Raw genomic sequence first — 70568 nt, forward strand, 5'->3', positions numbered from 1 at the left:
ACTCACCTTCCATATGCTTTCTGTGGCTCAGCTTGAGCCCCAGAGCTCTCACCCCTCATGTCAGCTACCTCAGCCCTTCTCCTCCACTTTACACACTCAGTACTGATGGGATGTTGTTCATTTGCTGATGTGTCTGTTTTGTTCAAAGCCTAAGCACTTGGATTTCAAAGGCCATGCTTCCACACAGTGATAATGATCCCAGTTATAGTCATATCCATTGCTAACATATACTGAGTAGGTAATTTGTACCAAGTCCTGTCCTAAACCCTGTCTGGGAACACCTCACTTAACTTGCACAATAAATGAATGAGGTAGATATTAGTATTCCCATTTCAGAAATAAGGAAACTGAGGCTGGGAGAGGCTGAATGATATGAAGAGGTTTCTACAGACATTGAAAAGAGAGAAGAACTATGAGGGCCCTTGAATAGCTCTGTGAGACGAGGGGGCCACTGGAAGCAGTCACTTGTCTTCTCCTAGCAGTACTTTGATCGGTGACAAGGCCTGCATGAAGGCAGTTGACTTTTGATAAAACAAAACCTAAAACTTTTTATAACTGTGGTGATTGCTACAAAGTGGTAATTGTGGGGTACTAATGCCAGAGCCCCCTAGCCTATATGGTGCCTCTGCATGAATTAAGAAAAGGTGCCCCTTTAAGTGAGCCCAGGGCTTGACGGCAGGACTTGTGGAGTGAAGAGGGGCCTTACCTTTGGGAGGCTGCCCCCCTCCCCTCCCTGGACCACAGAGCACAAGTCTGGCTATTAGCCCAGCTCAGGCCCCCAGCTGCCTGCCTTGAAGCAGAGCCCTGGTTCTGCAGAGCTGGAAGTGCCCACAGCCCAGACTAGCCAAAAGCAGGTCTAGGGGGTGTCGCAGAGTGAGAGAGCCCATAGCAGGGCTCTGGGTCAGAGCTCAGGCCTGAGTCATATCTCACTCCCTGTGCCTCCTTGAGCAAGAAAATTCACTACCAAGCTCATTTTCTTCAACTAAAAATGAAAAATAAGGGAAAAATGGTGGTGATGACGAAGATGGTGGTCATGGTGGTCATGATGAGACTGTCCCACTCATAGTGTTACTTTGAGGATTAAATGAGAAAATCCTTGTGAAGCCCTCAGCACAGGGCAACTCTTAATAAACCTGAGTTCTCATTGTTTTCAGTAAGCCAAGACCTGAAGGGTGGATGACACCTGAAGGGTCCCCAGGAAAAGAAGGGGTAGAGCCAGTCAGTCAGTTAAGCATCTGACTCTTGATTTTGGCTCAGGGCCTGATCTCAGGGTCCTGGCATCAAGCCCTGTATTGGGTTCTGTGCTCAGCAGGGAGTCTGCTTGGGATTCTCTCTCTCTCTCTCTCTCTTTCCCTCAGGTCTTCCTCTTGCTCATGCTTTCTGCCTCTCTCTCTAAATTACATAAATAAGTCTTTTTAAAAACCTTTAAGGAGCGGAGGGAGGCCTGCCCTCACCCACAAGTCCACTGTGAGCCGCCACCACTAGCTTGTGGTCTGCTGACACTTCCAGGAGCCACTTTCCTCACCTGGACACCAGCTCTTCCAGGAAAGGATGGAGCCATGACGCTACTGCCTTGTCTTCCAGGGACGTCTGGGAAACTCATCCCTCTTCCTCTCTACCCCAACAAGGGGATGGCCAGTGAATTCTAAGGCCTGCCCTCCCTATGGATCGAGCTAATTGAGCTCAGCTGTGTGGCAGGAGCCAAGCAGCAAGTGGGTCCTCCAAGATCATCAGAACTCTGTCCACACTCCTGGGCATTTTTCTGAATTAAAACTAAGACAGTAAACACACCTGCTGAGTGTATGTATGTACGCGTGTGCAAGTGAGTCTGTGTGTCTGTGTGTGCCTGTGTGTATGTGCCCATGTTTAAAGAAAGATCAAGGTCAGAGGTGAGGTGGGAACCATTTATTTAGACATGTTCTCCTCCAGCTGTTCCAGGAGTTACCACCTCTGGAGAAATAGTGCATTCACAGCCCAGTGTAGGGTGCCTGTAGCCCGCGGGGGGCCCTGCAGCCACAGCTTAATCAGCCCTCCCGACGCTCCCCTTACTCCTTTCACCCACGTAGTTATACAAACAGAACCCACAAGTAACATTTCCCTAAAGACTTCTCTATGCCACCTGGTGGGACCAACCTCTCACATCAAGAGAATAGGAGTTTGGAAGCACTTCTAGAACCTACACTTAAAAACTCAATTTTATTCAGATACAATAATCCCTAAGTTCCCAGGGAAGAAAGGTCTGCTCTATTACAGCTTCGAGGTCAGGATGGATCCTAGAACCTCACTTCCCTCTGCAGGGCTGGGATGGACTTCTGCTATGACCCGAGGGAGCGTTGTCAATGTTTTCCCTCTATGAAACTCAGGAGCCACCCTAGTTTGCTGGAAGAAAATACACAGACTAAATAACAAACCCGTGGCCTGGCTCAAAATCTCCAAGATCTGATAATTCTCCTCAGCCTTGTAAATGTATTGAGCGCCTATTCGATGCCAGGCGCTGTGCTAGACCCTGGGCCACTGCAATGAACTGGAACAGACACAGCTCTGATACCATAGATTTAGGTCTCATGGGGAGCAGGCAGGTGCTAAATATGGGACAAACAAATAAATACCAAATTTCACATTGTGGTAAAAGTCATGAAGGAAAAAAGAACAGTGTACTTTGGCAGAGATAAATGGGGACCTGACACAAAGTTGACCTGAAGATGTGAAAGTTGAGAAAATCAGAGGCTGAGGATGGAATGGGGATGGGGGACAATTTAGGTAGAGGGAAGTTTGCCTTCCATGTCCCTGAGGAACTGAGAGGTCAGAGTAGCTAGAGAGAGAGAGGGTAGGAAGTGCTGCCAGGGAAGCCACCCGCAACCAGGTTGAGGAGCTGGCATTTCACTTCAGGTGTGTAATGGGAAGAGATTATAGGACTTAAAGCAGGAGGCCAACACAATCTGATATTAGTTTCTAGAAGGGAACTCTAGCTTCTGTCTGGAGAATGGCTTGGAGAGAGGAGAGAGATTGCTGTAGTTCTTCTGAAAAGAGATGGTGATGACAGGGGAACTGGCGACAGCATGTAGCTGTGGGGATGGAGAGAGGTGGATGGATGGGACATATAATTTGGGAGTAAACTCTACAGGATTTCCTGGTGGCTTGAATGTGGGGGAGGGAAATGTTGTGGGGTGTCAAGGATGGCTCCACAGATGGAGCAAATGGATAGATGAAGGTGTCATGCACCCTAGATGCAGATTGCTTGGGGGAAAGTTGATTTGAAGAAAGAAAGAGATAAGTTGCTTTGGACAGGTTAAACCAGAAGAATATGAAATCAGGGATGATGATGATGATGATGATTGTTTTGTGGTAGGAAACACTATATCACATTGGCATCCAACGGATGAAGAGGTTGAAGAGGATGAGAGAAGAAAGAGCAAAGGGAATGAGATTCTTGAAAGACTGAAAAGGAATGGGATCAGGAACTCCATGTAGAGGGATCGCAGTTGAGACACTCCTGCCCACAAAGAATAATGGAGAAGATGAGGGGAGATGCAGATAAGTCTGTGGGTTTGGTAGCAGGAGCTCCCATCTGATTCCACCTTTCGATATACACCTAATGTATATGGCTTCATTTTTTTTTCAATGGAGTGTGAAGTAAGGTCAATAGCTGAGAAAGAGTGTGGAGAGGGGAAGTTTTGGGAGACATGAAGAAAGTAAGGAAATCATTTTGGAGCGTGGAAAGGTCAGCTTAGTGGGAAAAAATAGTAAGACTATAGGGTAGTGCTAACTATTCATTTGTGATAATGACTATGAATTTTGGTGATACAGGTCTGCTCTGCTTTCTCCAGATCCATTCTACTGAAATAAAAGGATTGAACAAGTTAATTCACACAAAGTGCTGAGAACTGTGTCTGGCTCGCAGTGAGTACAGTGTGCATTAGCTATTATAATCTTAATGGTTGCAGCAGCAGCAATGGCGATAATAGTAGTAGTAGCGCATTAGTTCAGGCAGGGAAAGGCAGACGATTGGGCACACAAGCTTGTGTGAAGAAGTGAGAAAGGAGCCAGGGAGTTGGGAATGTTTGCACAAAAGCAGTGATGATGATGGACCACAGAAGAGAACCCAAAGGAGAGGGCCGAGAAGAGCTCTGTAAGTAAAGAAAACATTCGACTAATAGAAAAACCCATCTTAAAATTGATATGGAATCTTAAGGGATCCGAAGTAACAAAGACAAGATGGAAAAAAAGAGCAAAGGTGAAAGGTTCATACTTCCTGATTTCAAAACTGGCAAAGCTACGATAAACCGAACAGTGTGGTACCGACATAGAGACAGACACATAGATTAATGGAATAGAGTCCAGAAATAAAACCTCACATATATGGCCAAATGATTTTTGGCAAGTGTGCCAAGATCATTCAATGGAGAGAGGACAGTTTTCCAATAAGCAGTGCTGGGAAAACTGGTTATTCACAAGCAAAAAAATGAGGTTAAGCCCTTACCTTAGGCCATATATAAAAATCAACTCAAAATGTATCAATGATCTAAACATAAGAGCTAAACTCTAAAACTCTGAAACACATAGGGGAAAAGTTTCATAACACTGGATCTGGTAATGATTTCTTGGATATGACACTGAAAGTCCAGGCAACTAAAAGAAATAGATGGCTTGGACTCAGAATTAAAAATTTTCATGCATCGAAGGTCACAATGAACAGTGAAAAAGTAACCCACAAAATGGGCAAATTGTAAATCATATAACTGATAAGGGGTTCATATCCAGAATATGCATTTTTGTATGTATTTTTTAAAACCCAACCCAACAACCACAAAATAACCTGGTTGAAAAATGGGCAAAGGACTTGGATAGATATTTCTCCAAAGAATGTATCCAAACAAATGACCAGAAAACACATGAAGAAAAGTTCAGCATCACAAGCCATTAGGGAAATGCAACTGAGAACCATAATGAGAGACCACTTCGCACCCATTAGGGTGGCTATTGTAAACAACATTTAAGTAAGTAAATAAGCAAGTTGATAAAAATTACAAATATTTGTGGGGACGTGGAGAAACCAGAACTCTTGTGCACTATTGGTAAGGAGCGTAAAATGGTACGGCAGCTATGAGAAACATTTTGGTAGGTCTTCAAAAAGCCAGACATAATTACAAGATGGCCCAGGAATTCCACCTTTCGATATACACCTAATATGATGGAAAGCAGAGACTCAGAAAGATGTTTGTAGACTCATGCTCATGGCAGCATCATTCACAGTAGCCAAAAGTTGGAAATAACCCAAGTATCCATCAACATACGAATGGATAAACAAAATGTGGTCAATACATAGAATAGAATTTGATTAAGTCTTAAAAAGGAAGGACATTCCGACCCCTGCTACGACACAGGGGAATCTGAAAGATATTGTGCTAAGTGAACTAAGCCAGTCAGAAAAGGACAAATACTATATAATCCTAAATATATGAAGTACCCATGGAATAACCAAATTTATAGAGACGGAAAGTAAAATAGTGGGTGCCAGGGGCAGGGGGGAGGGGGTGGGAATGGGAAGATGGTGTTCTATATGGACAGAGTCTCAATTTGGAAAGATAAAATGGGTCTGGAGAGGGATGTGGTGATGGTTGCACAACAGTGTGAATGTACCTAGTGCCCTAGCACTGTGCACCTAAAATGGTTTAATTGGTGTTTAATTATGTTGTGTACATTTTACCACACATTATTTTTTTAACAATAGGGAATTGAAAAGCTAAAAAGAATAGCAAGTTGCAGCCAGAAGGTGATGTGTTTGGTTTTATAATTTTGGAGCTGGTAATTAGATCATTAGAGTCTAGAGTGTTGCCATGAGGGTGGGTGGCCGAGGGGGAGCCGGATGAAATGTTACTGGAAGGCCACAGCTCCAGAAGCTAAGGCTGTAATGTCACCCTCCCTGTGAGTGAGGAGAGAGGATGGGCGGTGAGGAGGGTTGACCCCCGGAGGTCAGGGAGGACTGTGGGGATAGAGGAGCACCAGTCTCCTTTGTGAGGGGGGAGAGCCTACGGTGCCTGCCCATAGTGTGCAAAGCTTGCAACTTCAGGGCTGTAGGAAAATGAGCGACCATCACTGAAAGGGGTCCAGGGAAGGAGGTCCTGGGTGAAGGAGCCAGGTGAGGAGATGAAGTCGGGCAGGGGAGGGGTGCAGGGCCCTGGAGAAGCGGCTCCCCCACTGGGGTGGGCTATCTCAGAGAATCCCAGCTACCTTGCCAGCAGAAGGAGTCCACATTTGTCTTGGGGTTGAGATCCCTGTCCTTGGCTCCATCAATTTCCAATCTCAGGCGCTCCAGGCTGGGAGGAGAATTTGTGCCAAAGATCTGGTTCACGAACACATTTTTACAACAAAAGATCAAGAATGCAAACACATAAGAAATCTTGGCAGAGTTCTCACCAATTTAAGACCAAATATAATCTGGCCCCAGGAGCCGTCCCCCCAGGGATGGGGTCTAACCACATTTCTCCTCCTTGTCCAGAAAGTATTGGCAAAGTCCCTCTTCACAGCGGCAGAGAGCCGTACCCTGCAGTCAGTGTAAGGCACCCCTGAGCAACCCCCCCTGTCCATACCCAGAATAAACCATCGAGGGGCCTGTCTGCCCTACCAAACGCTGTTCACACAGCCCTTGTTTACTAGTAAACCCGTAGTGCACACGCCAGTTCATCGTCTTGAATAATTAATCCGGCACATATGAATAATTAAGGCTCAGTTGAGACCTATAGCTGAGAAATCCTACAGTCATTAGGCTTTTTCATGTGGTGTAATGGAAGGAACCAACAATTCTTTGACAAAGGGACAGTGACAGAGGAGGAAACGCTCATCCGGGGAGCTGGTCCTGCAGGGAGCCAGGTGAGGCAACGACTTACCACCTGCTGCAAAAGGACGCGGTCTCTCCCCCTCATCATTTTATAGCCCAGTACTTCTGGAGCTGGAAGTGCCTCATGCTGTGTGAGGCTTCTGGCTTCCTCCATCCGTATTGGCTGCAACATTTTCTAAATTCCAGAACATTCACTCTTTGTGAAGGAAGGAGAATTTACTAGCACTTTAATAATAGGAAGGTGGGTGTTCACAGTCCTTGGAAAAAGAGAGTACTGGGGAAAGGGTAGCCAGTGCCACAGGGCCGCAGTGTGCCAGCCCCGCAGAGGGCACTTCGGATTCACCGTGGCCTTTCGCTGGTCCTCTTGAACAATTTTGGGAAGAAGCCGGTAAACGAACTGTGCCAGATCAGTCAGGGTCAAGCTCCTTCCTGCTCAGGGGCTGTGCTCACGCGGGACCTTCCCCTGAGCTGCTTTTTCCTACCATTCACCTCCTCACACATCCTCCCTCCACACTTCAGCTGAACCACCGCTGCCTCAGGAAAAGCCCACCCAGACCCCTGGGCTACACCAGGCTCCTACCAGATTGGCATCCCTGTCGGGATCAAACACTGCGAGGTGCTCCTCGGCTAGAATGCCAGCTGCCCAGGGCGGAGGTCCCCTTCTACCCCTCTTACACGTGCAACCTCAGGGCCTGGGGCCGAGGAGGTGCCTACACATGCTTACAGGTTGAGCGAACACAGGCCGGAATGAGGATTTCGCCCCACTTGTGTCTGACTCCTAAGTCCAGATGTTTTGGCCACACCAAAGGGCAGCAGAAAGAAAGAAGGGGGGAAGACGAAGGACTTCAGCGCTCACGGTCACAGCCACCCAGTGGCTTCATGTGAACTAAAATGTCCGTGCCCTCCTGGAAACTTGTAGAAGCTGCAGCTGGAGATGGCCGTGATAGAGTGAGGGCTTGCCTAACCCGCTTGCCCCACGGTCAAGTCCAATCATGGGGGAAACTGGTTCCTCACAAGTCCCGAGGCCACAGCTGGCATTCATTCCATCATGGCTTTGCTAAGACAATTTGAGACCCGTGCCCAACACTATTTCAGTGTCAGCTTCTGGGTATTGTCATGATACAGAATCCCCACACTTCCCCTGCCCATAGAGACGGAGCCCTGAAATACTACTGTCTCTCTGCCCTTTGGTTTAAGATTTTGATCCCCTGAGAAAATGTTCAATACCCAGAGGAGGGATGACACCCTCTCCTATAATCAGGCTTTTGTCTCCCAAGGTAAATGATGAGTCTGGTAGTAGTGAGAGACTCTGCCTGTGAAGACAGGCATGGGGGACTCGGGGTCAGATGGCAGATGAGCAACTGACACAGTGGAAGACGGGCCACACCGACTGATGAGATTGCAGAGCCACGTGGCGCCAGGAGCCTTTCCACAGTGAGTGTGCACAGTGACAACAGAAGGTGGGTAAAGCAAAAGTGTCCTTCACTTGTTCCTTGAGCGTATTCCTCAGATGCATGTTGAGTGTTTTCATCTGAATTATCCATGAAAAGATCAGTCAGTCCAATGATTTGTCCAGCTCATGGTCACCAACAGAGAGCACGAGGATGCCCATGGGAGGGCAGCATTTGTTCCCACCTCAAAATCCAACAGGCCTTTGTGCCCATTTCCTCAGCCTTCCTCTGAAACAGCTGTAGACATGCAAAGTGCAAGTCACTTAACCCTTCTTGAACCCACTTAGAAATAGAAATCTGTATATATATATGAACAGAGTGCTTCATCTTTAAGGAAATGAATATAAGCTGTTCTGGACCAAATTCCAATATAAATTGCTTCTAAAATATAAGCTGTTCTGGACCAAATTCCAATATAATTGCTTCTAAATAATTGGCTCAGTCAGTTGAGCATATAACTCTTGATCTCAGCTCAGGTCATAATCTTAGGATTGTAGGACTGACCCCTGCATCAGGCTCTGTGCTTAGTGGGGAGTCTGCTTGGGATTGTCTCTCTCCCTCTCTCTGTCCCTCCCCCTGCTTTCTCACCTTTTTTTTCTTTATTTCTCTCTCTCTCTCTCAAATAAACAAGTCTTAAAAATGTTTTAAAAGAAATTAAAAAATAAATTGCTTCCAAAATAGATGCCCAGAGCAGAATCTATCTACTGCCCACATACTATCTTCTAGATACTACTATTAAGAGTTTCACGTTCCTATTTAATTTACTACTTATAACAAATCTGTAGAGGAGTTATTATTGTCTGTGTTTCCAGGTGAATAAACTCAGACTCAGAGATGTCATGTGACAGGCTGAATTTGTGGCCATTCAGTGGTGTAGCAAGATTTGAACTAGGTCTCAGAAGGGGGTCTACTTGGGATTCTCTCTCCCTCTATGCCTCCTGCTTGTGCTCTTTCTCTCTCTCTCTCCGTCAACAAATAAATAAATCTTTAAACAAAAAAATTTGAGAAAATAGAACTTCTTAGGAATGCTCTCTTCAATTCATCACCAAAACTTGTTTTTACCTCGCTGTGACAGAGCGAGAAGCACAGGATGGATGATGTGGGTTCTAGGCCGTGTGTTTGGGGATCGGAGCAGAGGCAGATTTTAAACAAAACATATGAAGTAATAAATCTACTGGAAATCAGAAGTCCCACTCATGGTGAGGCAGTGTTTTACTGTTGGCAGACGACAGGGTGGCACTCCGCGGGCCATGGGGATGGAGAGGACCACAAGCCACAGTGACAAGTGTGGAAGTTGGGTGTCTGGCAGGAGATGGGCAGACTGTCAGGGCTCCACACAGAACAACTGGATTCAGGCAAGGCCCCACCCTGCCCGGTCCCAGACTAAAGCCCACCTTTCCTGGTGAGTAGATACAGTAGGGGCTGGGGCAAAGCCAGCGGCTCCTGGCCCGTGTGTGCTCCTGGGCACTCAGATTACAGCCCAGCTGCTGGTAGGGAGGAGCTCCTAGTATCCAGCTGCTCCCTGGGATCCCCTGAATCCAAACTTCCATGTTGCTCCTAGTGATCCAAGCAGACCAGTAACATCAGCCACAGCCCCAGGGCCTCAGCTGTCCTCAGGTGCCCATCACAACTGTTTTCCTACAGCAGATAAGCCAGACATAGAGAATGTACAATTTACACTTCCTCATTCTTTTTTTCTTATTTTCTTTCTGGTGAGTGAGAGGAGAAATTCTTTCTGGTAAGGGGCAGGTACAAACCCTGCCCCCATACCCTGACCCCATACCCTGACCCCATACCCTGACCCCGCGTGGACTACGGAAGATCGAGTTGAGCCAGATTCCCAGAGAGCATAAATACTCCCCCGGGCACTGTGCGTGTTTGGGGAGAACATACTAACCTGTTCGGGCCACAGTGACATGCTCCCTTGACGCATCACTGATTAGCACCTCCCAGTGCACGAGGCATCGTTCTAGGGCCGCTATGACATGGTGGGCAAGGCACACTGGGCGTCTGGTGTCATTTGATCTGATCCAAGGGACTCTGATGGGGTTCCTGAGACTTTCAAGGTACTCAGCTCTAGTCTGCATGCCAATCAACCAGCGGGGAGCCTGGTGCTAAAGAAAGGAGTTCCTGTGCAAACCCCAGCACAGAGTTCAGACCAGGCTCAAGGATGAAGACCACATTCGGTGTGATGCTGCGTATCCGGCCCCACAATTGAGACTGTTCAGACTATTTTGTGAGGTGCCTGTTATCTCGAAGCTAATCAGAAGCTGAAGGAGTCGGGGCCCTGTCTACAACGGTGAGAATACCTTCAGGTGCCCTACCACAGACTTGGGCCACACACACCTTCTCACTATCCTTGCTTTACTGCAATTATTGTTTTCTTTCTTGTCCTTCTTTTCCTTCTTATCTCCTCCCTCTCCTTTTCCTCCTTCACACTATGCTTCGTTCTGTGTTTTCAGAGGCTGGCTGTTATCTACTCAGGACTTAGCATCTTACACCTCTCTAGACACACGTGCATTGAGCGGTGCCTGGGACATAGTAGATGCTCAACACATATTACTTCTCTTTTTCCTCTTCCTGCTCCCTGTTAAGGGCCTTCTGTGGTTTCCCAGGCCTGGAGGAGGTGACAACAGTCATGCCTTATCAACCTTCATGCCTCAGTGGTTGGAAGGCATTGTCTAAATTCACAGACGACTAACATCATGGATTTGGTTGCGGGCTTCTCTCTTCAATTCAGGAGGCTCCTGGGCTGACTTAATCAAGTCAACAGAACACACGAAATGAAAAATAAATAAATAAATTGAGTTGAGTTAGAATTGAGAGTTAGAATTTTCTCAGTGAGTCCAAATTTCAAGTCACTGGGGAACTTTTAATCCAATCACCCAACTATTCCTGTGCATTTCTGAAAGCCCTAGTTTGGATGCCGTGTGTTTCCGTTTAAACATATTATCAGCTGAAATCAGCAAAAGTCAAACCCTTCCTGCTGGGTTCCATGGGATGCCAGAAGGATACCTGGTCATCAAGTTTTTAAGTGAGGAAAAGAAAGTTCAGAAAATAAAATGTATTTTCAAAGCCGCAAAAATGAAGTACTTCCCACATTGGTTAGCAGCCTTGCCCCTGGCTCTCAGTTCCACTAAATCGCTCTCTCTGCAGAAGAAATAAACTTCAGAGGGAAAAAGCTCTACACTTGAAACTGTGCCTCAGACTCAATCAAGTACTTGGGAGATCATAACTCATGTGTCTCCCACCCCAGCACAGTACCTGGCTTTATCAGTAACAGGGACCAGAGTGACCCCAAATTCTTAAAGCAGAGAATTAAGATTAGGCCCTTAAGGAATGTTGTGGATTCATTGCAGTACGGGTTCCAACTTGTTCAAACCTCCCTGTACCCGTGTTGTTGGTAGTGTCTTCTTACATTGACTCTGGGCTCAAGCCAGTGGATAGTAACAGATGTATGGGAAAGACTTAAAAAGCACTTGCACATTGGGGCTTGCCCTCTTGCTGCCCCTGTAATCCTGAGTCCCCAGGTGAAAAAGCCTAAGCAGGCCAGGTGGGGGAGGATAGAACATGTGGAGTAGGGATGATGAGCCACCCCACGAGCTCTCCTACACCAGCTTTCCCACAGAGACCACTGCCAAGAACAGTCAAGACTGGTTCCAACCAGTAGAACTACCCAGTGAATCCCAGAACACATTGCTGACCCACAGAACTGGAAGCTAGGTAAACAGCTGTCCAGTCACTAAGTTTAGAGCTTGTGTTATGCAGCAAAGGTAAGTGATACAAAGGCTAATTTCCTTCATTTAAAAACAAAACAAATAAACAAAAAAACTCCTATGTATCTGTCACATATAAAAATATTTCTATAGCCAATAAGGCCTTCTTCTACAAATACATTCTTATTCATGAGAAATTTTCTATATCCAGGTATACCTTTGCTTCTTATGTTGCAATGGCAAAATATTTGAAGCAATCTCATTTTCCATCAATAGAGGCCTAGCTATATTCATATGCATAGTTGGTGGCTGTGCAAAGTGATCTGGATCCTATGGAAGACAATTTGACAATGTCTACCAAATTATGAATTAGTGTACCCTATAACACAGATGTCCCACTTTGGAGGAATTGCTCTACATATAGATCTACATATATACTGTAAAAAGGTTATTCTCTGCGATATTTTTGTAATAACCAAAGAAGATCAGAAACAATGCACATACCTGTCTACAGAGGACTGGTTAGGGTACTCTCACAATGCGCTGTTGTGCAGATGCCAGCCAAGGATGAGGATGTTCTTTCAAAGTGGATAACTAAAGATGCTCAGGGTAGCTTGATAAGTAATTACATATTTACAAAATTAAAAAGGAAACAGAAACAGAGAAAGAATTATGGGGAAATAAAATAAAAAGGAAAATGTTGCTTAGCTAAATGAATGCATGTAGGTAAAATGAATGAGGTAACTCTATGAGTCTCCAAACCAAATTCTTTTTCTTTTTTTAAAATTTTTTTTCCAAACCAAATTCTTAAGTAAAAACTCCAGGTGCATATTTTTAAAAAATATATACGTGTTCATATATGCTTCTGGAGTGTACTCAAGAAATTGGTTATAATATTGGTCTCTTGGGTACCTGGGTCATAAGAATGAGCAGGAACTTGCTTTTCAAGGAGCACCACTTTGTAGTATTTGGAATTTTGTACCATGTGTAAACAATACCTGCTCAAAAAATAAAATCAAATAATAATAAAAGGTTGACATTGTGAGTTGTACTCCAAAATTAATACTTCATTGATTAGAACTGATATGCAAATTCTCCTTTAATAGGAAGAAGGGATCCCATGTCTTGACTGTAAGATGTGTCTGAATTATTCAAATATCTGAAGAAAGAGTATGTCTGTGAGGAAAAGAGTAGTCAGCCACAGTAGCATTGTAGAAGTAAACTTGTTCAGTGCCTACCCAGCACCATCCAGTGGAGGAATCTTGACCAACCCAACCGACTCTGAGCGTTTGGTCCAGTAGGAAGCCATAATTCCATCCAAAGAATATAAAGGGAGAACATTCCATCGAAAAGAACGTAAAGGATGAAAACTTATGAGCCCCATCCTCCCACCAACAAACTCTTCCTGAGAAAGTTTCCCTACTGAGCAAGGATGCTGTACGACCAAGAAGAGGGTCCACCCTTCCATAACCCCCATCTGAATATTTGAGTCACATCTGTCTATAGGAAAGGCCATCCTGACTTTGGAGATGTTGCTGCTTGGTTTTTCCAAGGTGAGGTCATCTCTATCGTCTCTTCATTCAGCTCTGGGGTTTCCAAAAATCTCATTGCTTGTCCATGACAAATTTTACTTGTCTGCAGCAAAATGAAAAAAAAAAAAATAACACAGAACAGTCACCTTTAAAAGCTGTTAATCTGTTGACTTTCTGTGGTGTCAAAATGCATTCCATAGAACTCTAAAGTCTTGGTATCAATGATAATTCCAGTAGTACTTAATCCAATTAATCTCCTCTCTTCTAATTTCCATATTCCTGAACAAGTTTTAGGTCGTTATTCAACGTTTCCCACTTGCCAGAAGTGGATACACGGGCCAGCCATAACGTCTAAGGATTCTGATTTCTGGATCAGTTGTTTCTGGTGTAAATAAATAAATGGCCTGGCATGTTGGTCTTTAGACACCTGTCTCAAGATTGTTTAATGTTAATATGCCCACAGAAGAAAAATTTGCTCTCAGGATTTACCATCTTAAGACCAAGAGCAGCTCCTAGTTTATGGCAAATTCATAACCTCTGTCAATTCCTCCCACCTCTATCTTTTCACCCCACCCCCAAAACAGATAGGAGCAAATAATAGAAATCCAACACTTTGCCCAACAATCTGATTAAGCATGTCTAAGGTATGATACACCGTGCACCTGCCAAGTCCTTTAGTCATTCATACTCTTTGATTAGAAGCAAACTTTACCACACTTGAGCAGACTGAAGTGCTTCAGGACATATTGTTATTGACCATGAAGGCTAAGTTATATAGACTTCAGAAGAATTCTTCTAGTTATTGTCTTAAAAATATGTATGTTCATATTTGCTTGGTATTTTCACAAAGAAATATTACAGGTCTGCACTAGAGACTAATCAGTGTTAGGGAGCATAGGACGGGGATGGGAATAGGAACAATACTTTCTGTGCAAAACCCTTTAAATCATTTTGAGTTTTGTATCACCGGAATATATTACCCATTCAAATGAAGAAGGAGCAACTTTTGATCTGTATGGAGTCTTGTATCTGTTGTAAGATTTTTGCAAGAGGCATAAAGTTATGTCACAGTTTTGGTTTTCTCTGTGTCCTCAGCAGGGGATAAAATCAGATCCCTCTGTAGACCAAGGACTCATAGGGATTAATATGTGTAATAACTGCATCTTCTAGTTTCTATATTTGATCCTTAGACATCTAGGGGCCTTTGCTCATGTTGGAGGGACTGCCTCTCCCAGGATTAGCCAATTCCTAGTGAACAACTTGCCTTTGAGCCCACCTTTTATATGCAAACCAGCCAGTGCATGGTCCACACTCCACCAGCTGCTTTGTGGGCTCTCACACTTTAGGCCACCATCCACTGGCCCTAATCACCCCAAGGACAATATCAGACAACCAGGGGTAGCCCCTGGACCCCAGAGCCCACTGAAATTATTCAACCTGGACAATCCGAAACCTGCTTACCCTGCCTTACCTGTTCCTCTCTGTAGAAATCCCAGTAAAGGCTCTTGCCCACAGCTCTCCCTCCCTGCTTTTCTCTCTGCCTCCTGACCAGCCCTAGTGTTCCCCCCAGTGGCCCTGGGTGGTGGTGTGCCTCCCTCCTCTTGGGATCTGTGAGTAACAAACTCTCTTTCTGAGGGTCTTGCCAAACCTGTGTAATCATAAAATCTACATTTCAAAACCGTATCCCTGAGAAAAGAAAACTGGTCTGCAGGAAGTACTTTAGCACACCCGACACGGGTCAGAAATCCTCACCTGCAATAAAAATGCTTGTAATTTGACAGAATGCCCTCTTAAATGAAGCCCAAGCATGCACTGGGTCCCCAGGAGGAGAAAGCAGCCAAGGTTAGGACACACTGCTCGGGGCAGTTTGGCTGCCAGCACCCCTGCATATATTTCTATTAATGAATGCTCTATCCGTGAGGACTATGGGCTTGTTACTGAGCCCCCGGTCTGTTCGGTTACCGGGTAGCCTGTGCCTGTCTGTGGTCCCACAGCAAGGACAAGGACTGCCCAGCGTGTCAGTTCTGCAGGTTCATCCCAGGCCGGACCCAGGTGGTGTAGCCTCACTTCAGGCAAACCTCACCTGTGACATACAGCATCTATTTACAACACAAAGAGCAGACGACCCCCCTGCCTATAAATAGCATTGGCTGAAGATTCCTTTCAAATAGGAAATTTAGGTGACTTTCATTTGATTTGCCAAAAAATTGTTTTAGCCGCATTCTCCTTTGCTGGGGCCTATCTAGTGGAGGACAGGAGTTTCCTGATATGATCCAATAACGAGGGGAGTGTCCAAGGCCCTGCTGCCAGGGGCCTCCTGGTTACCAGGGCAGTGCAAGGGACATGGCACAGAGGAAATATGAAGAGAGGCAGGTGGTTCTAAAGCAGTCTCTGGAGAAACGTGTGGGCAAGAGTGCAAACTTGCCACATGCACTTGAACTCCTCTGATGTCAATTCTTTGAACCGGTGGTTTAGAAGCTGAAATTTCCTCATTCTTTTTCTTGGAAAAGTTTCTCAGCATGCTTGTTTTTTGTAACACTTCACAATTGGAATAATTAACAAAAAAGGAGGATTTCTGGCTCCTAGTGAATACCTGGGAGGACAGGCCACAGTGGGACATCCCTAACTGGAAGGGCCTGGGGTCTGTTAAACTGAGCTCTACGTTGGCTCCCACCCCAGCACTCCACTCTGGCCCTCCCATGGTGAGGCTGAGGGCCAGCCACCAGGCACCACTGCGCTTAGAGAAATATTACCTGTCCTTCAGATTCTTTCAAACATGGCAACGTGAAGAATGAACCCACCTTGTGTGTTTTCAGGGAGAAAAAAGAATAGGAAGCCAGAGAATGCTCTGATGTGCTTCCCAGGAAAACAAATATCCAAACATCTGAGTCCTGGTTGGGAAATGTCATGGTGCACTGATGGGAAAGAGTGAGGCTTCCTGGTTGAAGAAGGCTGAGAGGAGGCCTGTGAGGCCAACCTTGGGCCCTGGTGGGGAAATCTGGCCCAAGCGTGCAGAGGAGCCGGGTCAGCTTTGGGACAGCAAGGGGGAAGCCCCTGGGGGGAGTAAGGACAGTGGAACCATAGATAATGACCAACTAAACACGGTGAAGGATTCGAACCCTAACTGCTAGCTGGGCAGGCCGCCTGGCCCCGGGAAGCCCGGAATCTACGCCACAAGGGCAGAGAGGCAGCTGGCTGACCCCCTGGCCCCCCTACAGCCCGCGTGAAAGCAGGATGGTGCCTTACACTGAGCACAGCTGGAATTTCCCATGGAAATCCCAAGTGCTCGGCAGTTGGGTCACCGAGGAGGTTTCCTGGGGCTGCCGAGAGGCACCGGGGGAACGAGGCAACCCTCAGTCAGAAAAACAAAAATCCAAAAACACAAGCTGTTTGTTCACTTCTCCATTTGGACGGGTCATTCCCTGGGGTGAGAACAGGACCCATTTCCTACCTGACGACGGGACCAGGGTGCTCGGGGCCAGCCCGGAGTCGGCAGGGAACAAAAAGAGCCAAATGTCCTAAGTCCACGGGTAGAGTAATATGCTTTATTTAATTAAAATAGATTAAAAAACAGACTGTGTAAAAGAATTAGGATTCTCAATAATTTACTATTATTTACATTAGCAAATGTTGGTCGTTAGTAGACACCGTGAGGAGAGAAGCACACAGAGCCCAGACCCGCGGCGCCCGCACCCCAGGGGCAAAGGGGGGCTCGGTGCCTTCCTGACGACCCCCTCCTTGCAGGTCGACGTGGCGATGACGTCACTGAGGGCTCGGTAAGCAGCTCGGACAGCCTTGGGGGGTGGGGGACAGCTCTGTCCCCAGGCTGAAGGGCTGAAGACTTGCTGGCAGGCCAGGCGGGAACTCTTCCTCCTGAGGAGAACCAGCGCCTCCCAGTCCCGCTCACGGGCACCCGATGGGCCACGCCGTCTGTCTGCGGAGCCAACACGGTTCTCCACGAAGCTTCTGTGAAGAGCCCTCGGGCTGACACAGATCCCGCAGCTTCCGGGGAGAAGATGAAAGACAGAAATGCAAGCCACACGTCCCGGTTCCGGGGACGTCCTGGATTAACTAACACCCCCGCCTGCCACCGGGGCTCGGCGACTTGTGCGAGGCGGTGGCGGGCGGCGGGGGAGGCCGTGGGCCACTGCGCCAGGCGAGGGCTCCCCCCGGAGGCCCGGCCGTCCGGCGTCCCACGTCCCACGTCCTGAGGCACTTGGGCTCCCCGTCACCCGGGTGGGGAGCGGGTCCGGGCGTGCAGAGACCGGGAGGGACGAGAGCCCTCAGAAGCAGCAGGCTCGGTGACCGGCTGCCACTTGCGGGCGACCTGGGGTCGGGCCTCCTTCCCGAAGGCCCCCCGGCCCGGCAGGCCCCGCAGAGCCGCCCCGACCCGGGCCTGTGCTGCCGGCAGTGGGGGGCCGGGGGCGCCCAGTGGAGACTCAGTCCAGAATGTCCGTCTCGAAGGGGACCAGGTGGTAATAGGACAGGTTGGTGACGTAGGCTGCTGGGTCGTCGCCATCCTCGAGCTCGGAGCTGAACTCCCCACCACTCTCAAACCTGCAACGGAAACGTCCAGAGGTGAGCGCTGGGCCCCCCCCCCCCCCCCCGAAGCGGAGAGAAGGGCGGGAGGTCGTGGCAGGAGGGCGCCGAGGGGTCAGTGCCCAGCGCCGTGGAAGGGCCTCAACGAAGCTCCTCCCGCTGCCCGGGCTCGCGCCACCCGTGGGCACCGTCTTCTCAGTGCTGGGGGCGTGGGGAGCAGCAGGGTCACTAACCCCCAGCGGGCACTTCTCCAAAGACTATCACGGCTCTGGACGCCGCTGCCTTACAGGCTGTCCGCGCTCACCGTCTTCCCTGCGCTTTCCTTCACCCACGCACCCCACGATGGTTCTTTTTCTCTCTCTGGGGATCGCTGTGTCGAGCTCCGGGGACGCGCAGTGAGCAAGGCAGGGGACCGTCTGCGGGGCGGGAGCCCCCCACGTGCTGGCCCGCAGGCCGCCGCCCGGACCAGTGAGGAAAGCCCCCGAGGCCACAAGCTCGCGCCAACCGCATCTGTGGCACGTGTGCCCTGGAGGCTCGGGGGACGGGGAGCTGGGGCGGGGGTGCAGGGGGCCCGGCAGGGGGAGGGCTCCTGCTGGACGGGGTGGGGGACGGGTGGTCCGTGGGGGGGGCAGGAAGTGCCAGGAAGGATATGTGCTCCAGGCACAAGGTGACGGACGCCTCCTGAACTCACTCCCCCGTGAACCCAAACCATTTCCACTCCTGTCTCACCCAGACACGGCCTGGGAAGCTAGAAAAGACACACAAGTACCTGAAGGACATTCTCCCCAGAAAGGGGAGCGGAGATGCTGCTTGTGCTTTTCCCACTTTCCTCAACTAAGGATCAGCCCAGACTAAGCGGGCAGCGCGGAGGTGGGCGGAGGGAGGCCGTCCGGGGGCGGGAAGGGCCCTGGGAGCCCGCAGCGCACTCCTGTCCCTGTGCCGTCCTGGCCTCGCTGACTAGCAGGGCCGAGCGGGCTCCACCGGGAAGGTTCTGGGGTGACCAGGAAGGAGGACCGTGAACCGAGCAGGGGAGCGCCGGCGACTGCTCCGCCTGGGCCAGGGGGCCGCGTGGGGGCAGAGGAGAGGCCCAGCCCCTGCACACAGGGCCCACCGGCCTGGGCGGCAGCCTGGGGACAGACGGGCCCGAGGGGGGCACACTTCCTCTCAGTCTCGCTTAAAAGTGGAGGAGAGGTTGGAAATCAGACAGAAAAGGTGCAGAGGCACGTTTTCCTCTCCGTCCACAGTGAGGAGGGGGTGGCAATGTGTGGGGCCTGCCCTCATCCATCACAGGGCCAGGGGAGGGGCAGGGGTAGGGGTAGGGGTAGGGATAGAGGCAAGGGTAGGGACAGGGGCAGGAGTAGGGGTAGGGGTGGAGGCAAGGGTAGGGGCAGGGGTAGGGGTAGAAGCAGGGCCAGGGGCAGGGCCGGCTCTTCCTCCTCGCACCACCTGCCCTGGGAGCCCTGGGAGCCCAAGGCTGGGGAGAAGGAGCCCTAGGCCCGGGCACAGGGTGCGCAGCCTCTGAGGCAGCAGGTGCACGGAGGTAAGACCAGCCCCCCAACTTCATTACAGGGCGTGCGGTCTCCTCCCCAAAACCACCGTTGGCAAGGTCCAAGAGGCCTCTCAGATGCAGGGGAGGTCAAGCAGGGCCTGCATGCCTGCCTCCTCTGCAGAACTCCTCGCAGCCCAACCTCCTGCAAACGTGGCGGGGGGCAGGATGGCCTCTGAGGCCTCTGCCGACAGGAAAGCTGCCCTGGGATACTGCGGAGTGAGAGCCAGGACCCGCAGGACCCTCAGGATGAGGGGGCCCCCACCTGTCCCTCCCCCATCGAGGCAACCCCTCACCAGAAGCTCGTCCAATGAAGCTGAAGCATCTGTCCTCAGGTCGTGCACCTGATGCGCAGCCATCTGGGCCCTGGTGCCCGCCCCGCGCCAGCCCGCAGCTCAACCAGTGAGCTCTCTGCACAGGCCTATGGTGGGTGGATGCCGTGGCTGTCACGGCAGGGCACGCCAGGGACAAGGCCATTTCAGAGGGGGCCATCCCCGGCAGCCTGAGCAGCATATCCTCTAACCCAAGCGCTTCATGACCTGTGTCGTGAGGGAGCCTGTCCTCGTGCGTGTTTATCTGCAGCTCGGGGCAGGCGGGGGGACAGGACGGGAACTCCAAGGCCCTGGATCCCGGGCTGGACTGCTCATGGGCCCACGGGGAGACGCTGGGCACCCAGCGCTGCCTGCAGGCTCAGGCATCCCACCGTCACCATCTGAGATGTTTACGGTGACCCAGGAGAGCACGTGGGGCCCCACTGCGAGGAGAAGAGAAGCCAGGAGATGCTAAATCACTTCCTGGAGCTCGTAGAACCAGGGAGAGCCCTGGGGTGGGCCCCGCCAGGTGGCAGAAGCCAAGCTGTCGTGTCCTCCCAAGCTGCCGCCTGCCAGGTCCCAAGGACCTGACGGAGAGTGCACCCAGGAGGCTGGGCCTCCCAGGGACCCCAGGTGTTGGGCTTTCCTACAGCACTTGTCATGGTTAGGAGTTCTGTCTCTCATCAGAGGAAGGTGGTCTTCGGCTTTCCCGCCTTCACTAATCAGTCACATCCTCCCTCCCCTCAGAGCAGGCCCGGCAGGGTCAGGCTCCCTCCAGCCCGGAGCCAGAGAGACGCCCCCTCAGAGCCTGGAGAACCTCCAGCCCTGTGATGTGAAGCCATGCAGGTGACACTTCTCCCTGCAGAAGGCCAGGCCCTTGGAGCGAGGAGGCTTACGGCCCCCGCACCTCCCCACTGCCCAGCACAGCCCGGCCCTGGACACCTGGCAACTTCCCCTGCGTGCCGCCTCACAGCCAGCCACCTGGTCACGGATCACAAGGTCTACGAACCAAGCCCTCGCCGTCTTCTGGAAAAGGCAAATGCTTTAAATAAGTATCCAGGGATCCCTGGGGGGCTCAGTGGTTGAGTCTGCCTTCAGCCCGGGGCGTGATCCTGGGGGCCCGGGATCGAGTCCCACAGCGGGCTCCCTGCATGGAGCCTGCTTCTCCCTCTGCCTGTGTCTCTGCCTCTCTCTGTGTGTCTCTCGTGAATAAATACATAAAATCTTTAATAAATAAATGAATAAATATCCAAATAGAGGTAGGATGGCTCCGTGTTTCTGGCCATACCTACTTCGTCTAGAGCTGTCTGGGCAGTGAGCTCCAGTGTCTGGCGCCGGCTGGCAGTCCCTGGATCCCTTCTATAAAGCCATATTCAAATCCGTGCACTTACAAATGCTCTGTTGGGTCCACACCCAGGTGCTGGTCTTTTCCGTTTGGTATACTGTGGTCGATAACGATGGTTTCCGTGTTTGCTAAGCAAAATCCGTTGGACCTCATGATTTCTGAAAAATGAAAGCAACAAAATAAAGATTCGAGATGGGCCAGATTTTGAGCTTTTGGGCTTATGCCCATCTCCCTACTTCCCCTTCCATCTACTGCCCCAAGTTCTCCCCCACACCCCAAGAGGACGCTCTGTACCCGAGGCCCATTCTGGAACTCGGCCACATGACGCCAACCTCCACAGGAGCCCCACCTGAGGACCCTGTGCAAGCCAGAGGCACATCCCTCCCCTCCCCCCAGTGGGTTAAAGCCGGGTTAGACAGAGTGCTGAGCTCACGTCCACCGGTCTGGGTCCATCACACGCTGCCGTAACGCTTTGCACGGGCTACCCCATCTTCCCTGTGCTTGAGACGGGGATGGCACCGGCCACCAGCCTGGCTCGCTATGAGGGGCAACTGAGATCAGGATGCACTTTAAACCAAATGGGCAGGGGCACGTGGGGGGCTCGGCAGCTGAGCACCTGCCTTGGGCTCAGGTTGTGATCCTGGAGTCCCGGGATCGAGTCCCGGGATCGAGTCCCACATCGGGCTCCCCGCAGGGACCCTGCTTCTCCCTCTGCCTGCGTCTCTGCCTCTCTCTCTTGTCGCTCATGAATAAATAAATAAATAAATCATTAAAAAATGTTTTAAACCAGTATGCACAAATTTTGGTAATTTAAAAAGGCCAGCAAAAAAAAAAAAAAAAAAAAGCGTCTTTGTAGTCTACACCAGCTGCGTGGGGTTAGCTTCAGAGGGTGGAAGTCTGGTACTTAGGCAGCACCGGGAGAGGAGAAGACAGGCCGCCATGGCCCAGGCTGGGAGCCCGGACACCGCAGCCCGGCCCAACCAACCGCTGCACGATCTCGGGACTCTGTATCCTCAACTGGAGGACTTCAGAACAGTATTGGGTGATCTCCAAGGATCCCTTCCACTCCAGACTCCCATGGACTTCTGGATTCCATCACACCATCTGGTCCATTAAGGATAAGGAGCCCATGTGGCTTGACTGACTTCTAATGTCTGCTGTAGCTTTTATTTATATTTCCCCAGGGAGTGTGTTTCTGTCACTTTGGTAGATTAAATGCACTGCGAGAACTGAGCTGCTGCCCGTGACCAGTTCTTGGTGTTGGAGGTCTCCGGCCCTCCGAGAGGCTGCCTCAGCCCCTAACCGCAGCTCCTAGCTGGCCCTTGCCGGTCCTCTCCCATCACGCTTACCTCACCTTCCAAAACATGCTTAAAGTCAACTCCAAATTTCCGGGGCATTCTCAAATCCAAAGGATCATCCTCTTCCCATTCAGGGCCTCACAAACAGAAACACACAGCTCAGGCCAGCTCTCCGCTCCTCCCGGCCCGGCCCAGGCGGCGGAACACCCGTCCCTGCCCACCGTCTCCAGGGCATCTGCCACGGGAGTCGGGGGGATTGTTTGCTTTTCTCTTTTTTCTTACATCTTATCATTATACTAGATTATTTTATTCCCATGCGTGGCTGTGCTTTTCTCCCAAGTATGACTGTAACTTCCTGTTTATTTTTAATCTTCCCAGCTACCTGGTTCTCAGTTGGTCGAATCTCACTCCACGCCAAGAGAAGTAGGGAAACTACACAAAAACGAAGGAAGAGAAAGAGAAGATTTCCTCCTCACCCCCACAGGGAAAAACACTCTTCAGCAGTCAGATCGGCCAAGTAATTGCTACGACTCCACTTGACTCTCTGCAGAAGTGACACCTCCCGTCTCCTTGGTCCTTTGAAGCCCAGCAGGGTTAGTCGCACCATGGGTGGCATCCGCACGTGGCTCTTCCCTGCCCTCCCCACCCCTGCGGGCTGAAGCCCACCCGGAGCCCCCCTGCCCTCCCCTGTAGGGCCTGAAGTCATGAGCCGGGGGGGGGGGCGGGGGGGCACCAGAACTGTGCACAGTCAGTGCTTGGAACCCTGGGGGTCAACGACATTCCTACGTGTGAGAAGATGTTTACCCAAGTCTGCGGGGACAGACTCCGGAGATGACTGCATCGTAATAAGAAAGACCAAGAGTCCCCCGCCTCGCGAATCAAAACGTGCAACAGCACAGAACCACTTTCTGTATTACTTTTCACTAACTCTGCCTCAAATGTGTCTGTCTCAGACGCACAGGAGACCCCAGCCTGCTGACAGCCTCTAGCCCTGTCTCCCACCCCTTTGCTAAGGGACTTTGGAGGGGAAAATCCCACATGTGAAAACAAATGTCAGTGCAGCACATTTCTTTCTCTTTCTCTCTCTTTTTTTAAAAGATTTTATTTATTTATTTGCGAGACAGCGAGAGCGGAGAGGGAGACGCAGACCCCCTGCCGAGCCAGGCGCCCGATGGAGGGCTCCATCCGAGGACCCCGGGATCAGGACTGAGCCAGAGGGAGGCAGACGCTGCACCATCCGAGCCTCCCAGGTGCCCCGTTTCTGGATGCAAAAAAAAAATCTATCTTACACATGACATCTGAAGGTCTGAGAAATGGGAGTCTTTACCAGCCCCCCCCAAAACAGATTTGTAACAAATCACTCCTTAACGTCCCTTGCAAAGAAACCTCTGTTCACAATCGTGTGGTTTAACTGTTTGAAAGGCCAGCTGTAAACTCCAGCTCTGCTACTCGTGCCCGGGAGCAGGTTCCCGCTTGCTCACTTTGTTCATCTGTGCAATGGGCATGAGGTACTCAGCCTAAAAGCACAGGTGGCGATGAAACGAGCGGGCATTTGTAAAGAACGTAACGAGGTGGGGCTCTGGGTAAACGCCAGGGACGCCTCTGTTGTCGCCAGCACCTCGTGTCTGCCGGGCCACGCAGACAGAACTGAAGAAACTGTTAGGGTTACAGGGTGTGCTCAGCTCTGCAGCGTCTCTTCCAGCCTGCACAGAATGCGGATGTCCCAGAAGTCCGCTTAGCACCTGTAGCAAAAGCCAGTGGCCCGGGGACTTGTTTTAATCCCCTCCGTGACTGTTCCACGAAGCAGCTCGCTTTCAAGCTGCTTCCCTGCGTTCACTTTGTTGTCACACGCGGAGCTCTGCTTCGCCGTTTCTGGACTATTTTGAGCTGATTTTCAATTTCAGAAAAGTCACCCAAACGGCACAGAGCTGTGCCGTGTCCGTCGGCCCCTGCTGGCGATGCCGACACTGCCCGTAACTGGGGTGCAGGGATCAGAGCTGGATCTGGCCACATACCTCCTGCACTCGGGCATCGCAGCCCCTTCCACTCCTGTCCCTTCCTTCTGTTCCAGGGTCCCTGTTGTGTGCGTTGCCGCGGCCTCGTTTCGTGCAAGCCCTGGTGGTCCCTTGGTCTCTCCTCCTCTCTCATGAAACGGGCTGGGGAGTGACTCTGTCCGTAGTCCCACCGCGTGTCTGACGCATCCCCTCCCCGCATCCGTCAGGGGCTGTGTGACGTCAACAGGCCTTGCTCCTGGGATGTCCCTCAGCATCACTTGCATGAGGAGCGTCACCATGTTTACGACTCTTTGCAGTGAACGAGTTATCTCGGGGGAGATGCACTGAGGCTGTGCAAAATCTGTTCCTCCTCACACTTTTCCCGCTCATCTTAGCCTCTACCAAAGGCTCCTTCCCGCAACAATGACAGTTGGCGTTTGAACAAACCAGGTTTGAACTCCATAGGTTCACTTCTATGTGGATTTTTTGGGGAGAAATACAGTACAGTACTATAAACGTATTTCCTCCTCCTTAGATTGTCATAATAACATTTTCTTTTCTCTAGCTTACTTGTGTAAGAATATAGCATCTAGTGGATATAACATGCAAAATATTTGTCGATCAACTGTTTATGCTGTTGGTAAGGCTTCTGATCAATAAATAGTAGGCTACGATAGTTGAGCTTTGGAGGAGTCAGCATTGTACATGGATTTTTCTTAAAGGTTTTATTTATTTATTCATGAGAGACACAGAGAGGGAGGCAGAGACACAGGCAGAGGGAGGAGCAGGCTCCATGCAGGGAGCTCGATGCGGGACTCGATCCCAGGACCCCGGGAGCATGACCTGAGCCGAAGGCAGACACTCACCGCTGAGCCCCCCAGGTGCCCTGTACGTGGATTTTTGACTGTGCAAGGGGTAGAAACCCCTAACCCCTGTGTTCAAAGGTCAACTGCACTACAGTGGTGTGTGCTTGGTGATGATTTTTCTTTTCTTTCTTTTTTGCTGCAGCCGTGTTTTCATGTGCCCCATAGGCCATCATCATTCCTTCAGTTCCGTAATTCCTATGTTCTTTTTCTGCAGACATTAGCTCAGTCCTGAAAGCATTCGCACTGTAGCTTCCCTCTGTCCAAATCCTCTTTCCCATCACATTTTCAGTGTAGCCCAGCGATAGAACAGAACCCAAAGCACTGCCTTTTAATTAACTGGCGACCTGGACTAACCACGTACGGTGAAAATTAAGGTTGAGATTGTACAGATGCTTGGTGAATAAAATATGAAATTAGAATTCATTTCCAGCCTGTCCGCCCCCCCAAAAAAAAATCTGAATAATTAGATTTGGGGAGTGTATGTTGATTATATCAAGTAGGTGGATCACGACTGGGGTTTATGCTTCCCTTTTTTTTTTGAGATTTTACTTATTTATTCATGAGAGACACAGAGAGAAGCAGAGACCCAGACAGAGGGAGAAGCAGGCTCCATGCAGGGAGCCCGATGTGGGACTCGACCCCAGAACCCCAGGGTCACGCCCTGGGCCGAAGGCAGGCGCCAAACCGCTGAGCCCCCCAGGTGCTCCTTTATGCTTCCTTTCAAGCATAGACCCGGCCACCGTGTAGAAAACTATGTGTAAGTTTTTCTGATTCCATAAACACTTATTCTCAGGGGAGGAAGCCTGTGTAAGGCTGCCCCCGCTTCCCCAGGAGGCCTCAGCGTCTCCCTGGCAGCGGCCCCAGGATGTGGCTGGTGCCTGGCGCCACCTAGCGGAGCCCGGGCCACCCCGCCCCTCCGCGTGTGCAAGGAGCGGCTGTGCTTTCAGAGCCTCTGTGCACGCCTGGGTGCAAAGAGACACCCGGGACAGCCTAGGTCAGCAGCTGTCCCCCACGGTGCCACATCAGCAGCCCAAGAAGGCATTAAGAAATCTGAGAGCGGGGAGGAGGAAGGCGGGGAGCTGCAGGCCGAGGCGCTGCCCGAGGGAGTGCATTTAGCAGGACAGGCTGGGTGGGCAGGGTCTGTGAGATCAGATCAGCAGAAGGAAGTGGGGCCCACAGCCCAGCAAAACCCCAGCAGGGGGAGGCTGAGGGCCTGGAGCAGAGGGCCTGCGCTATGACAGGTGACAGCATCAAACAGCTAGAGCGACCCACACTCTGGCATCTGGCATGCCCAGAACGACCAGAGCCCGCGGCTGTTATCATGAACGTAAGGTTTCGAGAAGATGAGTGAGTCCAGGGAGTCGGAGTCCCGGGATGCCCGGGCTCAGCATTCAGGGTCTGTCCTGGGGCAGGGGGAAGGCTGAGGGGAGGCGCGTGGATGCTTCCGGGGGCGGGGGGCGCTCTCCAGGGCCTGATGCTCTGAGCCCGGGGGTCCCCGAATCTGTGAACACCCATGAAGGGGAACAAGACTAAATAACATGGCTTGTCCATGGTAGACCAGTTCTCCAAAGGGATGTTAGTGCCATTGTAGACACAGGTTTCACCAAAAAGTAGTTTGGAATTGACCATGGTTCATCGTCTCAATATATTTATTTCGTCACTCAGTGAATAAGGAAAGTGTATCTCATGTCCTGGGGGAAATGCCCCCTCCCCACCTGCACATCTGCACACTCAGGTAGCGGGAGGGCCGCTAGGCCTGGAGCAAACACGGGAAGGCTGGAAGCTTCCAAGGGAGAAGCCTCGGACTTGGTGCCCAAGCGACCAGGGTGGCTGAAGAGGAGAAGCTCCGGGAGACAGAGAATCTCAGGTCTGGACGTGGGGGAGAGGCTTCTCCCCGCATCCCCCCTTGGGAAGAATGCGGGGCCCCTGGCCTCTGAGGGGATGCTTGAGGCTTTCAGCAACCCACCTGCACTAGGTGTTCACAGACCCCGTCGTAAGGCAGCTCTGGTCGTTGCGCAGCGCGCCGTGCGGAGCCAGAGTCGCTGCAGCCACTGCCACCCACGGCAGCGTCCCTGCAAGCCAAAACCTGTCCTCAGCCCTCACGAACGGACCCGGAGAATGCACTTCAAAGCTCACATGAGATGCTACAATTATCCCTGTGAAATCTCCCCGCATTATTTTCAGCCCTTTCGGATAAACATGGGTCGTGCGTTCATCCAAGCCACAGGTCAAAACAGCACAGCGGACAGAGGGCTGGGAACGTTCCAGGTTGCTGCGCTCCAGGAATTAATCAGCAGCAACCCCACGCAGCCTGGGTCCGTCCTCGTGCTTGGGGCCCTCAGGGTCAACCCAAAGCAAGGGTCCAGCTCCTGTCGCCAACGCAAGGCCCCCAAACAGTTCTGTTGCTCTTTGCTCTCCTATGTGCTCAAAACAGAAAGAAATAAAGCAAAACAGAGACACCAGTGCTGGGACGCTCCTGCTCAGGACCAAAGAACAGAGACTTGCCCAGGCTTTAGGTGACAGCATGGAAAACCCACCAGCACTGATAATTAAGGTCCTAGACCTGCATCCTATAAGACTGGAGTCAACAGACAGCCAACCAGGATAAATGGCACCATTTCTCCTATAAAGAGGGTTCTGGATCCTAGGTGCCAGCGAAGGAGGGATGCCCAAACACCCCTGTTCTTCTTCCTAAGAACACACAGGAAGCCATGTGGGGTGGACATCAGATGTAGCAGGCCCCAACAAACCAAGGCCTGACAGCCATCCTGCCCACACGCAGTCATGTCTAAATATGCTTCCCATTGCACGCCCCCACAACTTGCCCCCCTCTCCACCTGTCCCCGCACGCAATTAGGAATCTCATCCCTGCTGTGGCACGTAGCTCAGCAAGTACACTTTTCTACCAGGGATGTCACTGCCACCATCCCGACCTGTTGTCCGTCTCCCCATCAATGCCTTCCTCGGATGCAGCTCTGGGCTCGGACGTGCTCTCCTCTGCTGATGTTCTGCATCACCGTCCTGGGTCTCCCTCCTGCCCTGTCCCTTCTGCTCTCCTCCTTCCTCTGCTCAGAAATAGAACACTGGACGCAGGTCCCTCCCCGCCCCCTACAGATCAAGGCCCTCCTTTGGCCCAGCTCTATGTCCTCTTACAGCCGCCTTTTCTCCCTTTGCGCCGGCCACACCCCTGCAAGACCTCCTCTCACGCCGCCCCTCGGACCAAGCCACGCCGACTCTCCACTGCCTGGGGGAGCCCCGTGTCTGAAACTCCTGGGATGGAGCGTTTTCACCCAAACAGTAAAAGTCCAGTTTTTGAACAACACGTGCAACCAGACGCGGGAAGCTACCGAACAGGGCGAAGTGGCAGCGCGCCCTCCCTTCGCACCTACCGCCCAGCTGGGCCCCGCAGCTCCCCTCGGCTGCCGTCCGCTCTTACTGCCACCGCCACTCGCCTCCTCGGTGCTTGAAGGCATGGTCCAGCGCCAGCGCCGGTGACATCTGAACCGCGCTCCCCGGCCTGTCCTGGGGCCCTAGAGCCGCATTCACTGCGGCTGTTTCGTGAACTATCTTATTTAGCGGGATAGACAGCTGATGGCAGTAGTTCGCCTCCGAATGCCTCATTAATGTTTTCATCATTACACGATTCCTTTTTTTTTTTTAAAGATTTCATATATTTATTCATGAGAGACGCACAGAGAGAGAGGCAGAGACACAGGCAGAGGGAGAAGCAGGCTCCACGCCGGGAGCCCGATGTGGGACCTGATCCCAGGACCCCGGGGTCACGCCCTGAGCCCGAAGGCAGATGTTGAGGCTCAACCACTGAGCCACCAAGCGTCCCCCATTATACCATTTCTTAAGGAGGTTCCCATTCATAGACCAAGTTACTCGCTTTGGAAACTGGAAAAGTGCAAACTCCAGGCAGGTGGATAGAAAACACAGTTTCATAAAATCAGGTAACAGCCTCCACCCACTCTTATCATTCTTCTGGATCGTCTTTCCAGATCCCAAGGGTAGAAAGTGTGCCCAGCCATGAGATGGTGAACTGGAAAACCATTACCGACAGCAGCCCTGAGCCCCCACGCCTCCCCTGCAGCTCTTACCTGAGATTTTCACCGGACTCTGAAAGCTGGGTTGAATTTTATGTACGTTGTCATTTTTTAACACCTGATCCAAAGGAGATCGTTCAAAGAAGGTGAGCACAACTTCTGACCTAGAATACTGGGAAGGAGTGCATTAGTTACTAAAAACCAATCGTCCTTCGAGGGGCCCTGGTCTGATCCTAATGCCCCCCTCCCCCACTGTTCAGACGCTCCTTGGAACCGACCACATCGATGAGGCCGTATTCCATTTACGAATGGCCTCACGTGGCAAAAATGCAAGGCCCCAGGGCCAGACAGGATGGAGTTACTGGAAGCAACGTTGAGTTCCTCTGAGCACTTGGTACGCACCAGTGTTTTGCACACATGTCCCTTCCCCTTACAATAAACCGAGTGCGCTGACTTTCCCCAGGCACAGCGGAGGAAACGGACGTCCCGGGACTCAGGCGGGCCCAAGTCCACCCGGGTTCTTAATCACTCCTCCACACAAAGCTAGCAAACTTCATTTAAAGGCCGTCTGCTGGTGTGGATGCTAGCCCTCTCCTTGGCTCCCATCCACCTTCTTCCAAAACACTCTCTGCAAGACTGGTGGGCTTCGGAACGGAGGCAAGGACGCAAAGACCAGGCCGTGGAGGGACCATGTCTCTTCCTACTCAATACCCCCTTGGCCCCTTACTTTCACTTCTTAGCAAGGAGAAAACAATAGGGCCATGAGACCCCGAGACCCCGCAGAGGCCTTCCTTCCCCCGGTCACAGCCGCCCCTCCCTGAGGTCTGATACCTCCAGGCAGGGGGCAGGCAGTTAAGCGGGCAAGCGAGCAAGCGGGTCGGTTACTGGGAAGCTGGCAGATGCGTCCCCAGCTCCACTCCCAGCCCAGCCCAGATCGTACTTACTTTGCACGGCATGCTTATGATGGTCTTGAGCAACTTCTCCACCTCGTTAAGCCTGGTCTCTATATCGTGGGCATCCTTTATGGCAACCAGTCCTAGAATTGAGACAGAAATGCCTAAAGTCCAAGAACCAGACCAGGAAACGTGCTCCTACGTTGAACACAGAGCAGCAGACATCGCAGTGACAAGGAGGCTGCTGCCCGGGTCACCCTCCACCAGATGCCCGGGAGTATTTACACAGCTCTCCCTGAAAGCCCAGCTCTCAACCTCATTCCAAGTTTCAGTGACCTAATGAATGACTCACATGTGTGCTGGGGTGGACGACGTCCACCCACAAGGAGAAGTCTGGCAGCCGGGGGACGGTGGGATGAGTGGGAAGGTAGGCGGAGGCCAGGGATCAAAGTCTGGGCCAGCCCCGGAGGCCCCCGGGCGAGGCCACAGCCTGGCCAGGGAGCTGCGGCCAGGGGAGGCTGCCCAGGACCTGCCCAGCCCCAACCACGCAAGGGGAGGGGGGCTTGCCTGGCTGGCCTCGGCTGACCTCCCCCCAGGGCCTATGCACATGGAGGCCGTGTTCAGACAGGTCATGTAAATGCTGCATTTGGAAGAGGAAAAAGGCCGACCTTTACCCAGAAAACTGCCAAAGTGGGTATGACTCACAGCACTTTCTAGGAATCTGAACAACGACCTGCATTACGGGTAAGGGGGTCCTGAGCGGCCCTTAGGAAGTGTAGCCTGGTGTTTGTAGGATGCTACAGCCGGCAGCCCGGGCCAGGTGTGCCTCCCCTCCGCAGCGTGAGGAACGCAAGTTTTCCCAGTGGGTTTCTACACAGCGACTTCTCGGGCTGCAGGAATGACATTCCCACGGACACTGGCCTCTTCGCCATCCTCGGTGGGACCCAGCAACACGGTCCCCAAGAGCCACGACCAAACCAGATGCTGGAATCAGCCCGGAACCAGCATCAGTTGCTGAGTTTAAGTTTTTCAGGTCTGGTTTGGTTTGGTTTTGCAGGAGAAAGGCTTGCTTTTCAGGCAATTCATTGATTGAGACGACATAAGTAATGCAATTAATTTCCTAAATGACGTTAATTGAAATAAGAGGCCCAGAACATAGAGTCCAAGGAGCCGGGGCCCCCCAAACATAGGGCCAGGGCATGTCTGACAGCCTGGGCTGTAGCAGGGGATCCTTCACACCGGCCTACATCCGGGACAACTTCTAGGGAGTTGTTCCCTCACCTTCCTACAGCACCGGCCACCTCGGTGTCCGAGCGGCTGTCTGGTCCTGTCCCCTCCTCAGCCACGCAGGCCCGGGAGGCCAGCCAGCTGCTATTCAGGGGGCAGGAGCCCTAAGGTGGCTGGGGGGCCGTGGCTCACCTGCTGAGAAGCCTGGGGCCTCTGTCCACACAGCCCAGGGACACACCCCAGCGTGACACCCCCCCAGTCACCCCCGCAGTCACAGGGACTGGGCCTTCTCCACGCTCTCCCCTCTTCCTCGGGTCACCAGGCCCCACCACGCCACCCTGCACAGTGTGCGAAGCGGAGAGAAGGAAGAAAATAGTGCCAGATTCTCAGGATGCTTCTTCCCCAGGCCCCAAATCCCTTGCTCGGACACACACACGCACACATGCACACGCACTCTATGCTGCCCTCTGCACCAAAATGCTTTCACCATCTGCTTCCTACAGGGGTGTCTACACAGGAAAAGGGGAGTCTACACAGCAAAACCCTCCAAAACATCATTTTCAAAGAGGGAACAATTTATTTAATCATCCCCACCGAGTGCTTCTCGATTCTAGAATGAACAAAACTATTATTAAAGTTCAACTTTCATTACCTCTAGGATACAGGTTTTAAATCAATCACGTTTATGACACAGTGATTGCGTTTTTTTTTATTGCGTTTTTATATTCTGTAAGCACATTTGTAGGAAAATTCGCCTCTTGGATGGTCAGTGCATGCAGCGTATCTACACCCGCTTTCTAGTAAATAAAGCATGATTTAATGACCTTAAGTTATAGAGAGGTTTATAATTCATGCATTTTTGTCTTAGCGACATATTTTTGGTTACGTCTTTAATTAACGTTCAGCCCGTAGTTGGGTTCCTAACTTCAAACTTACATATACAGTTGGTTAAATACATTCTGCTATATATTAATTTTTTTTTAGGATGGCTTGATTTAGCGAATAAAACACGGAACACCTAGTGAAATATGAATTTCGGATAAATAGTGAGTAATGCAATAGTATCATGGGTAGACTTCTACTAAAAAAAATCATTTGCCGTTTATCTGAAATTCAAACTGAACTTGGTGTTCTATATTTTATCTGGCAACCCTATCTTCCTGGTAGGGTATTCTATTTTCTGGAATGAAGCAGAAAAGGGCAAGGAGTACCCCCCACCCCCGATTGGCCCCAGCGCACCTCACAGCTCTGTGCCCTGCGACCCCCCATACCCTCGTGCCGATCTCCAAGGTCCACGTGACCCAAACACAACCCCCCGACCTTGCCCCAGCTCCAGGCTCACATGTGGGGACACCCCACCCACCCCTTAAGGGGTGCACCCATGCCACCTGTTCTGTGAAACCCTGACCACATCAGACGGCGGAACCCCAGCTGCCTCTGGACTCCCAGAGATCTCTCCAGACCCCTGCAGCATTCACCGCTCAGCACTGCGACTGCCCCTGCACCTCTGGGTCTCCCCAAGTCCCCCCCAAGACAGCCGAGGGGAGCAGGTGCCGCGGCTCGTCTTCCCGCCTTATCCGTCAGCACAGGGCCCAACACTCGCAAGGGGGTCCTTGTTCGTCGGCTGCTTTTTGGCCGAGGCGGGTGGCCCGGGGAGCCCGGAGTCCAGCCGCAGCCGCCCCCCGCGGGTGGCCCATCGTGCACGGGCAGGACCGCGCTCGTGCTCCTGGGCTCCACGCTCGCCCGGCCGCCTGGGGCACGGGCCTCGCAGGACAGCGGCCGGCGGCACCGTGGAGGCGAGCAGGGCCAGCTGCCCCCGCCACCTGCCTGCACACCCCTTAGCCACAGCCAGACGCTGCTCCTTGGAAACGTGGACACGCCTCAGAACAGAAGGGGGCCGAGGAAACTTCACCAGGCCAAGGAAGCTGCTGGAATCACTCACTGCGAGGACAGAAATGACAGATGATTACCTTTCAGCGGGGGCACACACTATCATTTGCTCCAGCTTCCCCGGTGGCGACCGAGCTGGCAATGTGGATCGGCTTGCTTTCTTTCTTTTTTTTTTTTTTTTAAGATTTTATTTATTTATTCCTGAGAGACACACAGAGAGAGAGAGAGAGAGACAGAGACACAGAGAGAGACAGAGGCAGAGGGAGCAGCAGGCTCCATGAAGGGAGCCCAACGTGGACTCAATCCCGGGTCCCCAGGATCACCCCTGGGCTGAAGGAGGCGCTAAACCACTGCCCCCTCCCCCGGGCTGCCCTGGATCGGCTTTCTTAAGGTGTGGTCCCCCTTTTCTGGGGGAAGGCATCTATGAGGCACCAAGCAGCACAGGCCTCTCGCCCCGCAAGGGCCTCAGCCAATAAAAGGCTGAGAGAGTCAGGGAATGACGGATCCAGCTGAACGCTGTGAACCCCCTCCTGGCAGCCAGCCCCCCAATGCCCCCTGCGCGGGGATGAAGCGCTCTCACCTCTCCAAGCATCTCCCTGCAGCCTGGCCCACCCGCCTCTCCCTTCTTCCCGGCGCCCTGGACATCCTCCTTCTCAACTGTTTCCAAAGTGCCTCCCATCAGATGGCGGGTGCCTTAAATGTGTTAGGAAAATATTCTTCAGGAAGACCGACCCCAAAACGGCCACAGTGCATATATGAAAGAAATCTCCATTTCAAAATTTCATACTCACTGGGGTTCCCCCCTCCAGATTTCTCAGTTTCACAATGGGTGGAAAATCTAAACACCTGCTGCGACACCCCAAATTATCCTAAGTTCTCAAGATGCAACAGCAGCTGAAAGGTGAAGTCGTGAGCAGGATGCACACGTGGGACACTGGGTTACTTTTCAGGGGCAGGTGGCAGGAAGCGAGCCCATGGAGGACTGTCACCCTACACGTGTCATGTGCCCGGAGGTCTCCTCCGACCCTATCTGCTTTATCTTGCCTTTGTGACCAAGCAGCTTTGGTCTTTAATGGCTGGTAAAGCTTTTCCAAATAGCAACTGTGCATGGTAGATAACTATTTGAAACCTTATTTTCAAAAACAGGCTTCCATGCAATAACATAAATACTTTTGGCTTTTATGTTCTAAATATTGTGGAGGGAACGAGATTCCGCGTCAGGACAGGGATGCTAATAACAGAAACTGCAGGCGGGCAATGCTGGCGATCTCGCGCGGCCGTGGGTTAGGAGGCGGTCACCGCAGACGTGGCCAGCAGGGGATGCTAGTGCTCCGCGGAAGCCGCGGGGACCGCCTGCTGCGGCCCGGAGGGAGGCCTGTCCACCCGCACGTCTTGTTAACAAGTGGACTCCCAAGACTTCACAGCCCCCCGGGGAATTTTTCTAATTTCTGATAAAAGCATAGTCACTAATATAACCTCCATTTGTAAAATTCCTCTTCCACCCTGGTTTGCGGGGTGGAGGTTTTACCCAGAGCGGCCTCGAACAATTAAAGATCTGGATCCCAAAGACCCGTATACATGAACGTATATAAAATCACAGTGCGCCGGTTTAAACATAACGGGGAGCCAAAGATCGATTAGCCATGGGCAGCCAGGGTGCCCTTTTCTATCTATACTAGTTTAGCATCAAAAATTAGGAACCTGGGACGCCCGGGGTGGCTCAGGGGTTGAGCATCTGCCTTTGGCCCAGGGTGTGTTCCTGGAGACCTGGGATCGAGTCCCCCATCGGGCTCCCTGCATGGAGCCTGCTTCTCCCTCTGCCTGTATCTCTGCCTCTCCCCGCCCCCCCGCCCCGTGTCTCTCATGAATAAACTACTAAAATCTTTTTTAAAAAAATTAGGAACCCCAAATGTGAGTCTGTGATTTTCAGGATTAGCTTCCTTATGCAAACATAAACACCCGACTTATTCCTGGAACCCAAACTGAACATGCTGGAGTCAGCACAAAGGCTTATCAGTGGGAGGAGAAGGTGAACAAACCAGTTTCCTAAGCTCAGAAACCCTGGGTACAAAGTCCCACATTTTCAGTAAATGGAGGCCTTGGGATGAACACCTCTGGGACCTGCGCCAGGCCTCCCCTGCAGCTCGCCTCAGCATGCTGGAATCACACCTCAGTGCCTTCTCCCGTCATTCCAGAAATAAAGACAAGGTGCCTCTTGGATCCACTGGGAAGGAAGAGTGTCCTTTTGAAAGCACATTAAGAAGTGCCCATTACCCCAGGAACACGAGTGTCTTGAAGGACACTCACCCCATAGGGCCCTAGGGAAATTTTCTGTAAAGCAAACTTTCAAATGGAGTCAAATAATAAATTACATTTAAAGAGTTCCTTTTCCATTTAATAAATGTGTCCATCAACACACTAAACAGCAAGGCAGATGGCTTGGGTGGGGTGAGGAGAGCAGGGTCATCCTGCATGCATAAGACATATGTGTTCTTGGGCAGCCTGGGTGGTCCAGCGGTTAGCGCCGCCTTTGGCCCAGGGCGTGATCCTGGAGACCCGGGATCGAATCCCACGTCGGGCTCCCGGTGCATGGAGCCTGCTTCTCCCTCTGCCTGTGTCTCTGCCTCTCTCTCTCTCTCTCTCTCTCTCTGTGTCTCTCATGAATAAATAAGTACAATCTCAAAAAAAAAAAAAAAAGACGTACGCGTTCTTTAAGGGTGGCGTGTGGCAAGAATTTTAGAAGCAGAATACTTTAAATCTTCTAGGGACATTTTCAACGCTGATTTCCTATGTACCTGTTTCCTAAACAGGTAGTCGACATTCAAGAAGTGGAGAGGAAGAAGTGATCTTCCTTGGAGCGTACCCTAGCTGGTCACCCTGCGCACACCTAAGCATCCCAGTGGGAGTCCTAAGTCCCCGGGAGCCCACGGTTACTCGACTCTGTGCGGGTCTCCCGGTTCCCGTGTGTGTGGCCTCACACAGCATTTCTGGAAGGACAGAAACCCTGTCTGCCCCTCGCTCCCGGCTGCTGGTGGTGCCCAGCGGGTTCCCCGTCCGTGTCCACGAGGCTGCCCTCGTCTGGCGATGCTCACACCTGGCGGGAGGAGGTGGGGATGCTGCTGGCGGTTAAGCTCTCCTCTGCATCTTTCCGAGAATGAAAAGCGGGGCAGAGGAAGGAGGAGGACGACACAGAAGAGGCTTCCCTGTGGATCCAAGTACTTCCCCGAGGATCCGAGGAGGGGCTGAGAAAGGATCCTCCTTTCCCTGCTTCCTCCTGCACCTGCGAGGTGCTCCCTTGAACCACGTGCTCTCGTATGGGCAGGAGAGAGCGGGAGCCGGGCTCCAACGCACTGGCCTGGACGGCGCCCCTCCCGGGCCCCTCCTGGGCCCCTCCTCCCGGTGCCTCTTCATTATGCTCTCCCCATAAAAGCCCGATTCCCTTACTGAGGTTCCCACTTAGTGCATGTCAGAAGCCACTCGTCAGCTAGTCTGTCTTCAAACATCAAAGGTATTTAGGCCACACCATCCTCGCAAAACAGGAAGCACGCGTTCCCCCACTCATCCTCAGCTACCCGCCGATCCTGCTCTGCGCCCAGCGCCCTACCACGTGGCAGGGGTACCGTGGCGGGCAAGACGGGCAGGACCCCCGGCTCCCCAGAGCTTTCCTGCTAGCCGGGACGATGGACATGTGGCAAACGCTGGCCACAAAGAGTAGGGTGTCACCTGGGCGGGGGGCAGGGGGTAGGAAGACTCACAGCGGGGGACCACCCTCTCCAGGGTCGGCGGCCTGAAGGGTGAGCAGACACAGGGGGGCAGGCAGGGAGGAGAGCGACAGGCAGTAGAGTCAGGACGTACGTAGGCCCCGAGGAGGCCAGATGGCGAGGATTGAACGAGCAGGGCCTGGCAACCCGCGTTAAGGGCTTCGCCGCGTCGGCTCCGGTCACAAGAACTCCACCCACTTGGCAGTTGTACTTCTCATAGTGATACATACACCTGCCCCGAGATTCCACAGCGCCTGCCCCTTGGGACATTGCCCCCGGAGCACAGTCCCCAAGCCTGATTCACGTCAAGCACCAAATCCTAGTTTCTGGATCAATAAGGCCACAGGCTCCGTCTGCAGGGGTCCCGCAGAGGTAACGGTGGCGAGCCCCTCTGTGGGCTCTCTCTTTAGCCTGGGCAGGGGCTATCACCACCCCTTCCTCCTAGGGACACCAGGATGGGGGGCCACCAGGAAGAGGATGCCATCAGGAGCAGCTGGTGGGGCGCTGGACCAATGAGCGCCCACCTGGATGGCTCTCGGTGGGGACGCTGCGTGTTCCGGAACAAAGGACAAAAGCTCTGGGGTCCTCCGTCCAAGGCCGGCAGCTCTCACAGAGAAGAGGCTTCCCTGTGGATCCAAGTACTTCTCCAAGGATCCAAGGGGTGTCCAGCATGGTTCTGGGTACCCGGTGGCTGTCACTGCCTGGGTCCTCCTGCAGCCCTGCCCGCAATACCATCATGCGATTTCATCAATCATGCACCCATGGCTCAGGGGACCAAGCAACTGCCTGAAGTCACTGCTCTAGCAGCAGGGGACAGAGCCAGGGGCATCTGAATGCTCACCTGTCTGCTTCCAAAGACCATGCCTTCAACCTCTCGGCCTGAGCCTCTCGCACGGGGACCGTGCATTACCCCCCAGGGAGTCACTACCCCTCCCGCCTGCACCCTGTATCCCCAATCTTGCAGGGCCTTGGGGATTTTCTTCCCCAGGAAGCAGGATGGGCTTCTAGTGGGGTTAAGACACTGTCTGTAAAAGTTTTAACCACGCTGTTCCTACCCTGGGCCCTCCCTACCCTCTGTCCAATTACTGCTCCTACGATTTTTCCTGCTGATTCTAAGTTGCGTATCAGCAAAGGGTGATTAAGATGTTTTGTTCTTAATACAAATATGAAAACTCGCCAGTATAAATTAGCCGAAGGGCTAAGTGGCTCTGTTCACAGTCATGACTCAGTGTAGGGGGTGGGGTAAGGAGGGTGGACAGGAGGCATCTGGGTGGAGGACAACGTCAGACAGCACGTGTGTCTGTGCTGGGGCGCAACACCACTGCGCTGCCACCGCAGTGGGAGGCCTCAGTTTGGCAGAAGAGAATGGCGCGCAGGCCCCTCGCCCCACCCACCAAGGAGAGGACAACGCCCGGGGAGCTGCTCAGGGCACGGACACGGGGACCAGTCTTCAGTGATGACAACCCAAAGTGTCCAGTGGATGCCTACTGTCACCCAAGGAAAGTAAAAGTGAGCACAAATAGCAATAAAAAGCGATTTCAGTGGACCAGCAACGCCAACCCTGGTGAGGACGCGCATTTCAGCCTGCTGTGTCCGGCACTGGGTCCCCAGGACGCCACAGAGGGCGGCCTGTGGCCGAGACCACTTGGGCAAAGTGCATGCGGGGTTCACGCTCACTACCGGCCAGTCCTCACTCTCCAGAACGCCACCCCCACCCCCACTCCAGAGCTTTGCTGAGAAGTGGCAAACAATCAAATCCCCGTAGTTTCACCAACTTTTGTGCATGGCGCGGTCACCTTCCACCGGCACTTGGCAGCTTCCCTCTCCTTGACCCTTCACAATGCAGAAACACCTTCTGCCTTTTAGAGGAGTGTTTGTCAAACAGCAGAGAAACATGAGGCCCAGGCTTGTTTTAAAATGGAAGGGGACCTGGGTCCCTGTGGGCCAGCCCGGGGGCAGCCAGGGGCCACCAGGAGGCTCACCAGGCTGTCTGCCGAGAAGCAGGCCAAGCGTCTCCTTGGGAATGCGGTGGAAAGTAACTGTGACCTAGAAGCGACCTCCCTAACCACCGATGTAAGTCTCTGACCGGCTCCTTCTCTAGCTGCGAGGTTAGGTCGGGTCACTCGGGGCCCACGGCTGCTTCTGGGATCTGATGGGACAGGATCGCAGGCCCAAGAGCCCATTGAGCCGCGTGGCCACTTGCAGAGAAAGGAGGGGGCCCTGGAGCACCGGGCGGCAGCAGGGTGCACCTCTGGGAAGGGGACGCAGCAGAGGGCAGAGAGAAGGGCAGGCCCCGGGGAGGGGGACACGTGGCACTGGGCCGGGCCGCCCGGGGCCTGGGAAAGCTCTCCGGTGCACACGCCGCGTACGAGAGGAGATCCAAAACTACACCTGTGAGTCAAACCCCCTGAGAAGTGGAAGCTGCCCGCCAGAAGGGGCGGGAGGCCCTCCCGAGGAGCACTGCACAGTGTTGGGGGGGGTGGGGGCGTGTCAGAGCCAAACAGGACGCAGCAAGAGACGGCCTGCTGCCCCGGACCCCAGTGGCAGCCGATCGTTTCCCAGCCACTCTCACCGGGAGAGTGGGCCCAGCCGCTCTGCAGTTTATCTTCCCACATTACAGGGTGTTCTCCCCTCTAGTGCTGGGAAGGGAACAGACTCCTCCCCTGCGGCCCCTGAGAGACCGAGTGGGCAGGCTCAGGGAGCACGGGGGGGGGGGGGGGGGGGGCGTGGAGCTGGGCACGTGCATCTGCGTCCAGCCCTTTCCGATACTACCCTGGGTGCCTTGACTCTGCTCCCCAGAAACTCAACTCTAAGAGCGTGGATGAGCACGCAGCTAGGCGGGCGTCCTCAGTGACAGGGACGACACGGACCTGTATGATAGCACATGCCCAGGCCCTCAGTGATGGGCCTTACTTGGAGAAAATGCTGGAATGCTTCATTCCAGCTGAGTCCCGCTACTGGCCCTCCCGTAGGCGCCCGCATGCCTCCCGGTGAGGGGCAGGTTCCACTTCTCAGGCTGAAAGCTGCAGACTGGTCCCGACACCCCTTGCCCCCCACATCTGGGCTGTCAGTAAATGTCTTGCCTTTCCCTGCCAGACACATCAGGGTTTGGCCACTTTTCATACCTGCAGCTGCACCTGGCACGACAGCCTAGCACCTGGCCCTACCCCCATCTCCTGGCCTCCCCTTTGCCCCACTCCAGTCTTTCTCAGCACAGAAGCCAGAGTACACTCAGACCTGCCCACTCCCTCTGGCCTGATCACCTACTCCCCGCATCCCTCCCCCTGCTCCAGCCAGGATGGCCTCCTCCTCACTACTGGAAGCCGCCGGTCCTAGGTATTGATAAAGCGGCTTGTTCTCTCCCTTCCTTCAGGTCTGGACTCAAATCACTTCCTTTGAGACTTTCTGGAGAACCCTATTGGAGGAAAGTTAACTCCTCCCCCTAGAAGTCATAGCCCCTCTCCTTGTTTATGTTTTTCCTTCTGAATACTTATCGCTGTCTGATGTATTATTTATTTATCTTGTTGATCGGTGGATTTCTCCTCATCATGATAGGAGAATGAGGACAGGGGCTCTTTTGGTCTCTTCTGATCACTGCTGGGTCCCCACCACCTAGAATGATGATGCCTGGCACATAGCTGGCATTCAGCAGACACTCGCTGAATGAATCAATGTGAAACTGAAATGCTGGATCTCACAGTAATTAAGAATCAAAGATCACTGACTACTTTGGAAATAGAATCTCTTGCTGGTAACGTGGATGGCTCAGACTTCACAAGGCCTGACACTGGTGCTATAAAAACAAAACAAAATCAAAATTGTCAAAGAGCCCCAAACAGTCAATCAGAGATTCTGCATGTCTGCTTTAATGTGCAAACCTTCCCAGATGTCAGAGACGGAACAGGCAGGAGACCGTGAGCGTGGTCAGGAAACCCTGAACCACGTAAGTATCATGTAGAGGGAATTCAGGCTAAAGACTCAGCCCCACTGGTGTGGGGTGTAGAAAAACCAAAAGGAACCCTTTGGTTACCCCCAATATAACATCCACGATATCCACAGGAACCAGCCGTCTCCATCTCCTTGGGCTGGGGCACGAGAAAGGCTGGGGTGGGTGCTTCAGATCCAGAGGAAGAAGGGGGTGAGGTAGGAAGCTGAGATTCTAAGAAAAAAGGACGGGGGACATAGCAGGACAAGTCCTGAGGTCAGCCCTGCCCAGGAGAAGGCCAGGAAGGTAAGTGAGTGAGCACTGTCCCTCCACGCGTGGAAGGCTTGATGTGCCTTTACACGTGTGCTGCTGTGAAATGTTCAAGGCCCATCAATGGTTGCTGAGTCTAACACCACAGTGGGTGTGCAAAAGGGAGAAAAAAGCACAATCTCTCCACATAAACATTCTTCCTCACTGCAATACTTGGGAGACTAAGGAAAAGGGCTCAGCACCCCCTTGATGGCAGGCAGATTCCAAAATGCAAGCCGGGGCCAAGGCTTTCACCCCGCGAGACGGTTCACTCAGACACGTATAAGAGCTACCAGCCTGCTGCCAGCCTGAGCGCTGAAACCCAGAGCTGCTCACAAAGCTCGTTAATAAGAGTGGAGAGCGCACATCTAGCCCAGCCCAGAAGTAGTTCAATAAATTTCCAGCCAGAGAATCTGATGGGGTATTATACTGAGAAAACCTGGCAGTCCCCGTACAACACACGCATCCGGTTGCCTTTTGTATTTACACGTGTTTATCCAGACCGTCTTTTAATGCAAATAATAAATCAGCATGGAAATAAAGTAGACTCTTCTCCTACGTTACTATTAGATATGTGACTCCGTGAACAAACAATTTCCCTGGACTTCAAAGAACCGAAGAAAGAAAAAGGGCTTCCCCTGGGATTGTACAACAAAACTCAAGTGGTGCTGGGGGGGAGGGGGGTGCAGTACCAGCGCGCCACCGTGCAAAGAATCAAAGACCCGGATAAAGAATTAAGGGCAGCCCTTCCTCTGGTCCCAGGTCCCCATGTCCTCCCCTCCAGGGGGTGCTGGGCCAGCCCTCACGGAGGTCTCTGTGAGCAGGACTCCAGCCCAGGCAAAGAGGGCCAACAGTTGCAGCACAGAGCCTGATCCACCCACCCAACCACTGGTCTTCTCCTAAGCACCTCCACCACCCCCTACCTCCCCCAGCAGCACAGCCAACACCCAGTACAGTCTCTCCCTCCTTGGGACACTTGAGCAGCTATCCTACCCCGCTGAGTCTTCTTTTCTCCCTGGGAATCCCCCTCCTCCTAAACCTTCCCTCACTTGTAAGCACTTCACTCCTCACGGACACTCTCCGTGTCTACACTTCAGGAACCCAGAACTGACCCAGCACATCCAGCACGTGCACAGAGAGGTCAGAGCCAGGGCGTGTGCAAGGCAGGTCCAGCGCCTGTCACTCAGCACCCTCCTGCCCCAGGCAAGTCGTTCTCACTACCAGATCCCAGGGCCTCCTCCTCCTCCACACTGGCCACAAGCCCTGCCGGAAGCAGCTGATGCCGAGGGTGACAATAACAGCTAGCATGCAGGGAGGACCTACTATGGCCACACACTATGCAAGGCATTCTCATCCTCAACAACAACAACAACAACAAAACAAAGTAGGAATAGTACTGTTACAGGGGAGGAGCCCAGTTCCAGCCAGCTGGCCTGCCTGGGGCGACAGCGGAGCTGTGCCACCTGACCCCAGTGCGACCTGGCAAGGGGAGGGGAGGGGAGGGAAGGTCACCTGCCCTGCCAGCTTGCAGGGGCTCTAATTTGTTAATGGCCAGTCTCATTGCAGCAAGGATGTAAGTCGCCGCGTCAGCTGTTTCTTCATCTAAGCTCCCCTTTGTGGGCATTCATTGGTTAAAAAGAAAAATAAAATAAAGAAAGTACAACATACACACCCAAACAGCAAACCCAAGGAAAACTGCTGCCCCGCTTGGAATAATACTAAGCCATCTCCAGAATGGCAGAGAACGTGAGCATCTGGGGAGCCAGGAGAAGCGCGAAAGGCAGGCCCTGTGGCTCGGGGCTTTCAAACTTGCTGGCTTTGGGAGCCTTTCCAAAGGCCGCGTCTGCCAGAGGATGTGTCATGAGAACTGGGCTAATTACCCACAGGATTCAGACACGGGGGCGGGGCAGTCAGCAGGGGACGGAGGGGTTATCTTTAGGACCTGGGGGCAGAGCAGCAGCTGAGGAGACTAGTTTCCAGCAGCCTGAGCTTCAGTAGAGGCCCCGGAGGCCGCGCGACCCGCTTGGAAGACGGGGAAGGACGGCCCAGGTGAAGCGCGTGGTCAGAGCGCAGGTGCCGCACCTGGTGAGGGCGGGGAGGCTGCTCGGGGCCCCGCAGGCTTCCCGGGCCCCTTCCCCCCTGGGGGTCCCCAGGAGCCGGGCATCCTCGTCCCGGGGGAGGTGGGGGGACCCGAGGCGCAGCCCTTCCAGGGGCGCACTCCCAGGGCGGACCCCCCTGCCCTGGGCCGGCCAACGACGGGGCCCCGGGGCCGGTCTGGGAGTCGCCGGAGCGCCCGGAGCCCCGGAGCCGGCCCCTCCGCGCGCGCGTCCCCGACCCGACCCGGCCCGGCCCGGCCCGACCGGCCCCACCTTGGCGCAGCGGCGCGCGCGCTAGCTCGGGCCGGTCCTCGGGGAAGGCGTCGCGGAGGCGCTGCCACAGGCGGCCCAGGTCGGCGAGGCTGCGGTGCAGGTACAGCACGCTGCGGTCCGACCACTCGGTGCGGATCTCGAAGAAGTCCTCCTCGTCGCCGCGCCGGCCCACGATGAGCCTGCGGACGCCGTTCACCCAGCAGCCGCGCACGAACATGTTCACGAGCGACGTGCCCTCGAACACCGCCGAGGCCATGCCGCGCCGCGCATGCCCCCGCCGCCCCCGCCGCCCCCGCCCGGGGAGAAGCGCTGCCCCGGGTCCGTCCGCGCCCGCGGCCTGGCCGGGGTCTGGCCGGGGTCTGGCCGGGGTCTGTCCGGGGTCTGTCCGCGGCCGGGGTCTGGCCGGGGTCTGTCCGGGGTCTGTCCGGGGTCTGTCCGGGCCGGGTCTGTCCGAGGTCTGTCCGGGCCGGGGTCTGTCCGGGGTCTGTCCCGAGCCGCGGTCTGTCCGGGGTCTGTCCCGAGCCGCGGTCTGTCCGAGGTCTGTCCGGGCCGGGTCTGTCCGGGGTCTGTCCCGAGCCGCGGTCTGTCCGGGGTCTGTCCCGAGCCGCGGTGTGTCCGGGGTCTGTCCGGGCCGGGTCTGTCCGGGGTCTGTCCGGGGTCTGTCCGCGGCCGCGGTGTGTCCGGGGTCTGTCCGGGGTCCGTCCGAGGTCCGCCCGCCCGGTCCCGCCCGCCGGGCCCCGGCCTCCGAGCGCACTCCCGGGGACGCGCGCCGAGCCGGGGGCGGCCGAGCCGGCCTTTATAGGGCCGCTCCGGTCGACGTGGGGCCGCCGCCTTCCTGCCTCCTCGGGCGAGCGGACGCGCCGCGGGCTGGGGCGGAGGGGGCGGCCCGGCCCGCCGCGCCCAGGCCCCGGCACCCCGGCCGCCTCCCGGCCCGCCCCGCCCCGCCCCGCCCCGCCCCGCCCCGCCCGCCTCCCCGCCCGCCGCCGCCTGCCCCGCCCCTCCGGCCCCGCCGCCGCCGCCGGGACTGGACGAGGCGCTGGGGACGCGGGCGGGCGGGCCGGGCCCCGAGCACACGCTGCTCCCTCCCGCGTCCCGATCCCCGGCAGCCCTGGCCCGGCGGCGCGTCCCCGCGGACTGGAGGTGCGGGCGGGGGCGGGGCGGGGGGACCCGGGGCCGGGGCTGTCGGCCTCGCCCTGGTCTCCGCGCCCGGGCCGGGGGGTCGGGGGGTCGGGGGGTCGGGGGCCGGGGTCCGAGGGCGGGGCTCCGGGGGACCGGGGGGCCGGGGGCGGGGGCTGGGCTTGGGGCCGGGGTCCGGGGGTCCGAGGGCGGGGATCCGGGGGGCCGGGGGGGCCAGGGGCGGGAGCTGGGGTCCAGGGGTCCGGGGGTCCGGGGGCCGGAATCCGGGGGGCCGGGGGGCGGGGATCCGGGGTCCGAGGTTGGGATCCGGGGGCGGGGTCCGGGCTCGGGGCCGGGGACCAGGGGCGGGGGACCAGGGGGCGGGGGTCCGGGGCCCAGGAGTCGGGGGGCCGGGGTGCCAGGGGCGGGGGTCCGGGATCCGGGGTGCCAGGGGCGGGGGTCCGGGGCCCCCCCAGCCGGACCCTGGACCCCCGCGCTCCCCCTCCCGCCCCGCGTCCCCCCGCGCATTCCAGCCGTGCCACAGCGGGGACGCGCGCTGCAGACCGACCGGGACGCGGCGGGCCGGACAGCCCGGGAACGCGCGCCCCTTAGCACCTTGGCGGGCCAGCCAAGCGGTCGCTCCCCCAAAAACAGGGGGATCCCCCCACTGCTAAGACGTGGGACGAACCGGTGGTGGGGAAAGCAGCCTCCTCGGAAGGAGCCCCCCCCCCGCCAACACCACCACCCGGAAGCTTCTAGCCCTTTGAGAGTCTGGGATTTGGGAAGTGAACCGGGGAAGCTGCCCACGTTGAAAACCGGGATTGCAGCAGCCGTGATTCACAGCCTCCTAATCCTCAGGCTGTTCCTAAGTGGAAGATGATTTCGAGCGATAGTTTGAGATTGGAAGTTAGTTCCAGAAGTGACTCAGGTGACCTCACATGGCCCTGGGCAGGGTGGGAGAGCCAGGCCCGGGCCCTCCAGGCTTTGCAGAGTTCTGGAAAGCACCGAGAGCCCAGGGAGGGCACAGAAACCTCAGAGGTTGAGGGCAGGTTGCTGCTCACTTGACTCCATCCGGCCCGCACCCCAGGACCCCCCATCAGCACCAACGGGCTGTATTCAGACTGTTCCAGAGGGTTCACCATCTAGGCTTAGCTTTGCCTCCGTGTCCTGGGTGTAGACGGGACAAGGAGTGGTCCACCGTTGGGCCTGCCGGGTGGGAAGCCGGACCAGTAAGTGTGGTGTGATGGATAGGCCAGGGCAGGACTCAGCACAGGCCCCGGGGGTGCCTGACCTGAAGGAGCCAGCGGGGCTGCCCTCCACCTTCCCCAACAAAGCCCCATTGAGGCCTCCCCCTCAGCCACCCTCCCAGGACACACCCCCTTTTCTCTCTCACCACTGAGCTGAACAGCCATCCCTAGTACTTTAAAGGCCAGAATTAAGGTGCTTTTATGCTTTCCGTTAAATCTTTCCTAGAAACAATCAGATCTTCGGTCCCCTGTTGCCAAGGAGACCTAACTTTGTGAAGCTGCCCCTCAGTCTGTGCCAGGCATTCCTGGTCACTAAAGAGAAGAAAGTATTTTCCTATCAGTCATGTTTCTTTGAAGAGACCCAGAACCAGAGAAAACTAAAAGTAACACCTGCCCCAAAGCCACTAATGATTACAGAAATTCAGACTAAAACACAATGAATTGCTATTTTTTAATCCATTGCATCGATACAGATTTCTAAAAATCAGTTAAAAGTTATCCCAAATCTGGGAAGAAGGCAAAAAGGATGGTTACCCTCGCAATGCATGTCCTTTCAAAGTTATTGGGCATTGTTTTAAAGCCCAAGGATTACTTCATTTTCTAGGAGGATATACCATTGCTTGATGTTGCTATTTAGTATTAATGAAGGCCTAAGACCCTGTAAGGATATAGATTAACGTGTAGATCTGTGCTTGATAGAAATGCAAATAATTTTTGCCCCAGAAAAGAGATAACTTCTCGGGTTATCATTTTAGTGCCCTGTAGGACATTAACCATTTTTATATCTAGTCTAGCAGTCTTATTTTAACATATTGCAAGGACTACATAAACCTGTTACCCCAAATGGTCTTTGAATCAGCTTTTTCATCTTACAAATTTTCTCCTTAGTTAACGAGGAGGAAAAAATTTCGGACACATGTGCCTGCCATATTTGTAGAAACATTTGAGAATCAGGCTTTTGAAAATTATACTTGGACAAGTCTGACAACAGGAGTGTTTGCAAGATTATGGAGAGGCAGGTACCCTCATATGCTGCTGTTGGGTGCATCAGTTGGAGCAGGCTCTTTGGAAGGCAGTTTGGCAGTAGTCGTTAAATTTGAAAATGTGGGGACGCCTGGGTGGCTCCATGCTCAGCAGTTGAGTGTCTACCTTTGGCTCAGGGCGTGATCCCGGGGTTCCGGGTTCCAGTCCCATATCAGCCTCCTTGCGGGGAGCCTGCTTCTCCCTCTGCCTGTGTCTCTGCTTCTTTCTGTGTGTCTCTCATGAATAAATAAATAAAACCTTTTTTTAAAAAATGAAAATGTGGATCACTTGTCACCCAACAATCCCTAGGATTCAATCCTAGGCACCAAGACAAAGGTATCAAGACACTTATCGTTGCAATGTTTTGCCATAATAAGAAATTGGAGAGAACTTCAATGTTCATTAAAAGTGGGATGAATAAATTATGATACTCAATGGAATACTATAAAGCTACAAAAATGGATCGATTATAAAAGTATGGATAGAGCTCAGAAACAAAATGACTGATGGGTATAGTGTAGTAATAAAGTTATGTATAACAAAAACAATACTAGATTTGGAAGGGTACCTGCCAAATTCATAAAGGCATCTTTGGGGTGGTGAACGAGTCCAGAGGGGAGGGTGTCAGGAACATTTACCTATAACGTTCTTACATACGTCTCTGATCACATGAATGTGCACGCTGTGTAACTTAAAAGGGACGTGGGCGCTGTGGAGGGTAGAAGTACACGGCCAGAGTGCCCCCAAGTGCTCACTTCTGGGTGCTAGGAATAATCACTCATGAGACTTCCTTCTTTTTTTTTTCTTTTTTAAGATTTTGTTTTATTTATTTGAGACAGAGAGAGAGCACAAGGGAGGGGAGGGGCAGAAGTAGAGGGAGGAGAAGCAGGCTCCCAGCTAAGCAGGGAGCCCAATGTGAGGCTCCATCCCAGGACTCCAAGACCACGACCTGAGCTGAAGGCAGACGCTTCACTGACTGAGCCACCCAGGCGCCCTGAGATTTCCTTCTTAGTATTTTTGTTACTTAAATATTTGATGATGATGATGATGATGATGATGAAAAAAAAAAACAACAACTCTGAAATGTGCAGCAGAATTTCTGACTCCTGGTCATGCCCAGACACTGAGTGACTCCAGCTATTTACTCTCCGATGTCTCATTTGAACGTTCTTGGCCTGGGTTTTCCTTTCTGCGCATTAGGAATCGTAAACAAGAAGTTTTGAGAAGCCTGAGCCTGCCGCAAGGACACAAAAGGTGGCAGATGGCAGAGACTGTGCTGTGAACACCTCTGAGGGCCTGTGGGATAGAAATGTCAGGACCAGATCCACAGGAGCAGAGCGGTCTCGGGCTGCAAATCCAGCTGAGGAGCTGCCGGGGCCTGCACCTACCTAACAGGATGTGAAATGGAGAACAAAGAGAAGCTCTCTGGGTCACCTGTCCGTCTTCCAAGCCTGGGGTAGAGTTACACAGGTGCAGTGGAGGAAGAGCCTTGGAAACCAGATACTTGAATCCGATTAATAAGAGCAAATGAAATTCCAGGCCTTTGCTTTTGAAGGGATGTTTGTCTCTCTGTCCTGCAGTTGTTTTGTGTGGGCTTGTTGTTTTGTTTTGCTTTGCTTTGCTGTAAGCTCTGTCTTTTCCCCCTAGCCCTCGTGGTCAACAGCCTGTGCAAAAGTTGGAAGCCGCTTCTCCAGGTGCCCACCCCCCCGCCCCCGTACCCCATTCCATCTGCGTCCAGCAGCACCACGGAAAGCCGGGAAGCGAGCCGGGAGTGGGGGAGGCTGTCCCAGCCCCAGGGCAGCCCTAACCACACAGGCTTTGCCATTTGTATCCCCCTCTCCCCACTCTCTGCCTCCACCAATTTGCAAAATTACAGCTCAAGAGGCATTTTTCGTCATTACCTGTGCTTGGGATGCATTTAAGGAACTATTCGTATCCACACCAGGATTTACTGTTGGGTTCCAGCTCACCGGTTGCAGACCCGGGAAGGTAATTTGGCGAGCATCTGCAGACCACAGCTCTTCTCTGTTTGTCTTTAAAAGAAGAGCAGTGAGGGAAGCCTGAGTGGCTCAGCAGTTGAGTGGCTGCCTTTGGCTCAGTTCCTGGGATTGAATCTCACATTGGGGTCCCCGCAGGGAGCCTGCTTCTCCCTCTGCCTGTGTCTCTGCCTTTCTCTGTGTGTCTCTCATGAATAAATAAATAAAATCTAAAAAAAAAAAAAAAAGAAAAGAAAAGAAAAGAAAAGAAGAGCAATGAGAGGCCCTACAGTTGTGAACAGTGCAGCATGTTAACTGCTCTGATCCTCCCTACAGCACCTGGGCATGGGGCATGGGGAGGATAATTGTCCCTTGGCCAATAAGGAAACTGAAGACTCCAACAGGATCTAAAGTGGTCCCAATCCATGGCTAGCCCCATACTGAGGGCCTCCCTTGTTCATCCCACCAGCCTCGTCTGGCCTCCGACCGTCCGCATTGGCCTCTCTCCACTGTCTGCGGGTGCTTCCACCCAACGCCCGCTCACGGGCCTGACAGGCCTTCCCCATGCCCCCCCACCACCACCTGCCTTAGACTGCTGACTGCTGATTCCTACCCACCCTTTAGACCAGGCTTTCTCAAACCCTAATGTGCCTCTGGATTCTGGGGAAGCTTATTGAAAAGCCGATCCTGATTCATTAGGTCTGGATGGGCCTGAGAGTCTGCATCTCTGACAAGTTCTCAAGAGATGCCAGCGCTCATGGTCTGCAGGATGCTCTGGGTAGCAAGGCTAATTCTAGCATAAACCAGACCAAGCGAGCCTGGGAAATGTCAGGAAACAACGTTGTATAGTCTCATAAGGCCTGCATTCATTCCTAATTGTAAGTAAACATTCATAATGATTTTCTGGAGAGAATGTAATCTCCACGGGGACAGGGAGGGGCTGTCACTGTCTCATTCATATTTGCATGACGAATGCCCAACACAGAGCCAGGCATCTGATGAATGCTCACTAAATATCTGTGGAATGACTGAATGAGCCAGAGAGCCAACACCGTTCTTCCCACCAAAATGCCATCCCTTGATTTCCAACAATTAGACTTCTGGGAAGTTTCATAATTTATCATCAAACCCCAGGCATTGAACCATTTTTAAAAAGGGACAGGCTAAATCGTTCACAATGGGATTTTATTTTCTTCTGTGCACTTTTATGTTTTTCCAAATGTCATGCGATAATCAGGCGTAACTTCAGTAAATCGAAGGTAATTTAAAAGTTCAAGTTCATCTAAGCAGATTCCTGTACGGTCTACACGGTCACTCCTCCTTTGTCACTGCAGATGCTCAGCTTGCTGTGCTCCTAGCATCTGGTTTCTGGCTACGAAGGAAGGTCGGACTGCAGGTGAGTACTGAGACTGACTCAGGTATCAAATCTCTCTGAATCGGTCCTTTTAATCCATTTATTCCCTCTCATCCTTGTTACCCCTGAGGGATCCTAACCCTATTCCTATAGTGGCGAAGGCAAAAAAGTCCCTCTATCTTTTGAGGTCTTCCAGCTGGACTAAGAATTAAATTACATGAGACAAATTAGCAAAAGAACCACTCCCCCAAGCTTTTATTAAATGTGCATGGAGGGGGAATCCTTGGGTAGCTCAGCGGTTGAACACCTGCCTTCAGCCCAGGGTGTGATCCTGGAGTCCCTAGATTGAGTCCCACATCGGGCTCCCTGCATGGAGCTTGCTTCTCCCTCTGCTTATGTCTCTGCCTCTCTCTCTCTCTCTCTCTCTCTCTCGTCTCTCATGAATAAATAAATAAAATCTTAAAAAAATAAAAATAAAAATAAATGCGTGTGGAAGCCCAATAACAAAATGGAGACCTAAGGAAATGACCACGCAGTCAGTTTTTGTACTTTTTTAGACAAAGAGACAATAAATGTGCAAGGAATTTACAGGACAAAGAAAACTTTGGGAGGGATCCCTGGGTGGCGCAGCAGTTTGGCGCCTGCCTTTGGCCCAGGGCGCGATCCTGGAGACCTGGGATCGAATCCCACGTCGGGCTCCCGGTGCATGGAGCCTGCTTCTCCCTCTGCCTGTGTCTCTGCCTCATTCTCTCTCTCTCTCTCTGTGACTATCACAAATAAATTTTAAAAAAAAGAAAACTTTGGGAGCTTCAATTAGTAAGAAATTCTTTTTTTTTAAGATTTTATTTATTTATTTATTTATTTATTTATTTATTTATTTGAGAGAGAGAGTGCATACAAGCATGCATTGGGGGAGGGCCAGAGAGAGAGGGAGAATCAGACTCCCTGCAGAATACAAAGCCTGAGCTTGATCCCAGGACCCCAGGATTATGGCCTGAGCCAAAGTGAGATGCTTAACCAACTGAGCCACCCAGGCACTCCACAATTAGCAAGATGTTCTTTTTTTTTTTTTCCTTTTAAGATTTCATTTATGTAGCCCAGAAGCTGCTCTATTGCCTGAACAAAGAACAGTCAGGACCCCAGGATTGCCCACCTTCAAGTTGGTCCATGGTGATTTGGATCTGGGGAAATTTCAGAGCAATGTGTAGTAATTGCTGCATATCTGTACATATAGGCAAATAACCAACGTAGATTATTGGTGATCCCACTAGACTGACTTCATTGTCAAATAAAATATGCTTTTAAGTAATTGAGTTTGGAGTACATTTACCACAAATGAGAATTTGGTATTAGAGCAGTCTCTGGGCACCCGGGTGGCTCAGTCGGTTAGGTGTCTGCCTTCATCTCCTGGTCTTGGATCGAGCCCACATCAAGCTGCCTGCTCAGCAGGGAGCCTGCTTCTCCCTCTCCCTCAGCTTCTCTACCCCCTTCTCCCCATTTGTGCTCTCTGCTTTCTCTCTTAAATAAATGAATAAAATCATTAAAAAAAAAGAACAGTCTCATAAGCCACGCTTTTTGCCAACAGAGTGAACCGAGTATTGATAAGGTCACCTCTGATACATCAAAGTAAATCTACATAATGAACATACAGAATAAGTTTTAGACCATTGGAAAGATTATGCACAAGATGTTAAATGGTATTCCAGAATTTTTGTTTATTTTCACAAGTGTAATAATGGTGTTTTGTAATAAAAATGTCCTTGTTTTTAGGCTCTGTATGCCAAAGTCCTTGGTAATAACATGCCATAATATTAAAAATTAGCTTTCAGTTGGCCCCACAATAAATAGATGGATAGGCGAAGTGAATGTAGCAAGATGTTAATAATTATTGAATCCAAGTAAAGGATTGCAGTCCTTTATTATACAATTTTATTCCTTTAACTTTTTCGAATACTTGAAAATTTTCACAAGAAAGAAATTAGAGAGGGAGGATATATATTTTATTTCTACCCCTTTATAGTATCCAGATAATCTAAATGTGATTTCAAATAAGTAAGTCATAAATTAACAAGAAGGGGGTGGGGAGTCCTGTCTTCTGCCTTGAGAAACCATTTATTTCTGTTGATATTCTCAAAGTGATATTAAGGTTCAGATTCCGTATAAGCATCAGTGGGCAAGGATTTTTATCAAGCACATTAAAATCAGTCCAGGAGTAGTTCCTTTTTTTTTTTTTTTTTAAGATTGTATTTACTTATTTGTTCATGACAGACACAGAGACACAGGTAGAGGGACAAGTAGGCTCCCTGCAGGAAGCCCGACATGGGGCTCGATCCTGGACCCCGGGATCACTCCCTGAGCCAAAGGCAGACACTCAACTGCTGAGCCACCCAGGCATCCCAGTTCCAGAGTAGTTCCTATTCAATGAGTTAAAAGTCAAGGAAAAAAAGCAAAATCAAACAATCCTGCATCTCGTGTATAACTTACAGCTATGCACGAGGTGACAAAGAGTGTGGGGACAGCCATATTTCAAGGCTTCTCAGTCCTTAGTCCACCCAGTTTTTTTGCACACTCCATCACCATAGGACACAAGATCCCCCCAAAAATTAAGTCCAGGATACTGCATTTTATACCCTAGTTCCCCAAGTTAGGTATTCAACTAAATTTTAATAGAATCATTTCACCTGCTAGCTAAAGGGAACTTTAATGATTATTATTATTTCAGTGTAGTGAGTTGGTTGTACAATTATTAATGCTGCTGAGGGTAAAGATACTGCCCTAAGCATCCTTGCTTTAGTTGAACGACAGAGGGATTCCAGATTGGTCCCAGAGAAACATTTTTTGCTACAAGTGAATGAAAAGGAGATTGAGGCACTTCAGGCTTATTCAGAAAATTTGGGGGAAAGATTTGGGTCAAGTTTACTCCATTCGATATCTGCTCCTATCTGTCTACCCAACATCTTGTCCATTTAGAGCCTTTTCAATCTAACACATCAGCCATCAGCCGTGCAGGTGAAGTGAGCAAGGTCTCCTAGTCAGGAAGGCTCCTTATGGTGTAGAGGTGCTTCTGAAAAGATTGGATTGACTCAGTGTCCATAACTTTGATTAGAATGAACAGGCATTTATAATAGGGTCTAGGGCAGCCCCGGTGGCGCAGCGGTTTAGCGCCGCCTGCAGCCCGGGGTGTGATCCTGGAGACCCGGGATGGAGTCCCACGTCGGGCTCCCTGCATGGAGCCTGCTTCTCCCTCTGCCTGGGTCTCTGCCTCTCTCTTCGCTCTCTCTGAATGAATGAATAAATAAATCTTTTAAAAATAATAATAATAGGGTCTATATTTTTCCACTCAACCTCACCCACATACAGGGCCTTGTGTTTGTCCCCAAGAGCGTGGCTGAGCACCAAGGACCTGCTCTATTTTGGGGGGAATTGTATGGTTCAGGTCATTCAAGGGAGGAAATGTGAGTCAGTCCTGGGGCTCAGACTCAGCAGATGTTTGGAGAAATGCGCATCCTACCACTGGCAGTGGCACTGGAGGTGGAGGTGTCCGTGAGGGTCGTGGCCCAGGAGGACGTGTAGAACAACTCCTTATCACTCACAATCTGCAGGTGTGACTTGGCTTCCAAGCAGTAGTCTGTGCTGCCCGCCAGGTGATCCTTTCCACTCCCATTTTTTTTTCTTCCCCACCATGGCCAAGAGCGCTCCTGCCACCATGTTCCCTGCCATACACCCCAAGTGACTTAGACTCTTCCTTTCCTCCCCTTCCAGGGCATAATGTCTTGTCTCCCGCCCCTCTGTGCCCTTCCTTTTGGAATCTCAAGAGCATCATTTTGGGGTGGGAAACGCTTGTTTATTTCTCTTTGCCTTCTCCACACCATGACTCTAGCTTCTTGAGGGTTAGTCTAAGAAATGGGGGAAAATTTACATCAAGATAATGTTTGGAGATATCTTCCTGCAAATCAAGAGAACTTTAGAGCGTCTCAGGTGATCTTCCTTTGTAAAGCAAATAATCACCTGCTAATTTTCTTTTTCTGCTTTTGTGCAGATTCACATTTTCATCCTGAGATTTGCTCAATGCAGGTATGGCCACATGGATGAAAGCCTCTGCTTTTACCCTTCTCTCCCTCTCTCTAGCTGGCCCCTCTCTAGCTACTTGAAAGTAGCAGCCCAAATTACTGACATGTCTGCCCAGTCCAAGTATTTCAGCTAATTGTCAAATTTCTCCTATACGTTACCTCATGACTGTGAGGACCTCAGCAATAGGGCTTAAGATCTGCCCAGGCATAAAGGGTTCGGTGAACTGAAATCAGAATAAAGCTCAGGGCAACAGAACAAATGCCAGTGTCTTGGTTCAAGGAGTTGACTTTTATAGAAGTGAGTACATTTGTGTTAGTTGCTATGATGAATTGTTCTGACACTTACCCAGACAGGAAAATAATTGAAGTTTCTTTTCCCAAGGGCTCTTTAACTCAGACATTCAAAATGACTTGGCTCCGGTTCGCCCAGAGCGGAAGTCATGAGACTTGAAAAAACAAGTAAATACATTTTTATTATTTTTTATTTTTTAATTTTTTTTAGTAGATACATTTTTAAAGAGACGGACAAGGCGCTGCTTCCGGACAAGGCGCTGCTTCCCAAAAAGCCTCCAATTCAAGCCAATGATTGAAGAGGAGCTAAGAATAACTGAGATGTTTGCTTCCTCCTTACTTAGATTTATGTTAAGTTGTTATAACACTTGCATTAAACTCCCCAGTGAGAAGAGCACATGTGTGTGGAAAGTTTGTGCTTGAGGGACTATCCACCACCCCAAATTACGTATATGCCAAAGAACCAAGGCTAGTTCTGAAGACCAAATTGGGCGACAGCTATAGTTTAGAAACTAAGCAATCGCAGACTACTCCGGTAGGTTTGGGGTTTTGTTAATAACCTACTTTAAAGTGCAGCAGACCAGCATCTCCTTTGATTCTGATTATACTCCTACATCTCCAAGTTCAGTGTCAGCAGATAACGGAGCGATGGTAAGTGAGTGTTTCCCTGGCTTGCTGGTGCCCCGCATTCAGGAGACAGACTCCGTACAAAAGCAGCTGCCCTGGCAGGTCCACACGGCCCCTGGTCAGACCATGGCCCTGAGAGGGCGTCACTGGAAGGCAGCCCCCCTGACCGTGCTGGCCCCCCGGGGGGGTGCTGTGTGGGCATGCCTGGGGCAAACGGCCAGGGCTTCCAGGGGAGCCACACATTTCACACCCGTAACCACATCCTCCCCTGAAATGTAAGCACAGTCTAGTCTTCAGAGGCCTTTATATCGTTTTATATCCAATGATAAGAGCTCTTGGTGATTAATTGGGCAGCTTTTGGTCGCTTCTGGGAAACAGATTTTGACATGTCAAGAGTATTTTTCAAATGGATAGAAAATGGAGTCAATGGGATCCCTGAGTGGCTCAGTGGTTTGACGCCTGCCTTCGGCCCAGGGCGTGATCCCGGGGTCCTGGGATCGAGTCCCACGTCGGGCTCCCTGCATGGAGTCTGCTTCGCTCTCTGCCTGTGTCTCTGCCTCTCTCTCCCTCTCTCTCTCTCTCTCTGTGTGTGTCTCTCATGAATAAATAGAAAAATAAAATCTTAAAAAAAAAGAAAAAAAAAAAGAAAATGGAGTCAAGTTAACTCCAATGATTTTAAGTCCCATGTTGAAGAAATGTAATTATTCCTCGAATGCAGCCACACACACGCAGTTCAATTAGTTATTGTAACTTATTTCATTCCAAGAAGGTTCTAAAGTGGCTTCCAGCACAATGAACAAAAGAATGATATTAGTAGTTAAACTAGAAAATTAGGCAGAAATGGAGCATATCTGAATTATTTCACTTCCCTATTGCTCTGGCCCTTCATTTTGGTTCATGAGGTATAAGGGTGATTGTTCAGGGAAAAATGACTCTGAATCTGGGAACACCCTGTTCCAGCTAGAGGCTTCAGGAAGGCAAATAGGACTAAGTGTATTATTCAGGCCATTTAACTGTCACATACAAATACGGAATTAAAAGCATTTTAATAAAGTGGGTGAAAATACTTACACATTATTCCAGAATATCCCAAATCAGATACTCCATGGTATAGGAAGCTTGCACTGTCTTCTTGCAGCCCGAACACCTCCCACCTGCGGAGTTTATTCCTCAACAGCTGGACCTCCACTCTGAACTGGCTCCTATATGGTAGGCACTTCCAGGGGCCCTTATATCAAAGAGAGGACTAATCCTGAATTCTGTTAGTGGGGGGAGTGAGCAGGAAAGAGGTAAGAGTGGGAGGGTCCTCTTGACCCAGTATGTGGTGATCTCCTGGGTTCTTCAGGAACAACAAAATGGCAGGAAAATACTTAAGGATTTGTTTCTATGTGGATGTGGTATGAATAAGCACACTTCCTAAGGAAATGAAACTTCTAAGCGCCTCCGTCACTTTATTAGTGATCTTAAGAGAAGGGTTTTTTTGGTTTTTCTGTTTGCTTGTTTGTTTTTCAGCTTTCCAGTTTTTCAGTTTATAAATAAATAAGATTTATTTATTTATAATAAATCCAGGTTCAAACCTATGATGATTTACCCAATTAACCAGGTTTTTTAAAAATTCTTTTCACTCCTCCAATTTAATTTCTTAAGATATATTGACCCAGCCCTCACCTCTCCCTGTGAAAGTCCTTCTTCATCCACATTCCCATCCTTTTACCACTCATTCATTCCCTCATTCCACAGATTTTGTTTTTATTGCCAGGTGGTAAACCAAGTGAAAAAAGCTCAATACAAGTGTTGAATCCTTCCCTAGTTTTGGCTGCTTCTTTATGAAAGATAAACGATTCCTCTGGGCCCTGAGAAGTCCCCAGGTGGCCAGGGTTTTCATTTATCTTTTTTATTTTTTATTTTTATTTATTTATTTTCATTTATCTTTTTTAAATTGACATTTGTTAGCCTAAGAGATCATGATTCCGCGGCTCTTGGGGACTAGGGGAAAGGAAAGTTGGTATTCCAGAAGCTGATCATCTGGTACGTCTGATAAGTTCATATATCAGTTTTTAACTCCATCACAGTTTAATTTTCAAGGAGAAATCTGTGGTATAACATAAGCCATACCTGCCTCATCCCTGACTGCAATCCCCGTGAACCCTTTAGGATGCTGTTTCACCTAGAAAATCTTCATCAGTCTAGAAAATCTTCAGTCCAGGACAGTTCTGGGCTAATCAGATACTAAAGAATCCTTACAAACAGGCTTAGAAATCACATAGTCTTATTTTGAATTAGCTTGAAGAAGACTGTTTTTCTAAACTAATCTCATCTGGATCTACAAGGACGAGATAAACAATGTCCATAGAAATTTGTTTTTTAACAAATAGGTTTCCAATATTCCCCCAAATATTAAAACATTCACTGTGTTGATAGTCAGTTACTCATTCTCCATATATTCTGTGAAGAGAACAGCCTAATTTTTGGTGTGCTAGGATAGGTATGTCATCTCCCGATAGATATTTCTTGATTTGTTTTTCAGAGTAGCTTTAGAATTATCTGTGTAATGGGAGTCATATGTTTTTATTTAAATTACTAAACAAATTCAACACATTTAGAGTAACCTGCTTTTGTTTTCGTTATGTGGTAACTTGCAGTAAATTCTGTAGAAAAATTAAAACTGCTATTTGGTCATTATATGGTACGTGCCTTACATCTCTTTTACATGGTTCCTAATGGTTAATTTCTAACAGAGTTCTGAGCTGGAAGTCTTTATCTAAACTAAATAAAGGGATGATTACTTAGAAATCTTGCTGTCAATCAATGTTATGTACAAGGAAATAAAGTTTGATTGTTAAAAAAAAAAAAAGATCCTGTTTCGCATTTAGTAGGTCACTATGCTATCCTTACCTTCTACAGACTGCTACCTGGAAAATGAGGATTGGGATTTTTTTCTACACCGCCCCCCGCCCCCGGCCCCAGACATCAGACCATTTATTTCTGCATCAATTTTCTCACTCATTTTAAGACACAGGTTCCCCGTGGTAATGAGCTCACTTCCAGATTGAGTTTACATTTTGAGAGGCTCCCATGTTGGACCTCTCTTGGAAACTTAAAACAGCACATTAGATTTGTCCTAGCAAAAAAAAAAAAAAAAAAAAAAAAAAAAAAAAAAAAAGATTTGTCCTAGCAAATTGTCTCGTGTTCTCTTTATCACATTCACGTACACATTTCTAGTCCCGAAATTAGGCAGCCTGTGGACTAGGGAAAAATTCATCAACGAGAGAAGCTATGGCTACGCGTAACTTTCTGAATAGCAATGTCCCAAACTTCCCATTTCATTCTTCTGATGACAAGAGTTATCACCATGTGGCATACTTCTGCTGTAAGAATTTTTGATGAGATATGCTAATAATTTGTAGCAGTTAAGAGCATTGTGTCTGAAAGGGAGAGATATGAAAACACAATGAATTCTAACAACGGGTTGAGAGTAGCCATGCCCAACCTCGAGGGATAAAGATGAAAATAATCACTTCTAAAAAAAAAAGAAAGAAAGAAAATAATCATTTCTTTCTTTCCCCTGCTTTTCACTTTAGTGCTGCAGGTCCTGGGCCTCATCAGCAGCCAGGCGGGGCCTGATTTGCACGTGAGGTCCCAGACAGAGGCCCCCACCCATGCTCTGCAGAGCCAGCCGGGCCCAGACTGGAGGGATCATCTCACAGGGGCATTTTTTTTTTTTTTAAGATTTGATTTATTTATTCATGAGAAACACAGAGAGAGGCAGAGAGAGAAGCAGGCTCCATGTGGGGAGCCCAATGTGGGACTCGACCCCAGGACCCCGGGATCACACCCCTGGGTGATCCTCAACCACAGAGCCCCCTAGGCGTCCCCACGGGGGCAATTCTGAACCTGCCACAGCTTTTCTTTAAGCAAAAGAAAGGCCTCAGGATGACTTTCGGTCTATTTTTCATTACTTCCCAGACTAATACAGACACACTGTATTTGCATAACATATTTTTGGTCCGCTCCGGGACCCCATCTCCGGCTTCCTGAATATGTATTTTAGTCTGTGTGATATCTGAGAGCTGAGTCTCTAATCTCATTACCAGCCCGTATGCTTCCAGTGAGTTAGTCTACAGGCTTTAGAATAGGACAGCCAATTTGTAAGCCTAGCTAACAATTACATTTTCATATTTGAAAGATGTTAAATAAAAAGAATGCTTTGTGATGAGAATTAAATCAAAGATCTCAACATACGTGCTGCCCCCACCTCCCAGTCTGGCCACTTTGCTTTTCCAGAGGAGGCAGGCCTTGTAAGACTCCCTTTCCAGCACTTTCATCTTCACCCAGAGAACCTTGCAGAAACAATTTTCAAACCACAGAGTTGCTTACCCTCCATTACCAAGGTGCTCCACCTGGATCACCCCAAAGAATCATTTCCAGGCTTGGAGACAGTGTTCAACTATTAAAGTGCCAGCCGAATGAAATAGCATGGGATCCCAGATTAAGAATAAACTGTCCATCCCTAAAATAATAGGACAATGGACAAATTGCAGTCTCAAAAAATATAATAATAATTTCCCAAGATAGGTCAAAGGCAGAGTCAAAGGCATCCTTCAAATTCATTCCATAGTGTCTCTCTTACTTGGGTTGGGGCTGCTTTGGGGCCAAATTCCTTGCCTCGACAATTTCTTTTAATTTTACAACAATCCTCGGAGGTTGATTTTATTTTATTTTTTAAATTTTCATCATACAGATGAGGAACCTGAGGCAAGTGACTTTCCTGAAATCCCACAGTAAGAGGCAGTTCTGAGACGAGTAATTGGATCTGCCGGCTTGCAAGAACCTGCAGCTTTAATCCTCACCAAATCCTGGCTCTATCTCTCCAGTATCTTCCTGCCTCCTCTCCAGCTTTCTAAGATCTTCCAGGCAGGACCATGTGCAGATCTGGCTGCTTTCTGCCAATTGTGTTTTTTTGCCAGCTTTCACATTTGCTTTTCTGGCTTCTTTTTGTCTCCAGAAACTGCTTTCTGACAAGGTGGATATTTCCCCAAGAGGCTCATCATCAGAATCATCTAGGGTGCATATAAAATAGAGGTGCCCCAGCATCTCTTGGAAGCTGATTCATGGGTCTGGGGGGTGGGGTGGGGACCAGAAGTCTCTTTATTCAACAAGTTCCCTGGACGATTTTTAATCAAGTTGGAGGAAAGATGCTATTTCCCCAAAGTTTTTGATTCATGTACCTTTTTCTTTTCTTTTTTTGGGGGAAGAGTAGGGGCAGAGAAAAAAAGGGGGAGGGACAGAAGGAGAGGGAGAGAGAGCATATTAGCAGGCTCCACGCTCAGTGTCAGATATGGGGCTCCATCCCGGAGCCCTGAGATCACGACCTGAGCTGAAATCAAAAGTCGGACACTTAACCGAGCCACTCAGGTGCCTTGCACCTCTTTCTTATAATATATAATCTGAAGAACTCCTTCAAAATGAAGAAAAATGATTTTATTTTTGTATGACTTTGACCAAAAGTTATTCTCATTTTCGTATCTTATTTTAGATCAATCTGATATCAAAGGATGTCATAAAGCATTTCTAATGTAATCATACTACTCACAGTTTATAAGGTGTATTTTACTTTTTCCCATGTCATGAGTGGCTTGTGCTACTTAATATGCTTTCATTTTATATGAGAAAGCACAATTGGTTGACAAACTAATTTTTTTTTTTATACAGAGAGAGAGTGGGAGAGAGAGAGAACACATACACAGGCAGGGGGAGGGGCAGGGGGAGTGGGAGAGAGAGACTCAAGCAGACTCCATGCTCAGTGTGGAGCCCAACATGGAGCTTGATCTCATGACCCTGAGTTCATCATCTGAGGGGAAATCAAGAGTTTGATGCCCAACCGACTGGGCCACCCAGGCACCCTGACAAAATAATATTTTAAATGACCTGTTATGTTGTGTTTGGTTTGGGCAAACAACCAATATTAAAATGCAGCTTGAAAGTTTGCCATGTTAAGGGCATCAAAAGTAGACCATAAACATCTTTTTAAAAATCATTTTCATACTTTGTTTCAAAATGATTAGATAAGGGAGAGGGTGTTTGTTTTGTTAAACTTTCTTTTCAGTGAATGGAAAAGCAATTGCATAAAGTAGTTCCTGTATTTTCTCTATTGGACAATGGTTTTGAGTTACTGGAGACTGATGTCCTTTAAGAATTTTGATTCAATAAATGTAACTGGTAGAGTTTTTGAAGCTTATTTAAGGAATGATTATGTTATTTTCTTCATAAACTTGTGTTTATGAAGTTTAACCAATGGCCCACTATGGGCATGAATTTAACAATGTAAACCTGAGATGAAGAATAGTGTAAACTCTGGAGGCTGTCACAAGCACCAGCATGGCTAACTGTGATACTCAGCAAACGGAGTGACAAAATCTGAGCACAGCTTCCAAGCACCACCATGTGGGCTCACTCCCTGAATACGCAGAGGTGCAAGTTGTTAGGCAGGAAAGAGAAAAATCTCCGAATAATTGCTTTATTCATTTATTATTTTATTTTTTTAAGATCTTGTTTATTTATTTATTTAGAAAGAGTGTGAGTGGGGGGAAAGGGTACAGGGAGAAAGATCTCAAACAGACTCCACGCTGAGCATGGAGCTCAACAGCGGGACTGATCTCACAGCCCTGAGATCATGACTTGATCCTAAATCAGGAGTCAGTCACTCAACCAACTGAGTCACCCAAGAGCCCCTCATTTATTATTTTAAAATTTTTAAATGAAAGTAAAAGTAGGTGCCATTAGCACCTTCAACAACGTAAACCCTCATGGAACATTGTACTAACACTGGTTGGGAACTGAGAAACAAACTGTGGCTCCTGGTGCGTAGCAAGTGTTCTCGATCCTGATTGCCCACCCCAGACCATTAACCTGAACCTTTGGTGGAAGCCTCCAGTGTCAGGACTGGGCACCCCAGGTGATTCAACGGTGTAGCCAGGGTTGAGAACCAGAGTCACAACCCAAAGGGATGAATCGGACACTATGACAAACTTAGTAGGGGAAAATATTTGGGGGCAAGTAGCAGTTTCTCGGATATGAAATGCTATTATAGGATCCTAGCCGTCTCCCCTAGGCCTGCCCCTGCCTCAGTGAGTCCACAATGGTGTGGATTGGCTTAAGGGAACCACACACCCCCCCAAAACCATTTTGTCTGCAGGATTTTGGAAACTTACCCTTTAAAGATCACAAATTTGCAAATGCAGGCTCATGGAGGCTCGCACCCATATCACTGAGCACCACGCTTGCCATGCTCCCTGCCACCCCAGTACGGAAGTGCTCTCCAGATCCTGTTTCATTATAGGAGATTCAGGGGATCCATGCTGGCTTATGCCATGCTGAGTCCTGAGAACACACTGATGAAGACGAAGTGCCCTCCTCCCCACCCTGTCTGAGGAATCCCTGTCCACCTGGGGACAGATAAGCAAATTGGGATTATAGCTAGCTGTGGTAAGAGACGTGATGGGGCACCAGCAGTAAGTAAGTAGCATCACCCTAACACTGCTTCGACTCCAAAACTTACAACAACAAAGACCAGCATTTGGACAACTTCTCCTTCTTTGTACGCACATACATATTACACATGATATAGCGTATATTATATTTCACATGTCTACTCTACATATGTGTATATGTGCAGAAGTCTATATATAGCTTTTGTTGTTGTCTATAGAACAGATAAATAACCACAAAATATTCCACTGAAAATTTTTTTCCACTGTAAGTTATGAGCTTATTCCACATTGTCTCTATCATTCCTGTCGCCCTGGAGCAGGGGATTATTGGGAGAAGAGCTAGATAAGTAGGTGGGGGTAACTATGGGAGCCTTTGCACCCCAGGCTGGACATTTCACTCTGTATATTATGAAGAGCTGACAGGAGTTTGTAAGTGTGTGTGTGTGGTGTACATGTTGGATCTGCATGTACACCACATGTAGGTGTATGTGTGTGTTGCGTTCCGCGTGTGTATTTGTGTTGGGTGGGGTGTCAGGTATGTGTACATGTTGGGGAGGTGTGTTGGATGACTGTGTTGGAAGTGTGTGTTAAGTGGGGTGTTGGGTATGAGTGTGTTGGATGTATGTGCGTTGGGTAAGTGTGTTGGGTGAGTACTGAGTACAATGTGTTCAGGGTGTGCATATTAGGTAGTTCGTTGGGTGTGAATGTGTTAGGTATCTGTGTTTTGAGTGAATGTGTTGAGTGTGTGTATGCGATGAATGTGTTGGATGGGTGGATATGCTGGGTGTGTGTGGTGTGTGTGTGTGTGCGCGCACGCATAGGCTCATGTGTGTTAGGAGCATATGTGACAGGAGTAGACTTATCCTGGTGAATACCTGGTAGTAGCGTGTAGGAGGCATTGGCTGGGGGCAGGGACAGCTGGTAGGGGGCCGGTGACTCAGAAAATACCAGAGGAAACAGGAGGAAAGGGGCCAGGTTAGGAAACATGGAAAAGGCGTTGGTGTTAGAATTTGCCAGGAACGAGATGTGGGGGCCTGGGGACAGATAGCGTGGCTGTGAGCTGTGCTCTGCCCCTGGGGTGCCTCGCAGGGAGGTGGGGACCACAGGAGGGAACAGGGGCGAGGCCTTGAGGTCGTCTGTAGCTTGCGATAGAGACACCTTGTTGCTCAAGGAACCACGATCCTCAGAACACCAGTTAGAATATTGTGGATGAGAGAGGAAGGGTGGGAGGAGGTGTTGGGGGGGGTGGCTGGTGAGGCCCACACCTGGGCGGAAGGCTCACTGCTCAAGCAGCGGGTCCCTGAGCTCTTGAGCCCGCAGTGTGGCCAGCTCTGCATCCCAGGCGAGCACACTGTCCTCTGAATGTGGCCGGATATAGGAGTCAAGACCTCGAAATGGCTGAGACACGCTAAGGAGAGAATCGGGAATTGCCAGAGCACCCCGAGGACCACCTAGGACAGTGCGGAGCTGCCCCACGCCCCACGGTCCCTGGCGGAGGGGTCTTCTGCGTGGCCCATGCAAACCGTGTGGAAGATGCACCCAAGCCCAGGCCCAGCACGTGCACGGGGCTCCTGCCTTCCCAGGGTGATGCTGCGGCCCCGAAGCAGGTGGCGAAGCCTCTGGTCGAGGCCCAGCAGGGTGCTCGGCGGGAGCGGTGGGGAACCCTGGGCCCCTCGTCTCCAGCCAGTTCTCCTCTCTGTGCCCTTGGTTCTCCAGCAGGATTCAGGAGGGAGCCTTTTCGAGTCAGCGCTCTTCTCCTCCAGATAAACAGATCGACAAGTGACCACTGCCAGCAACGCAGTTCTCAGACACCCAGAGGCCCCGTCTCTGCCACTGAAAGCTAGTCGAGAAAACTGGTTTTTTTTTTTTTTTTTTTTTTTGGTTCGTTTCTTGTTTTCCCCCCACTAGCATGCCATTTTCATGCAGCAGCTTGAAGTTCCTTCTAAGAAAACAAAATGAGATGAAATCAGCCAGGATGTGCAGCCACAGGCCTGGTGATGCCCATAGGCCGGCCGCCGCCAACGCCTCAGCTCGTCTCACCTGACGCCGCCTGCCCACGATGAAAATACAGCCTCTTCTTTACCCAGAAAAGCAGTATGTGTTTAAGTCAACCCAGTTGAGCCCACGGTAAGTAATTTCAGCTCTGATTCCCTCCCTCATAACTGAAATCGCTGTCTACTTCTCAAGCCATATTCACATTAATTTGTTGTTTTTATACGACATCGAGGCACAGACCCCTCAACGTCTGGCGAGCATGTGTGTGTGGGGGGTGCTTACTCCTCACTCATCCAAGGATACATTATCTCTCAAAGTTGCCACAGCTATGGACACCCACAGTCCTGTTCTGCGAAACAGACTGAGAGCCAGATGATCACTAGAAGACCTGGGAAGGCGAGCTCCCGCGGCTGGCGGCATTGACTGCCGGGTGCGCTTGCTATTCTGCTGGCACCAGCCCCCCGCCCCCCTCGGCTCCATGGACACCAGCGTGGAAGGCAATATCACCGCACCTGAAACATCGCCCTGGTTCCTGCCCTAATTAATCCTGAACCCTGCACCGTTCTCTGCCTCGAGCCCTGCATGTCCAAACCAGCCTGAAGCTCTCAGGGTGCCCGCATTGAAAAGGGAACTGCGATGATCTCCTTCTTAAAATGCTGAGTATGCATCACTTCTGTGTTGCTGGAAAAATCAAAGAAAACCTCCACTCGTGTATTACCTGAGAACAGGCTGCCTGTGGGACGGTGCCCTCCCCGCCGGGTGGGCCCCGACGGGGCGCGGTGGCCCTTCGGCCAGGCCTGGGAGCTCCTCCCGACGCTCAGCCGCTGATTCCAGGACTGGCCCAGGTGGGTGCCTGGTGACAATCTTTCCAAAGCAACGTGCGACTCGTTCCCAGGGTCGGAGAGCCAAGGGCACCTCTGTGCACAGGAGGCCCTGCCCACTCCGCCTCCTGCCGGGGCTCTCCCCCTTCCCGAGGGCGAGCGTGAGCCCCGGAGACTCACGGGCCGGGCCGGGGCCGACTTGCCGCGACAGGGCCCTGAGCGGCCCAGCCCGCCAACTCCGACCTTGATGCCCGGGCAGTCGGTGCGTTCTCCTCTCTTGTTTATTCTTAGCTGAAGCTATCAGCACACGTGGAATTTTTACTGCAAAATACATGATCGCACACAAGGAATGGGCACCAAAGGATCAGATGGGACACTCTCTGCAGGCACAGGGGTTACCCATCAGAGGGTGGCTCCTGGGGAGATCCAGGGTGCTGGGGGGGACCAGACAGGCCAGAGCGCAGAGGCGGCCACAGGTTACCAACCAGTCTGAAAGTGCTGCAGTGTTCCGACAAAATCACTGTGGCCTTCCTGGAAGAGGGCGGAATGTTTCAGCGCTGACTGCTAACCAGGCGGTCCCTCTACTGCTGACTCACGTCCGTTGGAGAGGGGTTTCCTGAGCAACTGGAATGATCCAGGGGCTGGGAGACGAAGCTCATCAGGTCGTGGCCAACCCTGAAGTGACAGCAGGCGCTGGGAAGAGAGACTGCACAGCTCGCGGCAGCTCGAGCCCAAGGCCGGGCTGGGATGAGGAGCTTCCTGGAGTAGCTGCCCTGCAAGCCCTGGAGCGTGGGTGGCACCAACGGGTGAGACACCCAGGAAGGTTTCAGGGAGGCTGAGTTTTCCCAAAGTGGAAAAAGTAAAGGGCATGTAGCAGAATGGCTTAGAAGTCCACACGCTTGGGGTGCGAGGTCGGTCGGCAGGTGGGAACTCCGCTGGGGACTGGAGACAACTCGGGAAGGGTTTGTGAGCATGTTGGAGACTCTCCCCCCCACATTTTTTTTATTATGGTAAAACATACATAACGTAAGGTTTACTGTCTGAACCATGCTTTTTTAAGAGGGCGCAGGGTGGGGGGAAGGGAGAGAGGGAGAAGGAGAGAGAGAATCCCAAGCAGACTCCCCGCTGAGCATGGAGCCTGAGGGGCTCGATCTCATGACCCTGAGGTCATGACCTGAGCTGAAAGCAAGAGTCGGGTGGCTCAACTGACTGAGCCACCCAGGTCCCCCGACTATCTTAACCATTTTTAAGTGTACAGTTCACTAGTATCAAATATATCCATGTCACATGCAGCCATCACCATATCCACCCCCAGAACTCTTTTTATCTTATAAAACTGAAACTCGGGATCCCTGGGTGCCTCAGTGGTTGAGCATCTACCTTCGGCCCAGGTCGTGACCCCGGGGGATCGAGTCTCATATTGGGCTCTCCGCAAGGAGTCTGCTTCTCCCTTTGCCTGTGTCTCTGCCCCCCTCTCTCTCTCTCATGAATAAATAAATAAAATCTTAAAAAAAAAAAAAAAGAAGTCGAACGCTGGATCGGATGATAATCTATGCTTAGTTTTTCGAGCAACCATCAAACCAAGCCCCTCAGTGGCTGCACCACCTTACATTCCCACCAACAGCACACGGTTCCAATTTCTCCACGTCCTCGCCCACACGTATCCCTGGGTTTGGGTAGTGGCTATCCTGACGGCCGTGAGGTGGTGTCTCATTGCAGTTTTGATCTGCGTTCCTTCCCTGATTCGTGTAGAGACTTTTGAACTCCTCCCCATTCTATTAATTACGAATACACAGGCGAGTTGAACGGGTAACATGAATATCTGGAGTCACTGATTATCGGTATATTGAGCGTGAGCCTCCAGGACACCTCACGCCCAACACTGCGGCACTCCTCCTTCTAGAGAATTTGAGCCTTGGCTCATTTGAAATGGAGGGATTGTCAGATGATCTTCACTATTGCGGACGACAGGTAAAAAATAATGCAGTGGAGAGACATTTGCAAGCAGGAGAGGGTGAAGAGGCCGTCAGCAAAGGCCAGAGCAGAAGTGCCGAGGGCTGCTGGAGGTCAGGTGCCCCCGAAGCCGACTCTGAGACAAGGACTCATGAGCAAGAGGTCCGCTGAGGAGGCAGTCTTGAGGAGACCTGAGGGGAGGGGTGGGGGAAGCAGGATGGGGCCGGAGGCCAGCCTCCCATGTCCGCATCTGTAGAAGGAAGCCTTACCCCCACCTCCAATTGTGGGGTGGGGTAGGGTTTAGGGTGTGCAGCCTCAACTCCAGGCCGTGGAGCTGGGCTTTCCAAGTCTGGCCTGAGGGTCCTGGAGCTGGGGGGCGGGTGGGGCCCTCCAGTTGCTCACTAGTAGGGCCTCACTTAGGCAGGGGCTGCAGGGGGAAGCAGAGCAGAGGACTGTACCTTGAGACCCCGGGAGACCTGGTGCCCACCTGAGGGCAAGGAGAGGGGAGAGGTGGAATGCCTTCAGCTTTCCTACCAGGGTAGGTAGGATGGGGAGCCAGGGGCGCCACTGTCTGACAGCAAAGGGAGAAGAAGCAGGTTGGGGCAGGAAAAATGAGGACTGCAGGTTGCCGTATGCTGATTTTGAGGTATCTGAGGACATTCGGGGGAAGTCTGGGTGCAGGGAGCTGGATGCCACTGACTAGCAGGGACATAGAGCCCCAGACCCCACACCATCAGACATAGAGGCCCATCGGATCGGATGCCTGCGGATGCTCCTCCTCCGGGCAGGCAGGGGTTGGGTGGTTGGAGGACAGACGGCAGGGAGGCAGGGGCGGGTCGCGGGCTGTAGGGAGGCCTTCTCAGGAGGAAGGAACTAAGTGACACAGCAGTATCAGCTGGCCCCTGTCAAGCCCTTACGATACGTTCTACGTGGTGCTAGTAGAGCCCTGCGCACAGTATCTTATTTTCTCTCCAAGAGACGCGTGTCCTATTTTTCTTCTAACTTTACAGAAGAGAAAACGAACACATGGTGAGATCTGGCATTGGGATCAAGGTCTTAAAGCAAATAAGTGGAAACGGTTTAGGGTTTAATTCCCTGGTTTTATTAACAACCCCCAGAAACGTTTCTCCGAGGAAGCGTCCCTACAGCAGAACTGTGACTCGGGCATCCTCCAGCTGTTTCGTCGTACCCTTGGCTCTTTAATGCTGGTCACTGCTCACCTGCCTCCAAATGTCCCGTATCTCCTGTCGTCCTGAGAGCTGGGCTGGCCTCCTTAAGGCAAAGCAGAGGGTCTATGGAAAGTCGCTCATGGGGTGGCCCCGTCAGTTGGGTGTCCCGCTCTCGACTTAGGGACTTAGGCTCGGGTCATGATCTTAGGGTCTTGATATTGAACCCCACATGGGGCCCTGTGCTCAGTGTGGAATCTGCTTGAGATTCTCTCTCCATCTCCCTCGGGCCCTCCCCGTTCATGCTCTCTCTCTCTTTCTCTCTGTCTCATAAATCAATCAATAAATAAATCTTTTTTTTTTAATTTTTATTTGTTTATGATAGTCACACAGAGAGAGAGAGAGAGAGGCAGAGACACAGGCAGAGGGAGAAGCAGGCTCCATGCACCGGGAGCCCGACGTGGGACTCGATCCCGGGTCTCCAGGATTGCGCCCTGGGTCAAAGGCAGGTGCCAAACCGCTGTGCCACCCAGGAATACCCCCCCCCCTTTTTTTTAAATAAAGTCCCTCACCAGGGCCTTATCTCCGCACTTTTCACACTGTGAGGTGATCTGGGCCACGGGATCTTGTAAACCCCGAGGAAGGGCATTTTCACACATCTGGATGGCCCGGGGCACGGCGGCGTGAGTGTGAATTCCCGCCGGGAGGCCTGCGCGGGGGCCTCGGGTTCTAAGTCACTTCCTGGGCCCTACGGAGACGGCCCGGCTCACCCCCCGGGAGGCCGCAGCGCGCCATGGCCGTGAGCTCTCCGTACACGGGGCGTCTGGAAGCAAGGGGGGGCAGCTCTTGCAGCTCACGACAGTTGTGTCCGGAGAGGAGCCCGTGGCCCGGAAAAGAAACGTACACGTGGTGCGGGGCTCGTGGGTGCTGTGCTCACGTCGTCCCGACCAGACAAACGCAGGTTCTGATTCTGTTTTTCTGCCAAAAGACACAGGGAGGGACCATATACCTGGATTGTCCAGATCGGCCCCAATTTGTGCCGGTTGTCCCAACTTGGAAAACACAGCATATATTTTTCTCTCTCTTTGCTCTAAGCAGGCTTCCCATGCGAACTGGTTTCCGGGGAGGGCTGTATTTCCTGCCCAAAGCCTCCGAGACCCCCACTCCCCAGACCTGGAGAACAGTGGGCCAGGTCAGCCCTCCAAGGCGAGGACACCGCAGGCCTCCCTGTGGAAGAACGACGTCAGCTCCCCGGGATAAATAGGGTCAGGGTGGTGGAGGAGACTTTGTGGTCAAGGAAGCTGAGTAGAGACTTCATCATGTGGTTGCGGGGCCCCAAAGTCATGTCCCTGCTGCCGAAGACCTCGGAGATCAGACGATTTCAAATGAGGGGGGCGCTGGCCCAAGAAGGGCGCTGCCTGCCATCACCAGGCCGGTGGGGGACGGATTCGAGTCCCACGTTTCCCTGCCTGTTGTGGGAAGTGCTCTTCTGGGGTGCTGGCTGCCGGGACGCCACAGGGTTCTCTGAGCATCTTTGGAAGGGGAGGCAGGAACAGTAGCTGCCCCACCAGAACGACAGGAGT

The 70568-nt window shown here is 51.5% G+C and overlaps 1 protein-coding gene and 1 long non-coding RNA gene across 4 annotated transcripts; one reads left to right on the forward strand and one right to left on the reverse strand.

Annotated features, from left to right (window-relative positions):
- Nucleotides 1-17060: 17060 nt before the first annotated feature.
- On the reverse strand, nt 17061-44148 carry PXDC1 (PX domain containing 1). 3 transcript variants are annotated; one of them, XM_038584050.1, is made up of 5 exons: nt 43857-44136; nt 30427-30518; nt 29537-29654; nt 21325-21436; nt 17061-18094 (listed from the first exon to the last, which is right to left on the reverse strand). In XM_038584050.1, exons 1-5 carry the CDS (start codon nt 44110-44112, stop codon nt 17977-17979), a joined length of 696 nt encoding a protein of 231 aa, XP_038439978.1. In that variant the 5' UTR covers nt 44113-44136; the 3' UTR covers nt 17061-17976. The 3 variants fall into 3 exon arrangements, with proteins under 3 accessions (XP_038439978.1, XP_038439976.1, XP_038439979.1); XM_038584048.1 differs by lacking the exon at nt 17061-18094 and adding an exon at nt 18728-20043 and having other exon boundaries at nt 43857-44148; XM_038584051.1 differs by lacking the exon at nt 17061-18094 and adding an exon at nt 20058-20959 and having other exon boundaries at nt 43857-44142.
- Nucleotides 44149-44903: 755 nt separating this feature from the next.
- On the forward strand, nt 44904-55327 carry LOC119867605. The gene is made up of 5 exons (XR_005384114.1): nt 44904-44996; nt 49119-49231; nt 50553-50614; nt 54612-54646; nt 55145-55327. It is a non-coding gene; the product is annotated as an uncharacterized LOC119867605 (long non-coding RNA).
- The last annotated feature ends 15241 nt before the right edge of the window (nt 55328-70568 follow it).

This window comes from Canis lupus, chromosome 35 (genome assembly GCF_011100685.1).
Source record: "Canis lupus familiaris isolate Mischka breed German Shepherd chromosome 35, alternate assembly UU_Cfam_GSD_1.0, whole genome shotgun sequence".
Taxonomy (NCBI): domain Eukaryota; kingdom Metazoa; phylum Chordata; class Mammalia; order Carnivora; family Canidae; genus Canis; species Canis lupus.

Excerpts from the sequence above, each read along its gene's own strand:
- PXDC1 (XM_038584048.1), bottom strand. The coding sequence starts at position 44,112 with ATGGCCTCGGCGGTGTTCGAGGGCACGTCGCTCGTGAACATGTTCGTG. Across the intron at positions 21,437-29,536 it reads GAGTCCGGTGAAAATCTCAG|AAATCATGAGGTCCAACGGA; the intron begins GTAAGAGCTGCA and ends TTCATTTTTCAG. Across the intron at positions 20,044-21,324 it reads GTGGACCCAACAGAGCATTT|GCCTGTGCAGAGAGCTCACT; the intron begins GTAAGTGCACGG and ends CACCCACCATAG.